The following is a 58,402-nucleotide window of genomic DNA, read 5'->3' on the forward strand; positions in this document are numbered from 1 at the left end:
CTCTATCTCTTTCTCTCTATCTTTCTCCCTTACTTTGGCTAATAGGTTGTCAATGCCTTGATCTTTTTGCCTCTTCTAGATATCTAAGACCCTTTTTCTCAGTAACTCGATATGCATACTAATATTATAAAGATTGGATTCTTTTTTGAACATGCCAATACATTTCTGCAGACAGTCCTGGAACTTTGTTCTTGTTGGATCTTGGTAAACTTGTCCAAGATTGCTACAGTGTCTTTAGCAACTTCGTTGACGTTGTTTATCCATAGGCGGACTACATCTATTGTTATTATTGATTCTACCTCTTTTGCAGCAGTGAATTAGATAATTACAAATATAATATAGAAAATAGGTTTAAAGGATTAGTATAATATTAAAATGATGTATTGCTTGATGGAACACATGTGTACAAGAATGATAGAATAATTTACCAAAACATAGTAAAGTTATGATAATCTGATTGCATATTATTAGGTACATATATACTAATATCATACTTATAAGAAAACATAGTTCTGAGTAGTAAAACTATATTTGTGCATCATCACCCCAGGTTACGTTTTATCTAAGTAATCTGATTCTCATAAACTCCTTCTAATTGATAATGGTTAATAGTAATCATTTTTTGTAAGTGTATGCATGTTTTTTTTTGACAAATATGACTTATAGCCTTACAAATGAGTATCTGTTCTCAGAAATTTTCGGGGTGAGCGAGGATCGAACTCAGAATCTGGGACGACAGAGGATAAACTCTTAACCACTTGAGCTATCCAACCGTGCTCAAGTATGCATGTTTTTGTCAACTGAAAGATTTAATAGGCAACCGAAAGATTTAATAGCAAATAGAAGATAGAGTGAAAATTTTGCTCAACATAAAAACAAAATGTAATTGTTTTCTCCGACCCACATTATATAGATGTCTACAAAAAATTTAATAAGCAACCGAAAGATTTAATAGCAAATAGAAGATGACTATTATTTTAGGTAGGAAGAACTAAAGACTTCACTTCTTTGACTTCTCCTTGCGCTTCCTATACATTTTGCCTTTCTCCTTCTTGATTCTTCTTGCTCCGAGCCCCCTCAAACATCTTAAATTAACTTTCTTCGCCCGATGTTTGAATTTGGCTTCCCAGGGATTCTCTGCACATGCATCCTCCTCACTCTCACCACCAACCACTGCATCCTCTTCATCCTCTTCACTCACACCAGCAATATGAGCATTAAGAAGCTCATAAGTCTTTGCATTTGTTTTGACTCCCAAATATTTGAAATCCTCAAATGTTTGTAGAGCTTTTTCCCTCTATCACAAGTAAAACGTTCGTAAGTACAACATGACTACAGGAAGATTATCTAGACTCTTTAAACTGTACAACCCAGTAAAGTTTACACTCTTTCAGAAATTTTATACAGGGTAGACTTTTTTTGAACTGAACAGAGACTTTTTTCTCTAGAGTGTAACCTAGATCTTTCAATCTTATAATTTGTGTCTGTCTTCATGTGAACATAGTATATAATGGTCTTCACTCATACAATCATCTTATAGCTTTATATAATAAACAATCACCTAATATTGTCAGATGCTTCGTTACTGTGTAAGTTCCCTCTAGCTATTTTTCAGGCTGAAAACTAGTACCCAAGTGAAACACAGACTTCCGACTTTAAAGTCCCAAAGTTTCAGCAGTAGCAAATATTATCTTCCATGTCCTATGGATCTCAGGTTCTCTATTGCACTCCCTATTTCTTCTCAGTTGTATACCACACGAAAAGAATTTTTACATAGTACAACATAACACTTTCAAAGAACCACTACGATTTAGGTTTTAGGAGCCGTCTCAATCGCCTTTAAATAATTAATTATTGCTACAGACTGTTTGACTTCCTCACACTAACCTATGCTTTCTGTAGCAACATCTACTCAATTTTAAACCTCATTGCAGATTAAGTGAAAAGCAAATGATATAACATGAGAAGTGAGTGGCAGTATACAAGTAGTAAATTATTTCTTACCTCATCTCCCATAAAGTAGGCACAGATTAGACAATTATAGGAATCAATATCAGGTGTCAATCCAAATACAGTTCCTATTGCCTCAAAAGTCTGCCAAGCGCGAACAGGGTCACCTATATTGGCACAACCTAGAATCAGACAGTTAAGTGCAACAATGGATTTGTCTTGAGGATTCTTTTTGCTCATATCCTCTAGCTGGTAGTAGATCTGTTAAATATCGATTTCAAGTTAGAAAAGACAAACTCATCTAACAAATAATCAGCTAATCATAAGTAAAATGACAATGCCAATGTAAATTAGAAAACATACATTGTCTAATAACTCACACCCTTCTTGGGAGTACGCTATGACTAACTTGTTAAAATGTTAAACTCAAATAATTCTTTTGAACCAAACCGATCATTCAGTGCTTGACCTAAAAAAGAAACAAATCATTTTGTACAATAACACCGTAGGCCGGTATAGTAACTATGGTACTTCTAGGTAACTTCTGATAGTATTTAACATTAGTTCATCAGATGCTGGATTAGTATGTGTTTACAGGGTTCAAAAAACCTGGATTAGTATGTGTTTACAGGGTTCAAAAAGTCCAGAGTCCTTGTGCTCCAAAGATTAATATGAGAGAATCGAGTGTAATAAATAGTTCTCTCCAGACTTATATGTTCCAGCAGCAGTGACAAAATTGAATTCCCAAAAGATCTAGGTTATACTCTAGAGAAAAAAATCCCTGTTCAGTTCAAAAAAAGTCTACCTTGTATAAAATTTCTGAAAGAGTGCAGACTTTACTGGGCTGTACAGTTTAAAGAGTCCAGATAATCTTCCTTTACTCATGTTGTACTTACGAATGTTTTACTTGTGATAAAGGGAAAAAGCTCTACAAACATTTGAGGATTTCAAATATTTGGGAGTCAAAACAAATGCAAAGACTTATGAGCTTCTTAATGCTCATATTGCTGGTGTGAGTGAAGAGGATGAAGATGATGCAGTGGTTGGTGGTGAGAGTGAGGAGGATGCATGTGCAGAGAATCCCTGGGAAGCCAAATTCAAACATCGGGCGAAGAAAGTTAATTTAAGATGTTTGAGGGGGCTCGAAGCAAGAAGAATCAAGAAGGAGAAAGGCAAAATGTATAGGAAGCGCAAGGAGAAGTCAAAGAAGTAAAGTCTTTAGTTCTTCCTACCTAAAATAGTCATCTTCTATTTGCTATTAAATCTTTCGGTTGCTTATTAAATCTTTTGTAGACATCTATATAATGTGGGTCGGAGAAAACAATTACATTTTGTTTTTATGTTGAGCAAAATTTTCACTCTATCTTCTATTTGCTATTAAATCTTTCGGTTGCCTATTAAATCATTCAGTTGACAAAAACATGCATACTTACAGGATTAACATGCATACACTTACAAAAAATGATTACTATTAACCATTATCAATTAGAAGGAGTTTATGAGAATCAGATTACTTAGATAAAAACGTAACCTGGGGTGATGATGCACAAATATAGTTTTACTACTCAGAACTATGTTTTCTTATAGCTATGATATAGTTCAGTTTGCTAAGTTACTGCAATGACCTTGCAGAGTTGCAGGTAACATGTTGATTTTGCAATTTAAGAACATGCCCGTGTCTTAGTGGCTTAAGACAGTGATTTTCTTCAATATCTCGGGAAGACTATGACATGTAAACCGTGTAAACCTGAGGAGTTTCTCAAGGAAGTCTGTATAATAATTTCAGAGATAGCTGCTGCTCAAGACGGAACATTCATAAAAGTTGGTTTATGTTTTAATGCTTTTTTCTATTAAATTACAAGTCATCCTTTCTGCATGAATGATATTATGAGTAAATTATATGTAGATTTTACTATGTTTATTAGTAGCACCTACCTAATCTTGCAAGTAATATTTACAGGCTCTGGAGGAAGCCGGCTTGATAGATAATCTGTGCAGCCTCCTTGAAGTGGCTGAGTTTGATGTGAAGTTGGAGGCAGCGTGTGCAATTTTTAATTGCATCAAGGCAGGTTGATAAATATGAACAGATTGAAGACCGCAATATTGGAATCTTACAGTACAATGTTTTTATATTACAGCTTTGTCGTATCTATGTACGTAAAACTTGACCTGCATATTTGTTTGTGGACAAATATATGCAGGCACTAAATGGTTCTCATGCATTACACCATATCTATATTACTAAATTCTAGGATGAGTTTAATTCTGCAAGCAGAATGCAATGATCAATCGCTTTTATATTTAAACCAAAAACTTATGTACTACATGAGTATGAGTTGTGCCAAAAATGCAACACATATGTTGAATATTACAAGTGGACTACTTAGACAAACTAATTAAATTTATACAAAAGTTATAAATTTAACATGGACCATAATCGTCAAAAAGAATCTTAGTGCAGGAAGTTTTGTTAACAGTCTTCCTAATATCCGTATAATGATCTCAGTGATGTCATTGCTCTAAGTTTATCACAAGCTAAAGAATTCTTATGACTATGTATACATTTCTGAGAAGTGAAATCTGAAAAGCGTTATTAATAAATATAACTGGAATTTTGGAGACAAACTTAAAAGAGCATCTGAAACGATGTACCAAATTAGAAGAGCTGAAGTAGTTGAAATGAAATCATCAGAGTCGAAGCAAAGATGCAGAGAAGTTGTAGAACTAGAAGCTAATTGATCTTAGGCTGAGGTAGGAAGTGTGATCAGAGCAGACATGAGCCTGAGAGTAGCTTTTCTGGTAGACATTATTTCTTTATTCATATCAAGAGTTGTAATTGTGTATAAACAGGTTCCATGTTTTTGACACTTGAAATTATACATAGAGCGGAAAACCCCGTGAAAGAGTGATATCATCAGTAAGGAAAAATGCCCATAATAAACTCTTTACCCAGGTGATTCTGAGCTTCAACTACTGCTTCACATATTCAGGTATACCTTTGCCGCTCTTTAGAGGTTCTTAGTTTGATACTTTTGCTTGACATGTTCAAATTTATAACAATGATTTTTTGTATTCAGTTCAGTTTGTTTACATTTCTTGTTATCAACATTTGCCCATGGATCATGTTAATTCTGCTAATAATTGAGAGTGTTAATTTTCTTTGCATCATGATATATTTTCTTTGCTATTTTCTTAAGGTGGGGTGTTGCTTCAATAGAACATCTATGACTTCTGGAAAATATGATGCTGTTTGTGTTAAGTTACCAACTTCCCCGAAATTTTCAAACCTTCACTCAACACCCCAATTTTAATTATTTATTAATTTGTTTATGAGATTATCGAGGCAAGGTGAGATTTGATAGCGTGTTAATTTACCATTTGTCCCAAGTTCCAACACCTTAATATATGTTGGTAGAAGGCCTAAATGACTAACAGGTTTATAGCACACCCTTTCACTTAAATATTTTAGTGATCCCTAGGAGCCTGTTGTGTTAGGGTAAACCTGAGGTCTATTTTTTTTCAACTTGGTTGGCAGGGATAGCTATAGGAAAATAAATTGGATGATAAGATCCCATTGATTTGGGGGGTGTTCGTAGAAGGGCCTACCTGGATCCCATTGATTTGTTACAACATTGTTGCCTCTATGTTGGTGGAATTGAGACTGTTTCACATTTGTTTGTGACTTGCACATATAGTGACTGCATTCTTCAGTCTTTGTCTCGGTTGCTCTCTCTTCAGCTGGTGGCACATAATAAGTTGGAGTTGATTTCTGATTGGGTTGTTCTGCCCTCCTTTTGTTGCTTTTTATTTTCAATCTTGTTTGCATAAATAGTCCTCTATATGGCATGTCGTAGAGCAAGGGTCAACCCCAGTATATTCTTTATTTCTTTCTACTAATATATAAGCAATTTAGCAAAAAAAACAAGAAAAAAGTAGACATAGATTACTACTAATGTTTGGTGTTCTATAGCATGTCAGATTCCAAAGATATGGGTTGTGCTGTTTTCCTGCTCAGTACTCTAAAGGCTATGTTTGAATAAGAGAGGAAATATAACAAGTAGTTACATGGTAATTGTATGATCTAATTAACAAATTCTGTCAGGAATGTAAGTTGTTTATTCATAATTCAGTCGCAATAAATTGACCAATATAATGTTGCATGAGATGAGAGCCTAGATCTACAACTTAGAATATCATGTTCTTTGCAACTATATCTTGATTATGAGATATACAGCTTAATCGCTCTGACTTTGCTTGTTAATATAAAAATGCTAGTGCTACTGCTGGATGTTGTATTGTAAGTTGTGGATTCTTTTTCAAATTTATAGTATTTGATTTAACATATGAGATAAAGGGAAATGCGTCTAGAAAATTAGAAGTGCAAAATAGAATCATAATGAGAAGATGACATCGATGAATATGAGATTTGTATATGAGTGTCTGAGTCATGTTTCTAAGTGTCCTATTTACATATCTAGCTTTGCTGCTACTCTACAGCTGCAAATGTTACTCTTGGATTGGTTACTGTTCTCATTTCAATATTAACTTAATTTGTTTTTTTTGTCGTGGAAGGTTGTTAGGAACACCAAGTGAAAATCAGTGGCCAGGAGTTGGTTCTCTGCAGGACTGGCATGTGTATCCTCGATAGGAACCTCAGAACTTGGCCAGTGCTGTTCATTACTGGAAGCTGATGGTGTTGATCTCTTACTGGTAACTACTTAAGGCTATCCTTCTGTCTTGCTTTTATTTAACCCTAGCTATTCATCAAGGTTGTTCTACATCCCCCCGTGGCATATACAGTAGCTACACATGCTTAAATTTGCATTTTCTTTAAAGGTTTGGCTTTAACTAATCCATCCTCTGATGTACTTGAGATCTAGGACTAGTTTATGCACTTAAATATTTCAATTATACACTTATTCCTAAAAGATTGACCACATTATAAGAATCCAGATTTTAGAATGCCTGTAGATTCTACCAGGGCCGGCTATTGAGGTGTGCAAACAGCTCAATAGCACAGGGCCCAAAATCATAAAGGGCCCCCATTTTCTAATCCTCGAGTATAGTTATTATCCATCTTTTGCTCTTTTGCTCTGCTTTTTCGCCTCCAGGTTCATAATTTTATTATTTCAATTTAGTAAGTTATTCATTCCATACCTAAATAATTTCATTTTCATATTTAAACTTTAAAATTTATTTAAATATCCCATTTGAAGATAATTTTTGATTTGAATGCTCTATCAGCTGGCTTGAAGGATGCAAATTTTCGAACTGTAGCTAGAAGTGGTCTAATATTGATAATTCTTATCTTCAGTAAAGATTTACATATCCAAATAATAGAATCATGTTTGCATGAATTATTAACCACTTGAACTGGATAGCAGACTCAATATTCTGGATTGAGTCCGATTTATTCCAATTTAATGATGCAGAAAGCTTTCACTAGGAAATCGTATCAAGAGTTGTAATTGTGTATAAACAGGTTCCATGAGTCCGATTTATTCCAATTTAGTGATGCAGAAAGCTTTCACTAGGAAATCATATCAAGAGTTTTAATTGTGTATAAACAGGTTCCATGGTTTGACACTTGAAACTATACATATAGCTGAAAACCCCATGAAAGAATGATATCATCAGTAAGGAATCATGCCCATAATAAACTCGCAGTGATCCTTGTTCTTGTCATGCTTATCTTGCCAGTAATCTGTTTGTCTAAACATACATAGAATAGTCTTCTCGTTTATTATTGCGAGACTAATACTGTTATGCTGCTTCATGCTATTACAGAAGAGGCCCGAGTATGATCCAGCTGACAGGATATATTATATTTAAATTATATATTTGTTGGTGTAATTATTCTGGCATTTATTTTTTGTCAGGCCATGCTTGTGCACCCTGATAAAAACATGGGGAGCCCACTGGCAAGTGAATCTTTTAAAAAACTTCAGTGTGAGTATGAGGTAAATGTCCACTTCCTCAAATCCTACTTGTTTCTTCTTGCGAAGCAACCTTGATTCTACTCCATGTGTTCTGTGATTGATATTTTACTTGTGGTTAACTACTTGAGTGTGTAATTTTTGCTATATATATATATATATATATATATAGGTTCTTTCTGATACTACGAAGAAGCGAGATTACGATGAACAACTTAGAAAGGAAGAATATAAGAGTGTTGCACAGAAATCTTCTGGTACTTCTAGTCGGGTATATGTGCAATTTGAAGTTGTTGATTTTGTAACTAAAGATCTTACATATTGAATAGCAGTATTATCTTGGTAGGGTGTAATGATTCTCAGTCACGTAAACTCTCTTAGAAGATATATTTAAAAGACTGTCTCTCTAACAATATATATCAAATGAGCAGGGTGGACCGGATTACTGTTCTGAAGAGTCTAGACGTATACAGTGCACAAATTGTGGCAATTCACACATTTGGGTTTGCACCAATAAGACGAAGATAAAGGCAAGATGGTGTCAGGTTTGATTCTTTTCGAGTTTGCCTTTTCCTGGTCTTTTCACTTGTTTTTAGAATTTATTGATACCGAAATACATGTATTTTGGATTTAGGATTGTTGTCAACATCATCAAGCTAAGGACGGAGATGGATGGGTTGAGTACAGAGGTTCTCTGGAGTTTAGTGGACCCCAAAAGGTATACAGCTCTGATGCATTCTGTGATAACTTAATCTATCTTTTTATTGCGTGTCTTTAAATATGCTCAGTGCATCTTAAGCAGGACAATGGATGTACTTCTTAAATATCCCCAGGCTTTCTCTGGGAAAGACAAAGACGAGTTCCATATGATAGAATTAATAATAGTTCTTGTTTAGCACCACGTACTTGCTTTATAACATTTGAAATGATGCTGCCCCGTCCTTTCTTTTATTTATGTTTTGTTTGTTTAGCAAAGTGCTGTGCTTGAAATTGTAGTGGGTATTTTGAGGTCTTTATTAATGTGCATTACTGACTTGGGCTCTTTTTCTTTTTCACTTTGCCCTAATATTAGGTGGAGATTCCACGTGCATTTGTTTGTGCCGAAAGCAAGATATTTGATGTATCGGAATGGGCTATTTGTCAGGTTAGTGATATATATGCAGATATGAGATTGTAAACATACTTAATTCAAGCTGTAATTATATCAACAATTATAAGTGAAAGGCAGAGATTCATTTTCAGCCTTTCTTTTTTCCAGTTATATTTTTGATCAAGTTCAAGTTGACTAGTATGAGACTTTGAACAAAAATTCTGTACAGGGAATGGCTTGTAGGCCTAATACCCATCGTCCAAGTTTTCATATAAACATGGTTGGATTGGATAAATCAACTCAGAGATCCAACTCGGGCAGATCTCCTTGGAATTTGGATGCTAAAATGACGGATGAAGATGAAGATTTTGATATTTGGCTTCAGCAAGCACTAGCCTCTGGTCTCTTTTGTGAGACATCAAAACGCAGAAAGAGCTGGAGTCCCTTCAAGTTGCCCCAGAAGAAAGGAAAGAAACCTTGGAAAAGATCGCCTTGAATATTTGTCTCAGAAGTGGTCGTAATAGACCCTCCCATTTGCCTGGATCATCTCATAGCGGAAGAACTGGATATATACTAGATTTGACTTAACCAAACGTCATGTATCACAAACGCTCGGTAACCGTAATTCATCAACTAGGTTGCTGAAGAGCTCATTCGGGCCCGGTGAAGATGTTGAATATAACCTCGGACTTGTAAAAATAGTTGTGTTACGGGTTTTAAGGCCTCCAGGGCTGCGGGTATGAGTTTATCATTTTTCTCAGGCTAGTTAACCTTGATGTACAGAATTGTACCAATACTAATTGCTGTTTTACATGCAAGTTCAATAATAGAAAGAAGGGAATTAGTTGGGTCATCTTATTCATTTTTTTAGTTCAGTTAGTTACGCACATTTTGTTCGTTTTTAATTTAGTTACGCACATTTTGTTATTAATTGTTACCCCCTTTCTATCAGTGCCACGCTAAACTAAAAGTTTGTTCAGGATTTTTGTTTTAACGGTGCTGAGTTTTTAAGCCTCGAAATCCTTACAATGTTGTCGGATACAAGGCCATACAATATTTTACTTTAAATTCTAGTGCATAAGGTGGTGACGACTTTTTAAGTCTCGAAATCCTGACAATGTATCAAATACAAGGTTATATGATATATGAATTTTTTTTTTTTAAATAAATTGAAAAATAAATTATGAAACTATAATTTATAATAACCTTAAAATACGTGTGAAGTATGGGAAAAATTATAAAGAAATGAATGAGACTTAGAAAATAGCCGATACTAATAAAGCATACGGTGCTATGACTTTTGAAGGTCAAGGCCGAGCATTTGGCAGGCAAGCTTATAGTTCTGTATTTTATGCCACTACGCTTTGATTATAGCTGTTCTGATTTCGAGTTCAAAAGAAACTTGGCATGCACATACTCTGTTTTGTCTCTCAATAATTGTTTTGAGGTTGTATCGGTCGCATATGGGACTGCTGAGGATAAACCCGACTTGATTCTTGCACTCTCACTAAGATGAAATTTGAACAAAGATTTTCTTTTGGGACTGCTTCCCATTTTAAGATTTTACATCCAGAGAATGTCTGGCCAGTATGTTCGGTATGGACCACCTGCGTATCGTACCACAGTTGTCATTGATTCATCTGGCATGATTCTGGAAACTGATGGTTGTAAGTTATTTGAAAAAAATGGGGCTCTGGGTTTTAATAACTGTGAAGAATATTTCAGATTGACATGTTAGCCAATGTTATGTTATGCTAGCTTATATGAACAAAAATGTGAAGTTAACCTATGTATATATAGTCCTGGACGTTTAGTGCGACAAGCTAGTGTTGCTGCATGCATTCTTAATGAGATGATATATGGTCTGTCAGATCAAGCAACTAATGCATTAACAAGGATATATGGAAGGAGTCATTTGATTGATTGTGTTGGTAGTGTATCGCACGAATATTTATGTAGTGAAATCTGGGATCTTCCGAGTGCAAAGCAGGATTTTGTTGAACTATCGGATATTGAAGATGGGGATATTAGGTTGCATGTTTTCCATGACAATGCTATGATGCACCAGGAAAGATACATTTTCCTTCACTTGTGTCTTTCACATTTCCATTTATTACATCAAAATGTATAGTGAATTTCACATCATGTGGCTTTCTTCATTCTTCACTCTATGTGCTGCTTGAGAATCTTTTGTTCCGACTTGCTAACTAAAAGTGCATCTGATACGGTCTTACATGCAATGGCAGCTATCCAACAGTGTGATGAAGTGATATTTTTCTTTTCAGTTTACTTGAACTTTATAGGAAACTAATTCAACCAAACTTGTTGCAGGTTGGGCACTTGGTGGTAGATAACTCAGACTATATAACTGACTTTGTTTGTCAACAATTGCGGCATTTAGATTTGAACCCTCATGTGCCGAGTGTGCTTGCTGCTATGCTTTCCTAAACTGGAGCAGCACATAATGTATTGCCATCACTGGAGGAGCCGGTAAGTGTCGATATTAATCCTATTCTACGCAATGAACTGTCCTTCCATAACTCCAACTTGTATGATGTGCTACTTGTATCTTAGATTTATGAGGTTTTTATAGTAGATTTTTATGTAGTGAACTGGCAAAGATACAAGGGTTCTGTCATAATTCAACATCAAAATATAGTTGTCATCTAATTTAAATCAAAAAAATAAAGCACACTGAGTTTTTCTAGAACAATATCCAAGGTTTACATAAAAGTAAAAATTGCAAGGATTTATATGGTTCAACACCCAGAACCATTAGTACTGAGTTTATGCCCTTTGATTGACTTCATTAACTACCGGTATATCTTCTATTTCAAGCTGTTTGTGCCCTTTGATTTACTTCATAAACTAGTGGTACATCTACTATTTCAAGCTTGATGTTTTACATTTGATAGGCCATGAGTAAATCAAGCCCAAACAAAGAAGTAAAAGCCCAGAAAGAAACCACCCCAGACCCAAGGTGGGGCGGTCCCCGGTCCCACGTGGCAGATGACAAAAGAGTCAACTGTCTCATGTTATCCAAAATGGAACAATTGCATCCCAACCGTCCATATGTAAAGATCCCAAGGCAATACTGATGGAGAAAGGACACCTGACCACACAGTTCATCCAAGCCGTCCACGCACTCACCAACCAAGAATGATCAAAGGCTAAGATGAAGATGTACAAACCCCAAAACCCTAAATCTTGGGACCTATAAAAGGCCCCAAGAAGAGGGTTTTAGGGGTTGGAAAAACATTTGATTGCTACACATCTATACACACACCACTATACATATTTTGAATAGCTCCTTCTTCCCTCTTCTTCTTCTTCTTCTTCTTCAAGAAACCCCATTTCTTATTCTCACACTGGAGTTGCCGTGGGAAACAACCCCCCTCCGGTTCTGTTTTGCAGGGTCCCCTACCTAGCAGGCTAACCTCACTCTGCCTGTCACGTGGACTGGGCTCTAGCATACGTGAGAAAGGAGAAGACCCGGGAAGAAACATAGTTATCATTGGCGCTAGAAGGAGGGAACGAACCTCCGGTGGTGTGGTGCCCTCCCCAGTTACATTACACAGCTCCAAAAGCCAAGGAAACCCTCTCTCCGGTAAAAACAAAACCCTCACTCTCTTCACAGCTCATTTTTCTTATTTTTCCTTCTAGAACAGTCACGCACCCTGGTGCACCCCTGTTACTATTTCCCATAATATGTTCTAAAACTAATGACCACGAGAAAAAGCAAAACTTCGATCTCCGGAACTATTCAGCCCACCGTTGTCCCGCCCAGGGACGACGAGATGGAAGAGATTGAAAAAGAGCCCCCCATAACTCGTGCTTCATCTCAGCTCCAACCCGGAGACCAGGGAATAACTATAGAGAAAGCAGCCCACAAATATGCTGAAACCTCTACAAACCCTTGGGGAAACATGACCCCGGAGCAGATTCAAGCGGCTATGGACCTGCGGAAGGAAAAGAACAAGGCTCCTGAAACCCGTCCTGGGGACCAGGAAGAGCACTCGGAAGAATCTCGAGGCTCAGTCTTGGACCGAATTGGCAGAACTAAGAAGCCGTCAGAGGACGCCTGGGACGAGATCAAGAGGGCCACACTCCGGGACCGCATCCGGAAGGAAGAAGAGGCCAAGGCCAAGGCCAACATTGAAAAGAGGGTCCAAGAGGAGGAGGCAAAACTAAAGAAGAAGACACGCCAGATTCATGTCTCTTCGGATTCGGAACCGGAGAACGAATCTAAGCAGGAACAAATGGCACGGGTTCTCCGGGATCTCAAAAGAAAATTGGAAGGAGACGTGGAGGTCGGGGCGGCGGCCACGCCCTTCATCAGAAAGCTGAAATCCACCCCCAGGGAACTAACACTCAAATACTTCAATTTCGACTCTTTTGACGGGCTTGCCGACCCTGAAGAGCATCTCAACTACTTTGAACAGATCTCAAATATATATGATTACAATGACCTCACCAAATATCATTTCTTCGCTTCAACACTAAAGGGAGGAGCACAAAAATAGTTCAGCAGAATCTCCTCCCGGAGCATCGACTCTTGGAAAGACTTCCGAGAGATATTTCTCAAGAGGTTCAGGGCGAACCGCATGAACGAGCTCCAGATGTGCCACTTGGAAACCATTCAACAAAGAAGCAGAGAAACTCTACCAGAATTCATCAAAAGGTTTCAAGAATCAGTCAACCAGCTCTCCAACCTTGAGGAGAAGAAAGCCGTGAATATTTTCCGGTGAAATCTCTACCCGGTTTTATGTGAAGGCTACGTGAAGGACCTGATCCATAGGGAGCCCCAAAGCCTTGCTTTGGCTTATGCGATGGCTTCGAAGTTTATCAAGGAAAATGACTTCCTCACCTCGATGAAGATGAACAGGCGGATCCGGGATGATGATGAGTCTCCAGAACGCCACTCCACCTACAGAAAAGAAAAGAGACACAAGACAGACAGAGAGACCAACTATTTACAGCAGTCTCGGGGGACCCTACCCCGGGACGACTACTCCAAACCACAGAAGATCGAAAGAAAGCCCAAGCCCAAAAGGGAGGAAAAACCAGAGCCCGAATGGACTTCACTCAACCGGCCCCGGGATGACATCTTGAGAGAAGTCAAGGGAAAACCCTTTTATTACCCCCGAAGCCGCTGTTGGCACCCCCCAAAAATAGGGCCCGAGACAAACATTGCGGGTATCACGAGGATCATGACACACTACGGAGAACTGCTTTTCTTTCAAAATGTTCATCGAAGACCAAATTAAGAAGGGCAACATGAACCAGTACCTACAAAGAAGACTCGACGACAGAGATAAGCCCTCTAGCGGCGGAAAACACGTGGTTAACATGATCTTCGGAGGAACCTCCTCCCCACCCTAGAGTCCAGATATGGACAATGATGTCCTGACGATCCAGCCTGCTGAAGATGAACACATAATTTTCTTTAATGCCGATTATGAAGGCCTGGACCCCGAACACAACCAAGCCCTGATCGTGACTCTCGACATTTCCGACAATGAGGTACAAAGAATTTTGGTTGATAATGGTTCCTCAGTTAACATTATCTTTGAGCATACCCTTAACAGGATGAAGTTGGGACACCTTCGCATGGATCCATGCCTCGAAGACCCTCTCTGTGGATTCAGGAACAATATGATCCCGATCCGCGGAGTAATATACCTCCCCATGGTCTTTGGTGTCGCACCCCGGCATGTATTTCATGTCATGAAGTTCTACGTGATAAGTGATGCATCCTCTTACAACATGATTCTGGGGAGACCCACCATCACCAAGCTCCGGGCCATCCCGTCTACAATTCACTTGAAGCTGAAGTTTCCCACCCCGGGAGGCATCGGAGAACTCAGAGGAGACCGGGGCACATCTGGAAAATGCTACGGACAAGCACTGGTCATGGCCGAAACTGACCTGGAGAACAGGAAGAAGGCAATGGCCTTACCCAAAGGCCAAAGCCGCAAGAAGCACCGCGAACATTTCAGCAAAAGGCTAAAGAGGGGCGTCAACATGATAGAGGACTCGGGATATAGCGTAACCAACGCCGATGCCCGGATACAAAAATTTGTGGAAATAAAAGAGAAAACCAAGGTAGAACCTGCTGCCCAGACGGTGGAGATAGAGTTGGATCCCAGGAACCCCACCCGGAGGTTAAAAATTGGAAAAGGCCTAGAGACATCCTTCCAGGAAGAACTTATCTTGCTGCTAAGGGAATATGCGGACGTGTTCGCATGGGCACCGGAGGATATGCCCGGGATCGACCAATTCGTGGCAATACACAGTCTGGATGTAGACCCCCGGAAAAGGCCGATTAAACAGAAAATGAGAAATTTTGCCCCAGAGCGACAGCAAGCAATAGACGAAGAAATAGAGAAATTGCTCAAGGCCGACATCATCTGCGAAATCAAGTACCCCGACTGGCTCGCCAATGTGGTGCTAGTCAAGAAGCCGAATGGAAAATGGAGAATGTGTGTCGACTACACGAGCCTCAACACTGGATGCCCCAAAGATTCCTATCCCCTCCCAAACATTGATCAGCTAATCGACGCAACTTCGGGCCACACCATGCTCAACTTTATGAACGCCTTTTCAGGATATAACCAGGTCCGCATGAATCCCGAGGACATCGCCCAGACAGCCTTCATCACTCATAGGGCAGTCCACGCCTTCATCATGATGCCCTTCGGGCTCATCAACGCCGGAGCCACCTACCAGAAAATGATGAACACAATTTTCAAAAGCCAACTGGGGAGGAATATGGAGTCTTATGTAGATGACATAATTTCCAAGTCACTCACGATCCCGGATTATACAAAGGACCTCAAGGAGTGTTTTGACAACCTGAGGAGATACAACATGAAGTTGAACCCAGAGAAATGTGCGTTCAGAGTACCTTCAGGCAAATTCCTGGGCTTCTTGGTCAGCGAAAGAGGAATAGAAGCAAATCTGGAGAAAATCAACGCCATAATAGAAATGAAGATACCTCGCACTCAGAAGGACATCCAGAAGTTGGCTGGGTGCTTGACGGCCCTACGCAGGTTCATCCCAAAGCTGGCAGAAAAATGTCTCCCTTTCTTCCAGTTACTAAAAGGCGCCCGGAACAAGAAGTTAGTAGATTGTACCTCAGAATGCCATACAACTTTTGAAGAAGTCAAGCGGCACCTGATGAACCCTCCGGTACTATCAAAAGCCAAGCCCGGCAAGCCTTTATCCCTCTACATCGCCGCCGGCCCCAAGGCTGTCTCTTCGGCCCTAGTCCGGGAAGAAGAAGGAATACAGAGCCTCATCTACTATGTCAGCCAAGTCCTCAAGGACGCCGAGACTCGGTACCCAAACTTGGAAAAATTCGCCTTGGCCCTTGTACACTCCAGCAGGAAACTGAGGCAATACTTCCAAGGCCGAGAGATTAGAGTGGTCACAGATCAGCAGCTCAGGATGATCATTCACAAGCCAGACGGCTCCAGAAGGCTAGTCAACTGGGCCATTGAATTAAGTCAATTTAACATCAAGTTTGTGCCACGAACGGCGATAAAGGCCCAGGCGTTAGTAGAATTCGTCATGGAATGCACCTTCCTGGAGCAGCAACCACCCGCTTCCCAGGAGATAACCCAGGAAGAAGCCAACCCAGGAACGGAATGTTGGAAGCTCTATGTGGAAGGGTCATCTACGGCCGAAAGGTCCGGAGTAGGCCTCATTCTAATCAGCCCAGAGGGCTTCACCATTCAACAAGCAATAACTTTTGCCTTCAAGGCAACGAACAATCAGGCTGAATATGAGGCACTCATCTCCGGGCTCAGATTGGAAAAATCTCTTGGTATTTCGAAGATGATCATCTACAGTGACTCTCAGATTGTGGTCAAGCAAACCAGTTGAGAATATATTGTGAAAGATCCAACATTGGCACAATATCAGGAAATGGTGCGGAATATCCTGGGAACTACCCCCGACATCACCATACTTTAGATCAATAGAGAGAGAACTCCAAGGCAGATGAGCTGTCCAAGCTCGTACAGAATACTTCGGACCTCGCTAGTTCAGTGTACTACGAAGAGCTCAAGGCACCCAGCATAGAGCGATCCGAGGTCCTGTGCATCGGAAGCTTGGACAACTGGATGACCCCCTACATAGCTTACTTAAGGGATGGGACGCTCCCGGAAGACCAAAACAAAGCCAGATACTTAAAGCACAAGGCTGCTCATTTCTTCCTGGAAGATGGTCAACTATATAGGAGAACCTTCTCAGTGCCCACCCTGAAGTGTGTAGACCCGGATGAGGCAAACTACTGTCTCCGGGAAGTTCATGAGGGAATCTGCGGAGATCACTTGGCAGCCAAAGCTTTGGCTTACAAAGTCATCAGGCAAGGATATTACTGGCCCACAGTCCACGCCGATTCCATCGCTTACGTTAAGAAATTCCCTCAGTGCCAGAAGTTCAGCAATGTTCCCAGACAAAGCCCAGCCTGCCAGCATCGGTAATGTCTCCAATCCCATTTACCGTTTGGGGCATAGATATCATGGGTCCCTTTACTCGGGTAAAAGGCGACCTTCGCTATGTCCTGGTAGCCATTGATTATATGTCAAAGTGGGCAGAAGCTAAAGCCATGAGAACGATCAATCAACAAGATTGTATCAAATTTATGGATGCAATCATCATGAGTTTTGAAAGAGCTTGGAATGAAGCACAAAAGGGCATCAGTTGCGCATCCTCAGGGAAATGGACAGGTCGAAGTAACTAACATAACCAAACTCCGAGGACTGGAAAAAAGGCTAGAAGAGTCCAAGAAAACTTGGCCAGATGAGCTTTTGAAAGTCTTGTGGTCCTACAGAACCACCACCAGGACGGGAACTAATGAAATATGGCACCGAAGCTCGCATACCAATCGAAACCGGGTCCCCCTCCCACGGGGTCATCAACTTTGACGAGATCTCAAACATCGAAGGACTCAAGACCAACCTGGAGCTCCTAGATGAAGTAAGAGACAAGGCAGTAAAAAGGATGGAAGGATACAAAGAAAATACAAAGCTCTACTTCGCAAAGAAGACAAAAATCAGAGAGTATGAAGCGGGAGACTTGGTACTCCGGCACACCGAGGCCTCGGACCCGACCAATCAAGGAAAACTGCAACCCAACTGGGAAGGCCCCTATATTGTTAAGGAAGTGCTCCGCCCAGGAACCTACAAGCTAAGCTATCTCGGCGGGACCGAAGTCCCAAACACCTGGCACGGAGCCCGCCTAAGGAAATTCTACCAGTAAAGGTAGGGCACACATTCCGGGATCACCTCTACTTTTATGCTATGTAAACTTTCATCGTATACCCCGGAATGTATTTTTTGCTTTATTGTGATTTAAATGAAAAACTTCGCTTCGAGCACCCCATAGCTCAGGATAATCTTACTGTCATTTGATTACTATCGCCATATTATTACAAAAAATTTTATTCAGTTAAAATTTTAAAACCTATCCCGGGGACCATAACACAAACCATGTGTACTTAGAAAATTTTTATTCAGTTCAAATTTTAAAACCCCATCCCGGGGACCATAACACAAACCATGTATATTTAGAAAATATTATTCAGTTAAAATTTTAAAACCCCATCCCAGAGACCATAACACAAACCATGTGTATTTAGAAAAATTTTATTCAGTTAAAATTTTAAAATCCCATCCCGGGGACCATAACACAAACCATGTGTATTTAGAAAAATTTTATTCAGTTAAAATTTTAAACCCCATCCCGCGACCATAACACAAACCATGTGTACTTACAATGATTTTTTTCCAGTTAAAATGTTAAACCCCATCCCGGGGACCATAACACAAACCATGTGTATTTAGAAAAAAATTATTCAGTTAAAATTTTAAAACCCCATCCCGGGGAACATAACACAAACCATGTGTATTTAGAATTTTTTTTATTCAGTTAAAATTTTAAAACTCCATCTCGGGGACCATAACACGAACCACGTGTACTTAGAAAAATTTCGACTTAGGAAAGCAAAACCAAATACGGAAAGGGGAATATATTTACATGTATTCCCGGGGAAAACGAAGCCCCGGAACAAATTCAAACCAGAATCATACGAAATCCAAACAAGTCTAAAAGCCACAAGGGCTAAGTCTGAAATAACAGCAAACTACGAAAAATAAATTACAAGGCACGAAGCCTGGGCCTTCATTCTTCAGTTCTCGGGAGGAGGGGGAGTCTTCTCGCGGCCCTCTTTGGGAGGATGAGGTGGCTGCGTCCCGGAAGTACCCGCCTCAGCAACTTTGGCTTCTTCACGACGGAGCTCTTCTGCGAGGTACAACTCTATGAACCCGTCCATGTCACCCCCCGGATTCTCATCCAGATAAGCAGAAACAATGTCTCAGCAGATGTTGACCTTCTCAAAGATCTTGTTGTTGAGTTCCTCGTAGTAAGTTGGAATACCCCGGAAAGACTCAAGCACCTCCTCTTCCCGGGGCCTGGCAGCAAGCTCTTTCTTCAAGTTCTCCACCTCCGCCCGGAGGGATCCAACCACTTGCTCAGTAGCCTCCCGAGCCTTCACCGCCTCAGCAAAAACATTCTTATGCTCACGGGACTCTCTCTCCTTCACCTCCCGGTACTTGGTGAAGGTCTCCTTCTCTTTAGACAACTCCTTCACCGCGGCCTTATTCTTAGCCTCTCTTATGCGATAATTATGAAGAATGGTAGAGCAGCCGCTGATCCGAGCATTAGCCTGGAAATAAATGACTAAGTACTAATGAAAAGGTAAGAAGAGAGATAATAAGGGAACACTCTTACCTCCGAAACATCCCGAACAAGATGATCAAGGAAGGTGTCCAGATCCTCCTTGGCATAGCACTCGAAGTCAGCGGGGTGGCATAGTTTTCGAACATCTCATTCCGACAATCATCCAAAGTCATCCGGGATAAGAGGTTCTTCAATGCATCCTCCTCCACTAACTTCTGGCTCTCCTCCTCAGTAGGTCCCGAAGCAGAAACCCTCCTATGCTGGGGTGTTCCGGAACCACCAGCAGCTTCCTCCACAGCCTTCCTCTTGCGAGGGTTCAAAGTTCCAACCTCCTCTTCATCCAACTCTAGCACCTCAACCTCCTCGGGCTCTGGGACAATAGGTGTAGTAACCACCGGAGCATTATGCCTCACGCTATTTCCCGAAGAACCAGCATCCCAGGCCTGAGAACCATTACCTACACCAACCTTCTTCTTTCCCGAGTCCAACTGCACAGCTCCACCGATCTTCTTGAATCTTCCAGCCAAATCCTTGAATTGTTGCGACATAGCGTGATGGAAAGGGTTAAGGAACAGAAGACCTGCACAAGGAGCAACGGTTTTAAAAAGAAGCATCAAGGCAAAGATATACATCAAGAAAAAGTACAAGGACAAAACTACTAATGTAAAGCTTTTACAGCCAACATTAAACAATGTTTGGTTATCTAAAAAGGTATCCCGGGTCCACTGGGCACCAAGAGCCACCACAAAATCATACATCTTCACCAGGGCACCTCCACCGAGCCGCTCGGATGGGAACCTGTTATTTTTTAAAGCAGTTTTGTACACAGGCATAAACTCTAGGTCCCAGCCCCGGATGAAGATGAACTCCTGGTGCCAGCCCCGGAGCGAGTTCAACATAAAGACATGTGCCTTTTTGGCATCAGGAGGCAACCCACAACCATTTATGTTAAAGGTAAACTCAAAAAGGGGAGGCAGGGTGGACTTCTTAATCTTAAAAAGGTAGTGGAAGAGCTTGAACGTGGGAAGATACTTCTTTACATGACAACATGCAAGGAACCAAGAAACCCACTTAACAGAATTCGGGGCCAACTGGGTGAAGGGTATCTCGTAGACATCACGGCATAGAGATTTGGTGAATTGGTGAAGGTTGGGCCTCATGCTACGAAGATGCTCTAGAGGAATTGCTACCCAACCACCAACGGGGCGGTGATAAACCCTCTCGTGAGGCTCGGGCCACCTCTATTCCATACCATCCCCGAAGTGGAAAACGGACTTCACTAAATCATCTATCTGCTCGAAGGTATACTCGGAAAGGTCGGGATGAGAGCTGGAACATATTCAGTCCCGGGAGCATTATAGAAAAGATGATCCATACGGGCCCCATCATAAGCCTCTATACCCCCGGGCCTATAAGCGGTAGTAAGGTCCCTAAAATAGTAATCATGTGGAGGGCTATTCTCCCGGGCCTGAACAAAATAATGATCTATATCTACCCAGGACCCGTCTCTTCTACCCAAAGTCTGTCCGGGGTTTAAAAGAAAAGTAGGCAACTCCTCAACTACAGCCGGGCGACGGGGAGGCATGTTATCAGGTTCCGGGGAAGAACCACTAGAAGAATTATCGGGCAATCCGAAGTGGGGACGGTCGGGCCTACGCTTAAGGTTAGCTAATTGTTTCACTCTACCCCTCCTAACCATATAACTCCGGAGTCTATGCCAATTCGAGAAGAAAAAAGGAAAAAGAAAGAAATACAGAAGGCTATTCAGAAACAGTTAACATTAAAATCAAAACACCAAAATACACTATACAACCTATGCATACGCATATACACAAACATTAACATGCAAACACAAACCCAGATTTTCTGCATAAATCAAAACCACTTTTGTCCCATCTATACATAACTAAAAACAAACCCAGTTCTCTACAACATTAATCGCCTTTATGAAAAACAGATTCAAAACTCTAAACAACAAAAGTAAACTAATTCAGATGATCGAACACGCATGCATTCGAAGAACTCAGACTTCAAGTATTTGTCAAACAATCACGAGAAAGCAAAGAACGAAGAAAAAGTTCGAAAACTTACAAGAAAGCAGGAGAAATAAGACGACTTCAAAAAGGAAAGCTCCCAAATTTGCCGAAGAAAAATTAAAGAGAGTGTTTGGTGTTTGTAATGGCGTAAAGAAAAATGAAATGGCACGGCAAAAGTATTTATAGGCACGAGCGGAGTAATAACCCACTCAACTGCCACACGATCGTGTCCGTCGGAGTAAGACACATGGCGAAATCCTGGGCGTCCATAAAGTAACCACCGCAGTTAATGATTACACCACTGTAATTATTTAACAGGCGCGGCTTTTGAGGAGAAAAAGGGGGGAAAACTGCAACGTTTCACACACATACATATATGTATACATATATTCATACAGGAAGCTCAACCGCCGCCTAACACTCCGAGAAAGGTGCCAAAGTACCACGCACCTGTCGCATCTGCACCGAGGGCCTACCCAAACACAACCCCGGGGGCTTGTACCTAACAACACCCCGGGGCTAGGGGCCACAAATCAAAGAAAAAATGAAAAAAATTTCCAAGTGACAAAAGACAGAGGGCCTACCCAAACACAACCCCGGGGACTTGTACCTAACAACACCCCGAGGTTAGGGGCCACAAATCAAAGGAAAAATGAAAAACTTTTTCCAAGTGACAAAATATAGAGGGCCTACCCAAACACAACCCCAATGACTTGTACCTAACAACACCCCGGGGTTAGGGGCCACAAATCAAAGGAAAAATGAAAAAAAAATTCCAAGTAACAAAAGACATAGGGCCTACCCAAACACAACCCCGAGGACTTGTACCTAACAACACCCCGGGGTTAGGGGCCACAAATCAAAGGAAAAATGAATTTTTTTCCAAGTGACAAAAGACAGAGGGCCTACCCAAACACAACCCCGGGGATTTGTACCTAACAGCACCCCGGGGTTAGGGATCACAAATCAAAGGAAAATGCAAGATCTTTTTTGAATCACGTAGCTCATAACACCCACCTCGAAAGAAAAGACTACTCCCCCATCCAGGAAAACCCACATAAGGGAGTGGGAGGCAAATGATAGGTCATGAGTAAATCAAGCTCAAACCAAAGAAGTAAAAGCCCAGAAAAAAACCACCCCAGGCCCAAGGTAGGGCGGTCCCCGGTGCCACGTGGCATAGGACAAAAGAGTCAACTGTCTCATGTTACCCAAAATGGAACAATTGCATCCCAGCCGTCCACATGTAAAGATCCCAAGGCAACACTGATGGAGAAAGGACACCTGGCCACACAGTTCATCCAAGCCGTCCACACACTCACCAACCAAGAATGATCAAAGGCTAAGATGAAGAGGTACAAACCCCAAAACCCTAAATCTTGGGCCTATAAAAGGCCCCAAAAAGAGGGTTTTAGGGGTTGGAAAAACATTTGACTGCTACACATCTATACACACACACCACTATACATATTTTGAATAGCTCCTTCTTCCCTCTTCTTCTTCTTCTTCTTCTTCAAGAAACCCCATTTCTTATTCTCACACCGGAGTTGCTGCGGGAAACAACCCCCCTCCGGTTCTGTTTTGCAGGGTCCCTTACCTAGCAGGCTAACCTCACTCTGGCTGTCATGTGGATTGGGCTCTAGCATACGTGAGAAAGGAGAAGACCCGGGAAGAAACAGAGTTATCAACATTAGTCTTTAAGATGTAGATAACTCGCATTCCTACTTCAGACTTGGACACTGATTTGTTGGCGTATTTCAAACTAATTTATTTTTCTTTGATCAAGGAAATTGTGGTATTGAGCACGAATATTCAATTCTACCTTTGACATTGAAGTAGTACATACAGTATATTGCATTCTTTCTTATTGTAAATATTGTTTTTCTTTTTTCGTAGGCAGTTAAAGGAGGCTGTGACTTGGTGTTCTCAGGCAGAGTTGTATTTAGTTTTTAGACTTGATTGTCAAGTCTAAAAAGTATACTATGGAAAAGTATACATTGAAGTAGTACCACTTGTTTTTGCTTGCTTAAAATCCTACAACTCTCCAAGGGTGTAATGTTTTGATAGGTGTATATATATATGTGGTAAATCATCTAGGAGAAGAAGAGGAGAAGGGAAGAAAAGAAAAGAAAAGAAAAAACAAAGAAAAAAAGGAGAGATCACCGGGTAAGGCAAAAAGTAAAGGTGATCACAGGGGATATATCAGCGTTCTAAAAATGGGTCGGGCGTCTTGTCTTTGCCTAGGCGCTAGGCGGTATTAAAATATTTCGTTTAGAAATTGATTAAAATCGGATTTAAACAGATTTTGACGATCAAAGATCGGGCCAACCGTCTAGACGGTACATTATTAAATATTAAATTTTATAATTTTGATTCATCAATTTTATAATTTTAGACAATATCATTGCCAATTTCTAATATATAGTATGATATAAGAAACAACAAACAAGTTAATATATTTATTTTTTACATAACATATAATAATGATATATTAATTAGTTTCGAAACATAACTTTAAATATATTCAATATTTTAAACTTCACGATTTGTTCATAATTAGTGTTAAATTGATAGATATTATTTAATATTATTTTAAATTTTTGTTATTAAACAAATATTTGATATACTGATTATGATATAATTTTAGAAATTAAAAATAATATTTATCAATTCAATTAATCTCCGTCTTGCGAATCAATCTCTCGAAGATATCCATGCCCTCCTGAGCTGGGATGCCTAGCGATTTCAGCTGAAGAGGGATATATAATGGCAAAGGAGATGGTGGATGGGAGGAATAAATTGTGGAATTAAAATTGCAAATGTGAATATGAAATTAATCACATGTTAAGGCTGCCTGCCTGCCCCTCTGCCAGTAGTCTCAACTCTCAACTGTCCAAAAGACAACATCCCCCGCGGTCATCTGGCCAGACTCAGTTTTCAAGACGAGTACAAATGCCTGGCCCCACACATGTTCCGCAATATGCATGCATTGTATGCCTTATATGTATGTACTTGTACATTTTGTTTGTTTGTTTTTATTAATTTATTAGAAAATTGTTAGTTTTCTAGTTTTTAAATTTTAATACGTAATAATATGATGTTTGTATTTTGTATGCATAAGAAATAACGATTCCGCCACACAACTTACATGTAGGATATAACCATGGATTCAATTTTCTATATCTATATGTAGAGCTGTCAAACGGATAATACAGATACGGATCTGTCTATATCCGGATCCAGATTTGAAAATTCATATCCGTATCCGTATCCGAATTCAAATATTTTTAAAGTATAATATCTGTACCCGGATCCGACAGATACTATCCGGATACGAATTCCGTATCCGTATCTGAATTCGATTTTTAATCAGTTTTTCATTTTTATGTTAAAAATTCAAAAAAAAAGTAAAATAAATAGTAAATATTAAAATTATTTTTTTAGAAAAAGTTAAGAGTTAAAGTGACCTAAATCTATATTATATTTTAAAAAAATTAATTTTTTATTTATCTTTTAAATCTAATTTTGTTTTATTTATAATATTAAACTCGAATAATATTATTATGCATGTGTATAATATTTTTAAAATTATATAAAATTTGTATAAATAGATTATTTAATATATACACACACACACATACACACATCTACTGTAAAATTAATAGATTATTTTTAAAATTATATATATATATATACATATATATATATATATATATTAATTTATTTCCGGATACGAATATGTCTATATCCGTATCTGTATCCGGAAGTGTCGGATTCGGATACGGACAATATCCACTTTGTCTCGAATATGGATAATATCCGCTTTATTCCGGATACGAGTACAAATATTTCGGATGAATATTGGATTTTCCAGAATTTTTTGACGCCTTATGTACATGTCACATTTTTCGTATTTAAATTGACTTTTATTTGTTTTAATAAGTAAGTTTTCTTCTAGAAAAACGGGATTAAGGTACAAGGCTGGTTATTGCGTATAGGGGTGATCACCGTTCGGGTCAAACCGCATAATCCGCATAAACCAAACCGATATTAAATCGATCCGAACTGAAACCAAAAACCGATTTACGGTTCTAGTTCAATTACTTAAAAGAACCGCAGGTTATGGGTTGGTTTCGGTTTGACGTTAACCCAACCTGTTTTAATCCCTAACCGCATCTATATACGTATTTATATAAATATATATTTATATATATATATATATACATGCACACACATATATTAGTTTTATACTTATGATTGTATAACGTCAAATAAATTTATTCTATAATCACAAACTAAATTCCTATAAAATGTTATCAATTAAACATCAACTTATCATATATATCAATCGATTTTGTATAAGGTTCTTATGAAAATAATGTCAAAGATTTTTTTCGCATTCAACATTTACTTGTTGCAAGTAAATGATCGACATGTTATTAAATATTAGTCATTTGTGATTAACGTGAGTGATTTACTTTATTATGAAGAAATAATTATTTCATTAATAAAGTGTGTTTTAGGGAAGTTAGTTCGTATAAAATAAATATCACTTCGTTCCGGAAATACTAATAAAGCAATATTGTAAACCGTCAAAATCCGCTAAACCGAACGGACTAAAATCGAACCGAATGATTTGATTTTATCGGATTACGAGGTTCGGGTTGATTTGAATTTTTAAAAAAATGCAACTATGCGGTTTGGTCCCGGCTTGATATCTACCCCGAAGCAAACCGGACCGCGATCACCCCTAATTGCGTACGTATCAAAGGGACCCACAATCACAATACTTGAATGCAGGCATGGGGCAACAAATTTATGAAAAAAGAGGAAAAAAACAGTATAGGCTACAGCAGCAGCAACGAGTCACTAGATTTGAACACACTTTCTCTCTTTTATCGTCAAAAATAAAAAAATAGCCTTCCTCTCTTTTTTACCTGGGCTTGGAGAGCCCCCATAACACATTTTCTGTGTTTTCATAATCTCATATTCAGTTTTTGTCTTTTTATTCGTTGCTGTTGATTCTTTTGTTCAAGTCTAGTGTTAATAAATAAATAAATAATAAATATAATAGGTTAGGTGGAGAGTCGGCGGGATGTCACATCTTTCCATATTATCCTAGGAAGGATAAATATAATATGTACTCTAGGCCAAGTTGGACAAGATTTTCTTGGCTTCTTATGCATTAGGCGACATCATATTATCCTTAAGAAGGAGAGAGCCAACGGTAGACAACAAATCGGTAAAGGCACTATCACTAATTCCAAACCTAGCTTTCCAATTATGCAATTTTAGCATCGACTCCAATTTAGTACTTTCACTACCCTCATACAAAAACTGTTCAGCATCAGCCACAAATCTCCTAAACTGATACGATTCGTTATCGTACTCACCCAAATTATACACATCATCACAAATATTAATTGTTTCTGATACAGGGGAGGGGCATGTGTTTGTGTAGGGCAAGGCTAGGTGCAGGGGCTGGTACATTGCTATTGACTGATGACCAAGTTCCGGACCCTTCTGTATGTCAAATCCAATCAAGGTATCCTAAACTAAAATCATTTTCATATAAAAGATCCCTGATAATCTTTACTGAATTTTTTTTGAAGTTAACAGAGCGTTAACGAGGGCAGGGGATTCTTTTAGGATCACGAGCATTTTCTTTAGAAAATATCAAAAACTCTTCAACCCCGATATTCAAATGTATCCCTATCTTTGAAAATTTAAGACGTGTCCATGTTTTTATCAAATTACCTAATGGGAAAATAAAATGTTAACTAATATGATAACAAAGACTATATACAATTACTCTACATATATACAGCCGAACAAAGTATAACTATAAGATTATCATAATTAAGTCCTAACAAATCATATATATATATATAGAGAGAGAGAGTTACTCCAATAGAAACCTCCTTAAAATGAAAACTAAAAACTAATTTTTTTTTAAATCACGTCAAAACATAGCACATATGGTATGGAAATTGATAATTACGAGATGGAGAAAAATACAGTGAAGTCGGATTTTAAGAAAAGTTCACCGATTAACGGGAAAAATCAAATAAAAAACAGAAGGAAAAAGCTGAAATTCTGTGTAGGAGGGAGCATATTAATCCTGTATACCATTAGATTAGAATGGTCTAGGGGCTGATAATAGTTTCTAGTTTTCATTCTAATTTTTGTTTGTATTTGATCATTTGCCTCATTTGCCTATATAGGGGGCTCTCCAATAGAAACCTTCTTAAAATGAAAAATGAAAACTAAAAACTAAAAATTAAAATATTTTTTTTAAAAAATCACGTCGAAACATAGTATATGGTATGCAAATTGCTCGTTATGAGATGGAGAAAATACAGTGAAGTCGGATTTTAAAAAAAGTTCACCGATTAACGGGAAAATTCAAATTAAAAACAGGGGAAATCTGGAATTATTTGTAGGAGGGAGCGTATTAATCCAGTGTACTGCATCTAGGGGCCATTAGATTAAAATGATCTGAGATTAGTTTCTAGTTTTTATTTTAATTTTAGTTTCTATTTGATCACCATATAAGAAGGTTCTCTCTGGAATATTGGCATATATATATATATACATATATATGTATACACATATTTATATATATACATATATATATGCCAATATTTCAGAGAGAACCTTCTTATGTGGAGATCCGTAGAGAACCTTTGATTTTATAATAGAATTGTGAATCAATAATTGTAAAATTTAATCTTACAAATTATGAAATGTGATGTTAATATAAAAAAAATAATTATACTTGAATATTATAAAGTTTAATACTTAAAATTTGAAAAAAGTGATTTTAAATTTGATTCTACTGTATAATAATTTTAGATAAGTGCGATTCTATTAAAAAATCACTTTAAACTATTTAATTAATTTTCAATAATCTTTTAAAGAAAAAAAATGGTACAACTTCGTTTTTTGATTTAGTAATTAAATTTGTAATTATATATGAAGAAAAATGAATCAAAAATACGTATTATAAATACTTATATAATGATTTTCTATGGTTCTCTATATAAGGGAGCCCTTCCTACCTATAGATATACACATACACACACTAATTATAATTATAGGATGGTAATTGTCTCATAAAACTAATTTATACAAATTAGTAAAAGTATTGATTTCATTTACGACTATACGCAATATATGTTAAGGTAATCATAAAAATGTGATTAATTAATCTGGTCTTCATCAAATTATAATTTAGTTCTAATTCGGATAATTTGTTCATATTAATATTTTTAATGTTTAATATTATTGAAATACATAAAATAAGATTGATTTTAGTATCAGGTTTGAAATTCTTTTTACTATACTAATATTGTTTAAATCAAGAAAATATAAACAATAAATAGAAACCCACTTATATTTTAATTGGACTTTTCATTCTTACAACATATGTTGTCCGAAAAATCCTAGAAACAAGTTGTTCCTGAAACAGAGACATAAACATCCCGTATGCCAGCAGTTTCTTCAAGAACCCTGTCTTCACAGAGGTGCTGCAACTCAGCTATTAATCTTATTAAAGCGACAATATAGTTAAACCTTATTGCTGTTACTGATTGTTGGTATTATCCTGCTTTCGTGATTGTTTCGTTATATGGTTCTTACTTGCACGTTCTTGGATTGTTATTATAAACGGTGAAAATAAAGTCTCCGTTATTACTATTATTTCAACACCTACTATCATATTATTTTGTTTTCGTGATTGTTTCGTTATATCTTTCTTACTTGCATGTTCTTGAATTGTTATTATAAATCATCAATATAACTGCCCCGTTGTTGCTATTGTTTTCGACAACTATACGAGATTTTATATATGGTAAAAGTAATTACCTGATCGTAGTAGCAATTACTTGCATTCCAAGTTGATTTCCTGCACAATTTTTGATAAATTCTAATCAATGACTATGCCATAACAAGATTTGCATGATGTTAATGTCATTAGGTATAATATGAACAAGATTTGTGTGATGTTAATGTCATTAGGTATAATATGAACAAGATTTGCGTGCTCTTAATGTCATTAGGTATAAACAGAGACATAGACAACATAGACATCCGCATACCAGCAGTAGTTTCTTCAAGAACCCAGTCTTCACAGAGGTGCTGCAACTCAGCTATTAATCTTATAAAAGCGACAATGTAATTAAACCTTATTGCAATTACTGATTGTTCATATTATCTTGTTTCGTTGTATGGTTCTTGCTTGCATGTTCTTAAATTGTTATTATAAATCGTGAATATACTGTCCCATTGTTGCTATTGTTTTAAACAACTACTACGAGATTTTATATATGATAAAAGTAATTATCTGCAATTACTTGCATACCAAGTTTCCTGCAAAATGCAGCATTAGATAACAAATTCTGATAAATTCTAATCAATGACTATGCCATAACAAGATTTGCATGATGTTACTGTCATTAGCTAGAAATCTTGATAAATTCAACTCCCAACAGAGATTGACTTTATTGTCAATAATTATAGAGAAGGAATAATGATTCGTTCAATCACTCGGATTGGAGATGGTTTGAGAAGACATTGTAAACCCTTGGCGGGCTTTCAAGTTTCAGGAAGAAACATCACAACAGAAATTGATAGTTGCAGATACGTTCTGAATCAGAGCGATATACAGAATCAAAGCGCGTTGTTTAGCTTGATCATGAAGAGATATTGTGATACCGTGAAGACTCCAGAAGAGAAGATAGTCGACGTTCACCAAACTTCTCTGAAAAAGTAAGTAATTGAATGCCTAAGTACTTGTAACTGCATATTGTCTCCTGATTCGGTTATCTTATCTGCAGGCTACTTGAAAAGAATGCAACGAAAGCTGCATTGAAGTACATAGACTTGAACTTAGAATCTGGATATGTGATGCCTGGAGACATTTTTACAGAATTTGTTCACCACTGTTATCGCAAGCGTCGTGAAAAGTATATAAAGAAGAAGATTTTGTATGCAAAGAAGATGGATAAAAGATTCACGGTATAACCTTTATAAGCCTACTTTTAAATTTTGTAAGTAGATATATAATTATTTAAAGGATCCTGGTGTCCAATGATTCTAGAGCAATGTGTTAGATAAGGCTTCTGTGACACATTGAGATTAGGGAACAAAACCCTCATTTAAAATACTTTAATCTCATGAGATTTTCTTTTGTTATCTTACCAGAAAAATAATCCAGGATTCTATCCGAGTTGGAACTTATGCTTCTATATGCTAAACATGTCTCTTGAAGCTCAGAACAGTAAGCTAGCTTATCATGCTCTTCACTACATCAGAAAGTTTATAGCTGCCGCTGAGATTTCGGATCGTGGTATTCAGTACTTTGTGGAGGAAGAACTACTTATCCAAGTGATTCAACTTGCTGGAGAAACTCGCAATGTTAAACTCTTTGATATTGCTTGCATACTTCTTGATCTATCATTGGGTCAAAACACGCCACAGGCTGATACTTTCATCGCGAAGATATGTGCATGCGCATATTTTGGGAACCTCAACCTTGCACATAACTCTCTTTTTGAATTCGAATCCTTGTATAGAGGTGCTACTGAGGAGGCTACCGATCTCTTTTCTCCATTTTTTGCGCTTTATCCATTGGTCATGGCGTACGCCCAGAATGGCTGTGGAACATTAGATTACGTAAGTTTTCTCATTTAGCTTTTTCTACTTCGCTTGCTATAGCACATTATATGTTCAATTGGATATGAAAGTATTGTTAAATGATATTGCCTTTTATGAGTTTTGATTAATATGAAACAAATATATATTAAGCAGATCTACTATGGGCTAGAGGAATTGAGCAAAGAAAATCCTCAGTACAAGTCCCTTGCTGCATTGAATTGTCTAATCCTAGGTTATGCAAAAGTAGGAGATGAAACTCGAGCTTTGCAGACTTTCGAGGCAATAGGCACTACATTTGGATTGACACTTGATATCGATTCATACAACTGTCTAATCTCTGCTTACCTAAGGGGAGAAGAGGTAAACGGAGACTCAATCATAGAGGTGCATTACTTGTAATACTATGGTGACAAAGTGTTTTGAATGATAAGTTTTACTTGTGACAGAGCCAAGAACTTTTACAACTATCCAAGGACTTCATATATTTGGGAGTTAGACCAAACGCAATGACGTATGAGCTTTTGTTTGAAGCTCATATTACTGCAACAGATTCAAAATCTGCACTTTCTATCATAGAAGAGATGGTAATTTCCTTTCCTTCTTGATGGCTAATCACTCCCTTACTCCACTTGGTTTATACATCGAGTATAACATATTATATGTTTCAGGAAATTTCGGGACTGGGACCTACAAAGAAGGCTCTAGAAAAGATATACACCTGCGCTATTAAGGAGGACAACAATGCAAGCAAGGATCGTGTGAGAGACTTGGCCATTAAATATAACATCCCAATGAGTGAAAAGGTCTTTCGCGAGAGAAATGAGTATGCATACTTAGCACCTCCTAAAAGTTATGAAGAGCAGACAACATTATCCTGGGAAGACAAATTTAAATTACAAGCAAAAAAAGTAAGTTTAAGAAGAATAAGGAGATTCGAAGCAAGAGAAGATCAGCAGGAAGAATTTCCGTTCTCCTCAGACGTCATGTACCTTATTTAGTGACTAAATTTGTTTTGGTTAGATTTGGACTTAGAAACAGCTTTTTGATTGTTGTTAATTAACTAGCTTAGATACATGTAGATCTTACAACACTGGAAGGAAATCAATAGTGATTCTGGAGATTATAACCAAAAAATGAGTAGATTTTACCGAACCCCAAAACTTCATATCTTTAGTGTGCATCAAATAACAACACAAGCAAAGACTGCATCTTTACTGCAGGGACTCTCTGAACATCTCTCGACAGACACATTCTTGGAAATTATCAAAACAAGAAACAAATTATGCATTTATCGAGCTACAACAAGAATGAGAGGAGATCTGTGCAAAAGATTTAGCAAATCAGCAATACTGATATTAAAAAACAAATACACCGGGGTCTTGTTGATTGTTGATGCTTACCTGATGCGCTTCAAAACTCACAACTTCATCTCTGCAGGTTACTATATATTCATTACCTGTCCAAGTCGAATAAAATAGTGCTTAGTTACTACAGTTTGTCAAAACTCAATAGCAAATAACCTAATTTCCGATAAGCAAACAGTACTCATTCTATCAACCAGAAACAAAATAGGCTTTAGTGATTAGCAAGAAAAGCAAATGAATTCACAAATCAACGGAACGAAGAAACAAAGTGCAGTAGCAACGTTTAAATTTTGATACAAAGAAAAAAGTCACGTAAGTCCTTAGTGGAAACAAGAAGTGTTTTTTAGGGAGAGAGAACAGTCTTGTGCGCAAAAGGCACCTGGTTTTCGTTCATGCATGAATCAGTCACAAAAAAAACAGCAGCAGTAAACATAAAGCTTAGAGTATTGTGTTATCTTCTCACGAGCATATTATCGAATAGTTGAAAGCAACATCGATTAGTTAACTAAGCTGCATGATAAGTCCATTACGTAAATTTTCTAGGAAGGCACAAGTCAGAAGACTGTCTAACAATACATATGAAATGAGCAGGGTACATCAGATTCCTGTTCTGATGAGTCTAGACGTATACGGTGCACAAAATGTGGCATTTCACACAGTAGGGTTCGAATACAAAGGCGGCATCGATTCGACAAAGTGCTTTACTGGAGAATGGGTATTATTTTGAGGTCCTCATTGCTTTGCACTACTGACCAAGTGAGTTCATACTTCAAAAATGATCACCTACTTGTTATATACCAAGCCGATTGGCTGAAGAGCTTAGTGAAGCCTGGTGAAGAATCGAATATAACCTCGGACTTCTATAAAGACTTATTTTTCTGCAATTCTAAGGCCTCCAGGGTTGCGGTTATGAGTGTATCATTTTTCACGAGAAATTGATATGAATGCAGGGGTCATGTTACCCTCCATACGCTTAATTTTTGGTGCCCAACTTTTTAATAGCACGGATGGGATTTGTATGCAGTTTCACTAATTTCTACAAGACACGAGTATTTGAAGTTTATCCCAGAGTGGCAAGGACTTATCTTCTGATGTCCGAGGCTATGTGTTCGACTCTCACTCACTTGAAAATTATTATAAGCCAGTCTATCGGGAAAGAAAGGTATTTGAAGTTTGCTAATTGCAAATACTCAGAAAATGGGAATCATCAGCTCTCACCAGAGGACAACAAAGACCTTGCTGTCTAGAATCTTCATATTTGTAAAATACCCGTGACAAGGATTTTATAAGCCTCAAAATCCTTACAATGTAGTCAGATACAGCTCATATGAACATAACACTTCTCAGAATTCCAGTAATAAACTCTTCAAAGATTCTTTAATGTTACCTTGCTGAAAAGTTTGCTACAAGGTATTCCAAAAATTTGTCTCCACTCATTTCAATAATTCACTGATATTCCTGTGCTTTTTGCAGAGGGAAGGAACATTGTTGCTACTATCCTAGGATACTAAGTTCTAAGCATTAGAGGACAATTGTAAGAATCTCTCATCTATGAGTTTTTGCAGAAGCTTGATAGCAGAAGTCCGCCAGTCAGCCAGCCACCCGGCCACTCACACGCTTGGAAGCATCCGTAGGAACACGAGAGTTCCAAACGATTAGACATATTTCCTAGGGTCGCATTTGCAGGAGGATTGTTACACATCACTGCAATGCGCATCACAACCACCAGTTTAAGGCTAATAAGCGACAGTTTAAAAAATAAATGAGTAGGCTTGTCGTATGTGGTATTCTAGACCTTCCAGTTTTTTGATCCATACTATTTTGGATAACCTAATATCTAGACTGTCCATCTAAAAATAGGAATATGTAGAATTATTTTTCATGGACTGATGCTTAGTAACAATCCAATGCAAAGGGCAATCCTAGATACCAGAGATCTGGCTGTCCAAGCAATGTCTGTACTCTACAGTCTACACCAACCGGTTATAAGCCTCAACTTTCCACGTGAGCAGAAAATTTTGTACCATCAGATTGCAAAAAAAAAGTTCATGACTGGAAACTTTACTATTTGCTTCTATAACAAATTACTACAGGGTGATAAGAATCCGCGGGGACTGAGTAATATGGTTGCATTGCTAAGTTGCAGAGGAAATCTAAACTTAGGAGACATAACTATCAACATGACAAGTGTATTAAATATAAAACTTTAGGAGGATATTCTCTACAAAAATGGCAAGCCTCATCTGGCAACGAGGATGCTGAACTACTTCACTTTGAATCCAGTTACAAATCGCTGTATACCAGCAAAATCAGATACAACCTTTAGGTCATAGAATACACCTTTAGTTTTGGTTTCCATGTAATTCAAAAGAAATTTGCACTGATCTTCACCATTTGTCTGCAAAGCAAGAATTATAAACTTAGATATATCCGAGCAGCAAAAAGTAAAAACGAGATACTGTTATTAATGCAGTAATCGTTATACAATATTATCCAACAGAATAGAAGGGGTAACTAGAAGAAAACAAAAAATTGACACAGTTAATGAATTCAGTCTAATCTATTCTTGATAATGTCGGTGTGCATCCATGATGCCTCAATTTTAATTATTTTTGTTTTGTGACAATTATATAGCCATAATGGACATTATAGCGGGGATTGTAATTCCTTGACAACATAAATGCAGTTATAAAAAATACTTTTATTGAACTGAAGCAAAATGATACCTCAAATGCGAAGTATCCACCAGGTCTTAACATGGAAGCAGCTCCCGTGCAAAGATGGAGTAGGTCACCCATCCCATCCTCACCACCATCAAGCGCGAGTCTTGGTTCATGTTTACCAACTTCAGCTTGTAGCCCACTGATCTGCTCACTGGGGATGTATGGTGGATTACTTACAAGCCCCGCAAGTTCTCCTTCAGCTTCCCTAAGAGGCTCGAACCATGAACCTTGCCTTATCACAATTTTATGCTGATTCACATTTTAACATAAATTAGAAAAGGGTATTCTAAAATGGCACTAACAAGTATACAATAAAGAATGCAGGGGAAGGTAGGGGTAGATAAGCAGTGTATAACCCTAAATATATCCAATTCCCTATCTTTGGATACCTATACACTGCTTTTACTAAGTAGGTTGAACTTGTACGGTACCTTAAGAATGTATCTGCGGAGACAAATTGCACAATGAAACAATGCACAACGGAGAAGATATGGACGTATAACATATAGACAGTCATTCCAAGCTATGCCATAAGATGAACTTTGACTAGAAGGATTTTACGTAGAAAGAGAAGGAACTCCATTTTTTCACTGTAGTCCCAAAATATGAGCTTATTAAAACATAAATAATTTAGGCCTGTTTCTTGTTTGACCACTGGCATCATAGCATATACAAAGATTGTCCGGGGTGAAAATTTTTCACCAAACAATGAGGTCAGGTATGATCTTTGGATGTTTCTATTTATTGCAATTGGTCTTAAAGCTTGAATTCAAGGTCTTCCACATAATTTGTCATCAATCCTTTCTCTCAATCGTAAGGAGGAAAAAATCGAAGTTAGTGTCGTTTTATGGGGAGTAAGATTATGGTTGTTTTTAGTCACCTGAGTATGGGTTTTAACACACAGAAAACTTCTGTCCCCTTCTCCCTAGCTCCTATTTCCTAAAATTTACGTACTTCTATGAACATAAAATATTAAACAGAATTGAAATTTACAAACTTGACGTTTTTGTTACTCCATGAGTTTCCAAAGGTCAATCCAAGACTCTTTCTTATTACAAATAAAAGGAACGCATAATATCATACTCCATCTATAGACACTAGGAGTTATCGAAAACTTTATCTGTTATCACTAGTACTTCAGTAATAAGCTTATATCAGTATAACTTCATCTGCTAGCCCCTAAATGACTCTAGTACTGCACACTAAGAAGTAGGAAGACACATAAAAATAGTAAATTGGATTGTAAGGCTTAAATTACAGTTGGTAGCAAATGTAGGTAATAGATAGCCTAGGTAGGTTCTAGCTGTTTTAAGTTTTAATCCACTTGGGAGAGTTATGATCTGAGATTAATTGTATAATCAACTTGCAGATTATTGACTAGTAGGTCGAATTGGTTTACTAGTCGGTCATTGAGTTTTTGAAAACTCATATTAACTTTACCCGTGACTTTGCAATGTAACAGCATGCAACTTACAAAGTATATGCTTACAAAACAAGCTTATAAGATCCACTAGGTACCTGAGGCAATGTAGCCACGATGGTGGCTTTCGAACATGCACCAAGAAGGTACCATTTGAGGTAAGTGGACATACTTGATTCTTCAAATCCATGGGGTACCTTCACATACTTTAAGTTGACGAATGGGGAATAGGAACTGACAAGAATTTCAAAAAGAGCAGAGAGTGCCTAAGAAGAAACAAAATAAAAATGATTAAAACAGGAAATTCACTTGTAACTTATGAGACCGAATACTGAAGCTTAACAAATTAAAGCTGAATAATAGTACTATAAATTAACCTTGATGGTCTTCAAGTCAAGACTAAGAATCTTTGCACCACATAGTCCTGTAAACATTTTAGTAACCAGGTCATACAAAATTTTCTTCGTCGGTGCAAGAGTCTTGACATCAGTGATATCCGATAATTGTATCTTCACATTCTCCAACTCAAAAACTCCAGATTTGATTGGAAAGATGCCAACAGCGCTGAAATTGAGAATTTTCGGCGCCAAAACCATGATTTGACCAGAATTACTAGTTACAATACTCTTGCCTGTTTTGGTTGTGCAATAATTGATTTCCAGGTTGACCAACTGGGGACAATCTATAACACAATCAGTCCTTAAGGTTGTCCAGAAAAACAACGTGAGATTGCCAAGTGCCTGGAAGATCCGGCAGAACTCACTCATATTCTGAGGGAATTCTACAGCATGCAATATGAAAGTTTCCAAAGCAGGCAAGCTAATAGAATTTGGTAACACGAAACCATCAAGTAACAGAGTCCGCAAAGAAGGTAAGCAAACCAAATAAGGTTCTGGTAATTTGTAGGGTTTGGAATAAACAGGGCGTATCAAGTGAAGAGTTGTTAAAGCAGGTAAATGCCAACAACAATCTGATTATTTACACAACGGTAGCTTCAACACGAGTTTCCTTAGAGTGTTAGAACTAAGATAGTTAGGGTTTGATAATCTAATAGCCTGCCTCAAGATAATCAGCACCAGGAACATCTACATATAGGTATTGAACTTTGTGTGAAATCGCATAATCAATAAACTCGTCAACCAAAGGAGTCCTAAATTCCGGGGCGAAATGAAAAAAGAAAAAATTACGAGAGCTAGTGAAATTGAGAAAATGAGAAAAGGAAGAGCTAGTGAAATTGAAAAAAGAAAAGATTACGAAACTGATAACCACGACTTTCGTTGGATAACATACACTAAAATAAAATAAGGTTAAATATAATTGATTTTGATTTAAATTCGACTGGGATTAAATTCGACCGCAGACAGTCAAATCCTTTGGACATGGTTAAATTCGACCGGCCTCGATCGAATTCAAATGGTCGTATTTAAACGGCCGAATTTACAACCAATTAACCGAAAACGGTTGAAATTAAAACGATGGAAACTATGCCGGTCGGAATTTTTTTGAGGTTGAATTTAGCCCTAATAAAAAAGTATTTTATTTGGAACTCCTAAATTCAACCAATTTCGATCAAATTTTATATTTAGAAATGGCGGGAAATTTACCCACACTTTTTAAATTTTCGAAAAAAATTGAGGGAAATTTCCCGCCCTTTTCGAAAATATATTTCAATAGAATTCAGTTGTATTTAGGATTTTTCAAAATTTTACTTTTTAATTAAAAAACTTATTTAAATGTTAGTGAATATTTCAAAATTATGAATATGGGAGAGAATAAACGTTATCCAAATAAAAAAATTTAGTTCTTGAAAAAATAAATTGTGCGCTAAAAGAATTTTCTAATTTCTTTATTTGATAAAAAATAAAATTGATGCTTGTTAATTGTAATAGTCAAACTGATGCTTGACTTTTAAAATGGCAAGCCAAATAAAATTATTTTTGTCTGACACTTTGGTTATATCAGTAATATATATATTTATTGACATACATACGGTTGGATCGATGAAAAATATTTTAAAAAAATTGAAACACCAATTCAGAACTAAACACTACTTAACTATACTAGTCAAACTGATATCTAACTTTTAAAATGACAAATCAAATAAAATTATTTTGATATTAAACTTTGGTTATATCACTAATATATATTTATTGACGTCCATATGGTTGGATCGATAAAAAATATTTTTAAAAAAATCGAAATACTGATTTAGGACCGAACACTGGTTATATGTACTAGTCAAAATGATGTTTGACTAGTAAAATGGCAATCCAAATAAATTTATTTTGATCTAAAACTTTGGTTATATCACTAATATATAAATTTATTAATATCAATACGGTTGGATCGATGAAAAATATTTTTAAATAAATCAAAACGCCAATTCAGGACTAAATACTAGTTAGTTGTACTAGTCAAACTGATGTCTGACTGTTAAAATGGCAACCAAATAAAATTATTTTGATCTGAAAATTTGATTATATCACTAATATATATATATATATATATATATATATATATATATATATATATATATCTATTGAGATCCATATGGTTGGATCGATGAAAAATATTTTTTAAAAATTGGAAACACCAATTTAGGACCGGACACTAGTTATATGTACTAGTCAAAATGATGTTTGACCGGTAAAATGACAATCCAAATAAATTTATTTTGATCTGAAACTTTGGTTATATCACTAATATATAAATATTTATTGACATCCATATGGTTGGATCGATAAAAAATATTTTTAAATAAATCGAAACGCCAATTCAGGACTAAAAACTAGTTAGTTGTATTAGTCAAACTGATGTTTGATTGGTATAATGGCAATCCAAATAAATTTATTTTGATCTAAAACTTTGGTTATATCACTAATATATAAATTTATTAATGTCCATATGGTTGGATCGATGAAAAATATTTTTAAATAAATCGAAACGCCAAATCACGACTAAAAACTAGTTAGTTGTACTAGTCAAACTGATGCCTAATTGTTAAAATGGCAACCAAATAAAATTATTTTGATCAGAAAATTTGGTTATATCACTAATATATATATATATATATATATATATATATATATATATATATATCTATTGACATCCATATGATTTGATCGATGAAAAATATTTTTAAAAATTAGAAACACGAATTTAGGACCGAACACTAGTTATATGTACTAGTCAAAATGATGTTTTACTGGTAAAATGGCAATCCAAATAAATTTATTTTGATCTAAAACTTTGGTTGTATCACTAATATATAAATCTATTAATATTCATACGATTGGATCAATGAAAAATATTTTAAATAAATCGAAACACCAATTCATGAATAAACACTAGTTAGTTCTACTAGTCAAACTGATGACTGACTGTTAAAATGGCAACCAAATAAAATTATTTTGATCTGAAAATTTGGTTATATCACTAATACATATATCTATTGACCTCCATATTGTTGGATCGATGAAAAATATTTTTAAAAAATTCGAAATACAAATTCAAGACTAAATACTAATTAGTAGTATTGGTCAAACTGATGTTTGACTATTAAAATGACAAACCAAATAAAGTTATTTTGATCTGAAAATTTGATTATATCAGTAATATATATATATATATGAGAATGATCAAATACAAACTAAAATTAAAATAGAAACTTAGAACTAATCTGAACCATTAGATCTACCCAATCTAATTGTCCCCCTAAATCACACCACCCAACTACCCTCCACCCTCCACCCTCCCACACCCAATTTCAGCTTTTCCCCTCCGTTTTTAATTTGATATTTTCCGTCAAATCGTAATTTTTTTTAAAAATCCGATTTCACAGTATTTTTCTACATCTCTCAACGATCGATTTGCATACCATATGTGTTATATTTCGAATTAATTTTTTTAAAAAAAAAAATTGGTTTCTAGTTTCTATTCTAAATTGGTTTCTTTTGGAGTAACTCCTATATATATAGACATCCATATGGTTGGATCGATGACAAATATATTTAAAAAAATCAAAACACCAATTCAGGACTGAACATTATGTAGTTGTACTAGTCAAACTCATGTTTGACTTTTAAAATGGCAAACGAGGTAAAATAATTTTGATCTATAACTTTTATTATGTCATTAATATATATATCAATTGGCATCCATATGGTTGGATCGATAAAAAATATTTTTAAAAAAATCGAAACACCAATTCACGACTAAACACTAATTAGTTGTACTAGTCAAACTGAAGTTTGACTGTTAAAATGGAAAAGCAAATAAAATTATTTTGATCTAAAACTTTGGTTATATCTTTAATATATATATATATTAACATCCATACAGTTGAATCGATGAAAAATATTTTTTAAAAAATCGAAACACTAATTCACGACTAAACACTAGTTAGCTGTATTAGTCAAACTGATGTTTGATTGTTAAAATGGCAAACCAAATAAAATTATTTTAATTTAAATAATATTTTAAGTTATATTTTAATTTTTTGAATTTATATTTATTTTTATCTTTATGTCTTATCTAAACTATATCACATGTTTATATATTATTATATTTACTTAGTTTATTTTTTCATACTATATTTTAATTTTTTTTAAATTATTTAAAGTTTAGTAAATATATAAAGAAAAATATGTGAATAGGAGAGAATAAAATTTATCCAAATGTTAAATTTTAGTTCTTGAAAAAATAATTATGTTGGACTGAGGCAACATGTTTTACTTTATTAATAGTTAGTGGGCCAAAATAATTTTGTGATACATAAAATTAGAAAAAAGCAAAGTCCAGCCCAAGATGATCAAAAAACACAGGTGACTAGGGTTCTTTTACATACATAAAACCAGATACAGTGCGTAAAATTGATAACAACAACAAAGAGAGAGGGAGGCGGCAACAAAGAGAGAGAGGGAGGCTGAGTGTATCTAATTAGCTCCATGCTCCTGGTGTTCTTCAAGATCGAGGCCCTGAATCGAAGTGTTACCGCCTAAAAATCTTCTATCTAAGTAATATTATGTAACTTTACTGAGATCTGTAAGTGTGAAGGAGTTATTTAGTTTTCACTTTTCAGATCTATTTTTTAACTCATTATGTGTTCAAGTCTTGTGAGCTTTTCAGGTTGTCTTGCTACTATAGAACTTGTGGCTCAAACTATTATCCTAGACCAAGTTGTTCATCAATGACATATTTCTTTTAATTTCATGAGATATATTTTTACCATTGTTGCGAAATTTTTTTCCAGGAAATTATTCCTCATACGAAGTTGAAGCAGAGTTTGTTGGTTTGCTTGATCAGATTATGAGTAAATACCCACGCACCTTTGAACACCTTACAACAAAAAACAAGAAGTTTTGTAAATTGAAGTTGAACCTGTTGGGGAACTCGGTGATTGACTTTACAAAAATCCCTTTGACTAAGGTTGATGCTGAGGTGATTGCTGAGTACTGATTCACAATTACAAGATAATCTATATACACTATATAGGCTAGTTACACATTTTCCAGCCTTTACCAGGGCTTAATTCAATTGACTGTCTTATTGATGATATGAAAGTGAATTACAAGATCTATAAATTCATTCTGATGATGCCCAAATTAAATTGCAAGATTTACAGACTCTTCGTTCGGAGAATATGCACCGGATTTTGGAAACTTTCCAAATTCAGGCGATTTTTTTAAACCGGTGTTCTTTAATTTTGACCGAAGGACATCGAATATAGAATTGTATTTTCGACCATATATAGTTGAATTTAATTATTGGAGGGACTTTTAAATTTTTTCATAAAATTTAATTATTTGGGTGGGATATTCAATTTTTTTGTCAAAAATCAAATTCGACCGTCCTTGGTCGAATTCCTCCGGTCGAATTTAAACGGTTAAAATTTTTCGGTCTTAATTAGACGGTCAAATTTAGTTAAATACGACCGAACTTCTAAATTTGACTCCCTTTATTACAACCGATTCAAAATCGGTCGAAATTAAGTAAATTTGACCGCGCGCGGTCGAATTAAGCTAAATTCGACCGATTTTTTTCGGTCGAATTTAGCCTTTTTTGTAGTAATACTAGACATCCACAAAATAGATAGAAGCTGAATAGACACCAAATATATTGAGATCCTATATGTCTATAGAATTTGACAACATAACGGTTTAATGCACAAGTTATCTATCATGATTAGATAGGGCAAGTAAGATGGTTAAAATTACCTACGAATCATGCATAACAATAACACATGAACCTATGCTAGCATGGCAAGTTCTAAACCCTTAAATTCACTTTCGCTTCATTAAGAATTAACAAACTATCTTATAAGTTCGCGATGCTCATAAGATGAATAAGCACAACCAATACTAGGTTATCATACAATCACCACACACTAAGGCATCAAAACAAATCAACTAAAGAAATCCATAAATAAATCCGCTAGAACCCCACGATAATGATTAGCCCATAATCGGACTCATCATCAACGTGGGTTCCGATGAAAGCATAGTATAATAAACATAGTCTTTATAAACGAATAATAACAAAGTATAACACAAGAGTATAGGTTCAAGAATAAGAAAACTAGCATCCAACGTTACAACTTAAACAAAGAATCACAAGTTAAAACTAGATCTTCTCCGCCTTGGTTGAATTGTGCTAAAACGGTCTTCTTTTCTCCTTCTCCTTGCTCTCTGATGTCTCTCTCTTGAAAAACGAACATATTTATGTATATATAGCAGCCCCATGCAGAGTAGAAGTCTTCTGGATCAAAAGCCCATTAGAATCATGAATCTTGCGCGCTAAGTTTCTGGACTTTGGGCGCGGGCGCGCGCTATCACAACGCGGGCGCGCTGACTCCCTGGATCAACTCCTGATTTCTTTATTTTCTTGCTGAATTGAGCCGGATTTCCAAGAGCTTTTATTCCAACACCACCTTAACACCAAATTAGCACCAAAATAATGCTAATTCACCTGATTACCTAGATAATGCCTGAAAACGCAAAATCACTAGAAAATATATTAAAATACTAACAACTTAAGTACAACTACACCAATTCAAAGCTTTTCGAAGCGTAATAAAGTGTCATAAATGCCACTCAACATACCCCCAAACGTGAATCGATGTTTGTCCACAAGCATAAATAGACTCAAAAACACAAAATAAAAATGCATGAATGCAACTAAATGAATGCAACGATCCCCAATAGAATAACTAAACCAATCAACAAGCAACAACTCAACAAATGCAGTTACTCGCATAAAAATCAATCAAATCTCACAAATTAACCTACAAACCAGAGACATGCGTGTGTGCAACTGCTTACAGACATACTATCGCCACTAGATCAACAATCATGACTCACCACTCATTAAGGCAATCGCAAGATTATAAATAGAATAAAAGCTAGACTCAAAATAACTTTTAACACTTCAATTCTTATATCGGAGGTTTACATGGATTCACACTTTTATTCCCAACAAAACAACAAAACAATGCTTATTTGACCGTGTAATGAGTGAGGTCCATAAAAGACTTATACAATAGTACCCTTGTTGCGAGCGTTAGGTTAGCTGATCCCAGACTATGAAAAACCTTAGGTCACTAGGCACAAAATCCCCTAAGAACTTAATAACTCGAGTACTAAAGAGCCCACTCATGATCAATTATACATAACACATACTTTTTTTCTTTTTTTTCAATAATTTCTGAATGAGTGTGTTTCGCTCCATCTCATTCAACCCTAGACTACTCATAAAAATATGAGCCGACTACTAGCCATTTGACACCTAGCCACAACAACTAGCAATGAAATCCAATTTTATCCAATTTTTAAATATCCATGTCTTTTATTATTAAGAGAATATCTTAAATTCAAAATATAAACAAGCGATTAAACCTCGACAAACAAACAAACCATGACCATGATCTAGCACTTTAGCAACCTATAAGACTTAGTGAAATACAATTGTCTCTAGCATGTAAATCAATTCAATAAGACTTAATATCACTAAATACGACATCACTATACTAGCATCAATATCACAAGTCAATCGGAAAAATCATCTACGGGATCATGTTATGTTATTATGCAAATGCATGAAACTACATGAACAAACTAACATAAAAACTACCATAAATAATAAAAAAACTACTAAATGGCAAAATATGCAACTACATGCACTAAACTATCATGAATATGCAAACTATATGCGACTCACACAAACATATTCCTTCAACTACTACCCCCAAACTTAAAATATTTACTGTCCTCAGTGAAGGTAATAGTAAGGAATCATGCATACCTACTCCAAATCAGGATCATCACCCTCAACGGATGTAGTGTCAGGCGTTTCTGGAGGTGTATACATGGAATCCTCACTAAATACTGGCTACTGGATGTCAACACCGATGGCTCTGAATGCAGTGCCAAGTGCCTGTGTGAGATCACGTGTAAATCGACTATGGATGTCGTGCATCACATCCATCCTCCTCGCTAGACGCCTATACTGCGTCGTACTCAAACTAGTTCCAACATCTGCTCCAGCCTCTTTCTGCTGCTGCTGCTGCGACGGACCAGCCTCCTCTCCCAACTGAGCTCTCCAAGCTGCCTTACTTACCTGCTGCATTCCACCAGCATACATCTGATTGCGAGGCCTTCCACCTGGTAGATTGTCAAAAGAATAACCAAGCCCCTTCAAATCAGGCTTTCCTCCTTCCCACTCAGTCATGTTCAACAGCGTAGAACTGTCGATAGGAGCACTTGGAAGCTGAAGCTGCTCATGCGCGGGCCAATGAACACCAACTGCCACACACAGCTTCATCACAACGGACGCATAGGGTATAGAACCCGTAATACCTCCTCTCAAGAACCTCAAAATCCCCTGATATATAACCATCCCCAAATCAATATAGTCGCCCTGAAGAATACCCCAAAGTAAACGAGCACGCTCCACAGTAATCTTATGCACATGTGATGATGGCATGATGTTAGCACAAATAAACAAGTTCCAATCTCGTGCAAACCTGTTCATACACGACGCAGGGAATGTGGAGTAATCAGTTGTGCCCCTCTTGAACTTCCAGTGAGTCTCAGGCATATAAAGAGTAGCAATGATCAGATCCAAGTTGAAGTCCTCTAGAGTCTTATCATTTCAAGTGTCCTGACCGGGCTTCCTCACGGGCTGCTCAATCACCCTCCTTCTCGCATCAGCACTATACTTCACAGTCATCCCCCTGACCACTGTGAAGCCATTCTTCTCCGCCTTCGCATTAACATAAAACTCTCGCACAACACTCATGGGAACAGCAGCGGGAGTCTCGCAAAAAGGAACCCAACCCATCTCCAGAATCATCTCCAACAACTTACCATCCTTCCTTGATGGCAGAAAACCTCGCTCCTTCGCAATAGGCTTCGAGAGAAGCCTCGTGTACTCCTCTTCAGCCTCAGGAGTAGAAAACCTTGGTCTCACACCACCCGCAGATGAAGAATTGGTGGTGTTGCTGCTTACTTGAGTCCTTTATCTCTTAGGTGCCATTGGGATTGAATAAGAGAGAATAAAAGCTAAGTGTTTGAGAGATTTTTGTGTTTGAGAATTTGTGATGTGGTGGAGAAGTTTGTGTATAAGTATGTGTATATATAAGTGGTGATAAAAGAATTAGATATGGAATAGAAGTGGGAATTGATTATGGGAATCGTGGGAATAATGGGTTTGATTTAGAGAGGGAAATTTGGGATGTGGAAGAGTAAAATTCGGTTTGAAATTGATTTTTTAGAAAATATCTCATTTTTCCTCTTCAAAACTGTTGTTTTTATTTTTCTGAGTCGGGACCCCGGCGCATCCGCGCGCTAGACCAGCGCGGGCGTGCTCACCTTCTGCCAAATCGGCGCGGCCACGCGCTAGATCAGCGTGGGCGTGCTTACCTTCTGGAAAAATAGCGCGGTCGCGCGCTAGATCAGCGTGGGCGCGTTTGGCTACTGAAGTTGGCCTTGATTTTTATTCTTTTTTTGATTTTTTTTGTGTTTTTCTTCTTTCTTCTTGCTTCCTCTACCTACTAATGTACAACAAATTTGGGTTGCCTCCCAAGAAGTGCTTGTTTTACGTCGTTAACTCGACGTAGAAACTTGAGATCAAATGGACAACAAAACGGCACTAACCACCTCACGGTTTGCCATGTCACTATAGTAATGCTTCAATCTCTGACCATTTACCTTGAATGCTTGGCCCGAATCATTCTCAAAAAATTTCACCGCTCCATGTGGAAACACATTTTTGATTATGAAGGGCCTTGACCACCTTGACTTCAAGTTTCCAGGAAAAAGAAGGAGACGAGAGTTAAATAAAAGGACTTGTTGTCCCGACACAAATGATTTGAGTACTAGACCCCTATCATGCCACCTCTTGACTTTATCCTTATACATTTTGTTGTTCTCATAAGCTTGAAGTCTAAACTCGTTGAGTTCATTCAATTGAAGAATCCTCTTTATTCCATCTGCATCCAAATCCAGATTCAATTTCTTCAAAGCCCAATATACCTTATGCTCGAGCTTCATCGGTAAATGACACCCCTTTTATAAACCAACTGAAACAGCGACATTCCCAATGGAGTTTTGTATGCTGTTCTATAAGCCCAAACAGCTTCATCAAGCTTCAAAGACCAATCTTTCCTCGATGGACACACAACTTTCTCCAAAATGCTCTTAATCTCTCTGTTAGATACCTCAGCTTGACCATTCGTCTGAGGATGATAAGCCATAGCAATGCGATGATTTACAGTATACCTTTACATTATAACAGTGAACTTGTAATTGCAAAAATGCAAACCCTCATCACTGATTTTGACTCTTGGAGTTCCAAACCTTGTGAATATCTGCTTATGAAAAAAATTAAGCACCACCTTTGCAGTGCCTTAACTTTAACCCATTTTAACACATAATCGACCGCCAACAAGATGTACTGATTGTTATAAGATGAGACAAATGGCCCCATGAAGTTAATTCCCCAAACATCGAAGACTTCAACCTCGAGAAGTACATTAAGAGGCATCTCATCCCTCTTCGACATATTACCCACACGTTGACATCGATCACATTTCAAAACGAACTGATGAGCATCTTTAAACAAAGTCGGCTAAAAGAAACCTACTTGAAGAATACGAGCTGCTGTCTTTTCTCCACCATAGTGTCCTCCATAAGCCGTTGAGTGGCAATCTCACAAGATCCCCCCGTTTCGCTGTAAGGAATACATCTCCTGATGATTTGGTAAGCTCCTTGACGAAAAAAATATGGCTCATCCCACATATACCACTTCACTTCATGCATAAACTTCTTCCTTTGAGCGTACGATAAGTTGGGAGGCATGACATTACACACAAGGTAGTTCACAATGTCTGTGAACCACGGTTCTTCCTCTTGCACTCCAAACAACTGCTCATCGGGAAAAGACTCATTTATCAATGTCTTGTCCAGTGAAGTAGCATTAGGGTTTTCTAATTGCGAGAGATGATCAACGACTTGATTTTCAGTCCCCTTTCTGACCTTGATCTCTAATTCAAATTCTTGAAGCAAAAGAACCCATCTAATCAATCTAGGCTTCGAGTCCTTCTTTGAGACAAGATATCGAATTGCAGCATGATCAGTGAAAACTGTCACTTTAGTCCCAAGTAGATAAGATCAAAATTTCTCAAAACCATAGACAATAGCCAAAAGTTCTTTCTCCGTAGTAGTATAATTCAGTTGAGCACCATTCAAGGTCTTACTAGCGTAGTAGACCACATGAAATATGTTGTTCTTTCTCTGTCCAAGAACTGCTCCAACTGCATAGTCACTTGCATCGCACATTATCTCAAAAGGTTCATTCCAGTTAGGTGCAGTTATGACAGGTGTCGTGATTAAACTCTTCTTCAATTTCTCGAAAGCGGCAAGGCACTCATCATCGAACTTGAAAGTGACATCTTTCTCTAGCAAACTGCACAATGGTTTCGAAATCTTGGAGAAGTCCTTGATGAAATGCCTATAGAAGCCCGCATGACCAAGGAAACTTTGAATTCCCTTAACAGAAATTGGTGGAGGAAGATTTTCAATGACCCCCACCTTGGCTTTGTCCATCTCAAGACCCTTACTAGAAACCTTGTGCCCAAGAATAATGCCATGTCGCACCATAAAGTGACATTGAGAACCAAATTGGTCTCAACACACCTCTTGAGAACATGTCCAAGATTCTGCAAGCATTCATCAAAAGAATCGCCAAATACAGAGACGTCATTCATGAACACCTCCATATTATGGCCAATCGTAACTGAAAAGATGGCCATCATACATCCCTGAAATGTGGTTGGTGCACCACACAGACCAAAAGAAACTCGTTTGAAGGCGAAAATACCAAATGGACAAGTGAAGGTAGTCTTCTCCTGATCTTCTGGAGCGATACAAATCTGATTGTAACCCGAATAACCATCCAAAAGACAGTAGTACTCGTGACTAGCCAATCGGTCAATCATCTGGTCAATGAAAGGCAGAGGAAAGTAATCTTTCCTAGTGGCCTTGTTCAGCTTCCTGTGGTCCATGCAAACTCTCCATCCAGTGACTGTTCAAGTAGGAATAAGCTCATTCATCTCATTAGCAATAACCGTGATACCTCCTTTCTTCGGTACACACTGAACTCGACTCACCCAAGAACTTTCAGAAATGGGATAAATAATTCCTGCATCCAACCACTTAAAAATTTCCTTCTTCACTACTTCCTTCATGATCGGATTAAGTCTTCTTTGCTGCTCAACCGTAGGCTTGCTACCTTCCTCTAGCAGAATTTTATGCATACAATAAGAAGGGATGATTCCCTTAATATCTGCTATGGTCCATCCAATTGCCAATTTGAACTCTCTTAGAATCCTCAAAAGCTTCTCCTCATCGCTACCTGACAGGTCAGATGTAATAATAACAGGAAAAGTAGATGCATCACCTAAAAATGCATACCTCAAATGTTCAGGTAAAGGCTTAAGCTCAAGAGTAAGAGCTTCCTCAATAAATGGCTTGAGGCGTTTATAAGCTTTATTTAATTCCTCCATTCCAAGAGATTCAAAAGGCATATCAATCTTCCACTTCCAGGGAGAAGCATTCAGATATTGCAATTATTCTCCACCTTCGTCATCTTCACTGTCTGAATTCCCCAACAAGGCCTTCTCTAAGGCATCAGACCTTAATAATTGATCAAGTTATGAAGTAACCACATAATCGATCATAGCATTGAACACACTAAAAGTTATATCCTGATCTAGCACTTGTGTTGTAAGCTCACCCTTCTGCACATCTATCAAGGTTCGACCAGTTGCCAAGAAAGGTCTTCCCAAAATTATGGAAATCCTCTTATCCTCCTCGAAATCCAGAATTACAAAATCAGCTGAGAAGATGAGTTTATCAACCTTGGCCAAGACATCCTCCACAATACCTCGCGGATATGTAATAGAATGGTCTTGCCAACTGTAAAGTCATATAAGTCGGTTTTGGATCAAGCAAATTCTACTTCTTGAAGATTGACAAAGGCATCAGATTGATGCTAGATCCCAAGTCACATTAGCATCTATCTAAAGACACTTATCCAATAGTGCATGGAATAGTGAAGCTTCCTGAATCTTTAAGCTTCAGAGGCAACTTCTGTTGCAGCACAGCGTTGCATTCCTCCGTGAGAGCGACAGTCTCTAAATCATCTAGCTTCACTTTTTGAGAGAGTATAACTTTCATAAACCTTGCGTAACTAGGCATCTGCTCAAGAGCCTCAGCGAAAGGTATGTTGATGAAGTTTCTTGAACACCTCCAGAAGCTTCTCAAATTGATTATCCAGCTTTTTCTTCTGCAGCCGCTTAGGAAAAGGCGGTGAAGGATAGATCTATTTCTCCCCTGTATTACCCTCAGGAGGAGTGTGCTCAACAGTAGTCTTCCTTGGTTTCATTTCTATTTCCTGCTGCTCTACTTCTTCTGCCCCAGCTTCTTCATTCGAAACTTGAGTTTGTTCGGGATTCGTAACCTTTCCAGACCTCAAAGTGATTGCCTTCACCTGCTCCTTAGCTTCCCTGTTTCCTGGCACTTCAGTGTCACTAGGTAGTGTACCAGGTTGACGATTTAGCAAGGCATTGGAAATTTGTCCAATTTGATTCTCCAAGGTCTTGAAAGAAACAACTTGACTTTTGTACATAAGCTTCAACTCCTCTAATTCAGATTTTTCATTAGCTTGTTATAACTGAAGTTGCTGTCTTGATGCATTTTACGGTTGTTGAAAACCAGGGGGGTTGTACTGCTTAGCCGGGTACTGTTGATAAGGCTGTTGAACCGCATTCTGAGAATTGTTCCAGCTGAAATTAGGATGATTGTGGTTGTTGGGATGATAAGTGGCAGGCACAGGTTGCTGCGATTGCTAAAAGTTGCTCACGAACTGAGCTGATTTACTAGATATAGCACACTGATCAGTCTCATGTGCACCAGCACAAAGCTCACAGACACTAGTGATTTGCTTAACTCCATAATTAGTCAAAATGTCCACCTTCATCGTCAAAGCCTTAAGTTGGGCAGCTATTACAGTTGCTGCATCCAACTTGATAAGTGGCATTTTATACCACTTAGAACGCCTTATAATAACTTAAATTGGTGTCTTGAAATCAAGTATTTTGTGTATTTGATGCATTTTTCTAGTATTTGTGCATTTCAGGGTATTAGTTGCATTTCGGGGGAGAAATCATCAATAATAAGCCTTGGCATGTGTTCAGCATTGCAAGTAGGAAGAGAGGAGCAGATTACAGCGAAGAAATGGAGCAAAAACAGACTATTTTCCAGTAGGGGTCTGAGCGCCCGCTCAGCTATGCTGAGCGGCCGCGCAGGAAGCTGAGCGCCCGCTCAGCTATATTGAGCGGCCGCGGAGGGTCGAGAATTCAGAATATTTATTTTAGACTTCTAATTCTGTTTGGCTTCCAACTTCTATGTAATCTGAGTTTTATGGGACTCCTATATAAGTAGATTTCAGAGACGTTTCACGTCTGTTGGATCGTTGTATTAATCAAGGAGCGAAGGAGATAAGGAAGAAGACCGTTTTAGCACACCGCAATGAAGAGGAAGCATATTTTCTGTGATTCTTTGTTTCGTTGTAACGTTGGATGCTAGTTTTCTTTACTTTGAACCTCTTTACTCTTGTGACGTACTCTGGTTTAATATAATTAGTTTATTTATTATTCTCTTATGTTATTTTATCATGTTTTCATATGAACCCATGATGACGATGAGTGCTAACATGGGCTAATCGTGATCATGGGGTCGTAACGGATTTACTATGGAATTCTTTAGTTAGTTGTTTAATACCTTAGTGTGTGATGATTGTATGATATCTAGTATTGGTTGTGCGTATTCGTTTTATGTGCGTCGCGAACATATAAGATAGGGTGTTAATCTCTTGTGAAGCGACGTTGGATCTTGAGATTTAGAACTTGCCATGCTAGCATAGGTTCATGTACGATGTTGCATGATTAGTGGGTAACTCTAACCGTTTTATTCGCCCTGTATAATCAAAAGGAATAATTTGTGCTTAAATCATTATGTTGTCAATTTTCGTAGACATATAGGGACTCAACATAATTGATGCCTATTCAACTTCTATCTTAATTGTGGATGTTTGGTAGAATGGTATTAGTACAATGAAAGTTGGCTTTTATCAATTTCGTATTATTCGATTAATATCATCACTGTTGCATGCTAAGGGTAATAACAATGACTATTGAAGGAAGTAGTAATGAAGTTGTGATCTCATGAGTGTTTTAATATTGTTAATTCAAAGTGTTAATTAAGTGGTTAATTTTAGTAGTTAATTGTAGTTAATAATTAGTTAATTAAATCTAAGTGTTATTATCTTAACATTGAGAAGTAATCATACATTGGTGAGTGAATTTAATTGAACATAATTAGTCTGAGTCTCTGTGGGAACGAACTAGAAAGTATTCTATATTACTTGCGAACGCGTATACTTGCGTGTATTATTAGCGCGTGTTTCCGCCCTAACAAGTTTTTGGCGCCGCTGCCGGGGACTCGGCATATTTGTTTAGTTTATGTACTTACCATCATTGGTCGTTAGGACTCAGTGATTAAGATGTGTTACTTATTGTTTTCGGTTGTGTTTCAGGTACTTTAGCGAGCGTTTATGCAAACTCGTTCTCGTACTCGCAATAGGACTTTAGATACAGCTGAGGAGACAGACGAAGTTCTTGATATTCCGGAGAAGATAGATTTTGAAGATTCGGATTCAGGAATTGAGCAGAAAGAGCCAGTAATCATGGGTGATCATATTATTCCGGCAGATCCATCTCTTATGGACTTTTCTCGGCCTAAAATTGATGACATTCAGTCAAGCATTCTTCATCCGGCTATTCAAGCTAACACCTTTGAAATCAAGCCGGGCACTATTCAGATGGTGCAAAATTCTGTTTCTTTCGGAGGAGCTGCGACTGAAGACCCCAACATGCACATAAGGAATTTTGTCGAGATCTGCAGTACTTTCAAATATAATGGTGTGACTGATGAGGCTATCAAACTGAGGCTTTTCCCATTCTCACTGAGGGATAAAGCTAAGGACTGGTTACATTCTGAACCAGCTGGGTCCATCACTACTTGGCAAGATCTTGCGCAAAAGTTTCTGGTGAAATTTTATCCGATGGCAAAGACTGCTGCTATGAGGAGTGCTCTTACTCAGTTTGCGCAGCAACCTACAGAATCTATGTACGAAGCTTGGGAGCGCTACAAGAAAATATTGAGAAAGTGTCCACATCATGGAATGCCCGATTGGATGGTGATCACTGGTTTCTATAATGGTTTAGGGGCCCAATCTCGGCCCATGCTCGATGCAGAAGCTGGAGGCGCCTTGTGGGCCAAAAGCTATACTGAGGCTTACAATCTTATTGAGACTATGGCTGCAAATGAGCCAGGTTACTATGCTGGTGCAGGATCAGGATTGAGCTTCCTTGCCAGGCAGGAAGGAAGCTAAAGAGCAAGTCAAGGCTATTACCTTAAGGTCTGGGAAAGTTGCTGAGGCTGAAAAGGCAAAAGAAAGAGAAGCTGAAGTTGAAGATGAAGAAGCTAAGCAAAAGGAGAAAGCGGTGGAACCAAGGAAGACTACTGTTGAACACACCCTGCCTGAGGGTAATACAGGGGAGAAACAGCTCTATCCTCCACCACCTTTCCCTAAGAGATTGCAACAACAAAAGCTGGATAAGCAGTTTGGTAAGTTTCTGGAGGTGTTCAAGAAACTTCACATCAATATACCTTTCGCTGAGTCTCTGGAGCAAATGCCTAGTTATGCGAAGTTTATGAAGAGTATTCTTTCAAGGAAGGTGAAACTGGATGATCTTGAGACCGTTGCTCTAATGGAAGAATGCAGTGCTGTGCTGCAACAAAAGTTACCTCTAAAGCTTAAAGATCCAGGTAGCTTCACCATTCCTTGCACCATTGGCAAGTTGTCTTTTGATAAATGCCTTTGCGATTTGGGAGCAAGCATCAATCTGATGCCGTTGTCGATCTTTAAAAAGTTGGATTTGCCTGATCCAAAACCCACCTACATGTCTCTACAATTGGCTGATCGTTCTATTACTTACCCAAGGGGCATAGTGGAGGATGTGCTAGTCAAGGTGGATAAGCTCTTCTTTCCTGCAGACTTTGTTATTCTGGATTTCGAGGAAGATAAGAAGATTCCCATAATCTTGGGAAGACCTTTCTTGGCTACTGGCCGTACCTTGATAGATGTGCAGAAAGGTGAACTTACTATGCTGGTGCAGGATCAGGATGTGACCTTCAATGTATTCAAAGCAATGAAATTCCCTACAGAAGATGAGGAGTGCTTAAAAGTGGATGTGATTGATTCTGCGGTTACTTCAGAACTCGATCATATGCTAATGTCTGATGCATTACAAAAGGCCTTAGTGGGGGATTTTGACAGTGATGAGGAGGATGGCAACGAACAATTACAATATCTTAATGCTTCTCCCTGGAGGCGAAAGCTGGACATGCCGTTTGAATCTCTTGGTACTTCTGACCTCAAAAATGTTGAAGGAAAGCTCAAACCATCAATTGAGGAAGCACCCACCTAGGAGCTTAAGCCATTACCTGAACACTTGAGGTATGCTTTTTTAGGTGATACATCTACATTACCTGTTATTATTGCATCTGACCTTTCAGGTAGTGAGGAGGACAAACTCTTAAGGATTTTGAGAGAATTCAAATCGGCTATTGGATGGACCATAGCAGACATCAAAGGGATCAACCCTTCATATTGCATGCATAAGATTCTGCTAGAGGAGGGTAGTAAGCCAACTGTTGAGCAACAGCGCAGACTTAATCCTATCATGAAAGAGGTGGTGAAGAAAGAAATTCTGAAGTGGCTGGATGCAGGAATCATTTATCCTATTTCTGACAGTTCTTGGGTGAGCCCCGTGCAATGTGTGCCTAAGAAATGAGGTATCACTATGGTAGCAAATGAGAAGAACGAGCTCATCCCCACTCGAATAGTCACGGGATGGAGAGTATGCATGGATTACCGAAAGTTGAACAAGGCCACAAGGAAGGATCACTTCCCTCTTCCGTTAATTGATCAGATGCTTGACAAGTTGGCTGGTCATGAGTATTATTATCTTCTGGATGGCTACTCGGGATATAATCAGATTTGTATTGCACCAGAGGATCAAGAAAAGACTACCTTCACTTGTCCATTCGGCACGTTTGCTTTTTACAGAGTTTCGTTTGGGTTATGTGGCGCACCGGCCACTTTTCAGAGATTTATGATGGCTATATTCTCTGACATGATTGGAAATAATGTCGAGGTGTTCATGGACGACTTCTCCGTCTTTGGACATTCGTATGATGAATGTTTGAATAATCTTCGTGCCGTGCTCAAAAGGTGTGTGGAAACTAATTTGGTGCTTAATTTGGAAAAATGTCATTTTATGGTGCGTGACGGCATTATTCTTGGGCATAAGGTCTCTAGCAAGGGTCTTGAGGTGGACAAAGCCAAGGTGGGAGTCATTGAAAATCTTCCACCACCTATTTCTGTGAAAGGAATCCGTAGTTTTCTTGGTCATGCGGGTTTTTATCGACGTTTCATCAAGGACTTTTCGAAGATATCTAAGCCGCTGTGCAACTTGCTTGAGAAGGATGTGCCTTTCAAATTTGATGATGACTGCTTAACGGCATTCGAGACTCTTAAGAAGAGTTTAATCACTGCACCAGTTATTACAGCACCGGATTGGACAGAGCCTTTTGAGATGATGTGTGATGCGAGTGATTATGCGGTAGGCGCAGTTCTTGGGCAGCGCAAGAATAATCTCTTTCATGCGGTCTACTATGCTAGCAAGACCTTAAATGGGGCCCAAATGAACTACACCACTACTGGGAAGGAGCTCTTGGCTATAGTCTTTGGTTTCGAGAAATTTCGATCTTATCTGCTTGGGACAAAAGTTACAGAATTCACTGATCATGCGACCATTCGCTATTTGGTTTCCAAGAAGGATTCGAAGCCGAGACTCATTCATTGGGTGCTCTTACTACAGGAATTTGAGTTAGAGATCAAGGATCAAAAAGGTACTGAGAATCAAGTAGCTGACCATCTCTCTAGATTGGAGAATCCTGAGTCTACTTCACATGATAAGACATTGATCAACGAATCTTTTCCGGATGAGCAGTTGTTCGCAGTTCAGGAGGAAGAGCCATGGTTCGCAGATATTGTGAATTATCTAGTCAGCAATATAATGCCTCCTAATTTGACCACAGCTTAAAAGAAGAAGTTTCCGCATGAGGTGAAGTGGTATATGTGGGATGAACCGTATTTGTTTAGACAGGGAGCTGACCAGATCATCAGGAGATGTATCCCATTCTGTGAGACGGAGGGGATATTACGAGACTGCCACTCCATAATTTATGGTGGACACTATGGTGGTGAGAAGACGACAGCTCATATTCTGCAAGCAGTTTTTTTCTGGCCTACTTTGTTTAAGGATGCTCATCAGTTTGTTTTAAGATTTGATCGTTGCCAAAGAGTGGGAAATTTGACGAGAAAGGATGAGATGCCGTTAAATGTGATGCTTGAAGTCGAGGTCTTTGATGTTTGGGGAATCGATTTCATGGGGCCTTTTGTCTCGTCCTGCAACAATCAGTACATATTGCTGGCAGTCGATTATGTCTCAAAATGGGTAGAAGTCAAAGCTATACCGACAAATGATGCAAAGGCAGTGTTGAATTTTCTTCATAAGCAAATTTTCACAAGGTTTGGAACGCCATGAGTAATCATAAGTGATGAAGGGTCGCATTTCTGCAACCGTAAGTTCACTTCTATGATGCAGCATTATAATGTGAATCATCGAGTTGCTACTGCCTATCATCCGCAAACAAATGGTCAAGTGGAAGTGTCTAACAGAGAGATCAAGCGCATTCTAGAGAAGGTTGTTTCTCCGTCAAGGAAGGATTGGTCTTTAAAGCTCGATGAAGCTGTTTGGGCTTACAGAACAACATACAAAACTCCACTTGGTATGTCCCCGTTTCAACTGGTGTATGGTAAGGGATGTCATTTACCGGTGGAGCTTGAGCATAAGGCCTATTGGGCGTTGAAAAAGTTGAACCTGGATCTAGATGCAGCTGGAAAGAAGTGAATGCTTCAACTTAATGAACTTGATGAATTTCGACTCCAAGCGTACGAGAACAACAAAATGTACAAGGAAAAGGTGAAGAGGTGGCACGATAGGAAGCTACATCCTAAGTTATTCGTGCCGGGGCAACAAGTTCTCTTATTCAACTCTCATCTCCGACTTTTTCCTGGGAAGTTGAAATCAAGGTGGTCTGGACCTTTTATTGTCAAAACTGTGTTTCCACATGGAGCGGTGGAGATTTTTGAGAATGATCTGGACCAAGCATTCAAGGTTAATGGTCAGCGTTTGAAGCGCTACTATGGGGACACGGCAAACCGAGAAGTGGTTAGTGCCGTTTTATTGACAACTTGAGGTAGGTACGCAACGTCAAGCTAATGACGAAAAAGAAGCGCTGCGTGGGAGGCAACCCATGATTTGTTGTTACAGGAACCCTTAGAAGTTAATAACTTATCCAACACCACAAAAAAATCAGAAAAATGGGAGCAGGATTTTTTTTCCAGTAGCCCCCTAAGCGCCCGCATAGCTCTGCTGAGCGACCGCTCAGGGGTCGGCTGGGAGAAAAAAAATTTAGTCCATAAAAAAAAAAAAAATTAGAAAATAAAAAAAAATTACAGCCCATAAACCCACGACCTATTCACCATTATCCCATGATTTTACACCTTAAACCCACTCCTAATCAAATTCTACCCTAATCCATACCCTATATATACATACACCTATCCCATATATCTCCCATACACTTTCTACACTTCAACTCTCTCCCAAACACAAAAACACAATTCTCCAGCACTTTTATTCAGATTCGATGGCACCCAAGAGAGCAAGAA

General features: G+C 37.9%; 4 protein-coding genes and 1 non-coding gene across 21 annotated transcripts in view; 3 read left to right on the forward strand and 2 right to left on the reverse strand.

Moving 5' to 3' along the window:
- The window catches only part of LOC141689197 (uncharacterized), a 13,560-nt gene extending 3,633 nt beyond the window's left edge, over nucleotides 1-9,927 (forward strand). For 2 of the 17 annotated variants that reach the window (XM_074493390.1, XM_074493387.1), the window contains exons 3-12: nucleotides 2,869-3,159; nucleotides 3,583-3,771; nucleotides 3,911-4,940; nucleotides 5,486-6,660; nucleotides 7,830-7,910; nucleotides 8,059-8,143; nucleotides 8,318-8,431; nucleotides 8,521-8,604; nucleotides 8,959-9,030; nucleotides 9,206-9,927. In XM_074493390.1, the coding sequence (XP_074349491.1) occupies nucleotides 6,641-6,660; nucleotides 7,830-7,910; nucleotides 8,059-8,143; nucleotides 8,318-8,431; nucleotides 8,521-8,604; nucleotides 8,959-9,030; nucleotides 9,206-9,472 (723 nt within the window). In that variant the 5' untranslated portion in view covers nucleotides 2,869-3,159; nucleotides 3,583-3,771; nucleotides 3,911-4,940; nucleotides 5,486-6,640 and the 3' untranslated portion in view covers nucleotides 9,473-9,927. Of the gene's footprint in view, nucleotides 1-2,868; nucleotides 3,160-3,582; nucleotides 3,772-3,910; nucleotides 4,941-5,485; nucleotides 6,661-7,829; nucleotides 7,911-8,058; nucleotides 8,158-8,317; nucleotides 8,432-8,520; nucleotides 8,605-8,958; nucleotides 9,031-9,205 lie in introns of all 17 variants that reach the window. The other 15 variants (XM_074493394.1, XM_074493392.1, XM_074493396.1 and 12 more) reach the window with 10 other exon arrangements.
- Nucleotides 9,928-17,503: 7,576 nt separating this feature from the next.
- On the forward strand, nucleotides 17,504-18,243 carry LOC141691185 (uncharacterized). Its single transcript, XM_074495924.1, has 2 exons — nucleotides 17,504-17,717; nucleotides 17,816-18,243. The coding sequence occupies exons 1-2, from the start codon at nucleotides 17,504-17,506 to the stop codon at nucleotides 18,241-18,243; spliced, it is 642 nt and encodes a 213-aa protein (XP_074352025.1).
- Nucleotides 18,244-31,273: 13,030 nt separating this feature from the next.
- LOC141691186 (pentatricopeptide repeat-containing protein At1g26460, mitochondrial-like) lies at nucleotides 31,274-32,410 on the forward strand. The gene is made up of 4 exons (XM_074495925.1): nucleotides 31,274-31,430; nucleotides 31,566-31,772; nucleotides 31,859-31,996; nucleotides 32,081-32,410. The coding sequence occupies exons 1-4, from the start codon at nucleotides 31,392-31,394 to the stop codon at nucleotides 32,408-32,410; spliced, it is 714 nt and encodes a 237-aa protein (XP_074352026.1). The 5' UTR covers nucleotides 31,274-31,391.
- Nucleotides 32,411-34,551: 2,141 nt separating this feature from the next.
- On the reverse strand, nucleotides 34,552-38,172 carry LOC141693134 (uncharacterized). The gene is made up of 4 exons (XM_074498141.1): nucleotides 37,297-38,172; nucleotides 37,018-37,185; nucleotides 35,503-35,748; nucleotides 34,552-35,174 (listed from the first exon to the last, which is right to left on the reverse strand). The coding sequence occupies exons 1-4, from the start codon at nucleotides 37,684-37,686 to the stop codon at nucleotides 35,040-35,042; spliced, it is 939 nt and encodes a 312-aa protein (XP_074354242.1). The 5' UTR covers nucleotides 37,687-38,172; the 3' UTR covers nucleotides 34,552-35,039.
- A 15,442-nt stretch (nucleotides 38,173-53,614) lies between these two features.
- Nucleotides 53,615-53,721, reverse strand: LOC141694274 (small nucleolar RNA R71). The gene has a single exon (XR_012563594.1). It is a non-coding gene; the product is annotated as a small nucleolar RNA R71 (small nucleolar RNA).
- Nucleotides 53,722-58,402: the final 4,681 nt, after the last annotated feature.

The sequence above is a fragment of the Apium graveolens genome, chromosome 10 (genome assembly GCF_009905375.1).
Source record: "Apium graveolens cultivar Ventura chromosome 10, ASM990537v1, whole genome shotgun sequence".
Lineage (NCBI taxonomy): Eukaryota > Viridiplantae > Streptophyta > Magnoliopsida > Apiales > Apiaceae > Apium > Apium graveolens.

Bases quoted from the DNA above. Each gene is read 5' to 3' on its own strand.
- LOC141693134 (XM_074498141.1), bottom strand. From the start codon at position 37,686: ATGAGTGAGTTCTGCCGGATCTTCCAGGCACTTGGCAATCTCACGTTG. The intron at 37,186-37,296 runs GTTAATTTATAG...GTTTCTTCTTAG, and splicing joins TTGACTTGAAGACCATCAAG to GCACTCTCTGCTCTTTTTGA. The intron at 35,175-35,502 runs GTATCATTTTGC...CTTGCTTTGCAG, and splicing joins GTGGATACTTCGCATTTGAG to ACAAATGGTGAAGATCAGTG.
- LOC141691185 (XM_074495924.1), top strand. From the start codon at position 17,504: ATGGGTCCCTTTACTCGGGTAAAAGGCGACCTTCGCTATGTCCTGGTA. The intron at 17,718-17,815 runs GTAACTAACATA...GTGGTCCTACAG, and splicing joins AGGGAAATGGACAGGTCGAA to AACCACCACCAGGACGGGAA.
- LOC141691186 (XM_074495925.1), top strand. From the start codon at position 31,392: ATGGCGTACGCCCAGAATGGCTGTGGAACATTAGATTAC. The intron at 31,431-31,565 runs GTAAGTTTTCTC...TATATTAAGCAG, and splicing joins GCTGTGGAACATTAGATTAC to ATCTACTATGGGCTAGAGGA. The intron at 31,997-32,080 runs GTAATTTCCTTT...TATATGTTTCAG, and splicing joins TTTCTATCATAGAAGAGATG to GAAATTTCGGGACTGGGACC.